Source organism: Mesoplodon mirus (assembly GCF_964341445.2).
Source record: "Mesoplodon mirus genome assembly, chromosome: 11".
Lineage (NCBI taxonomy): Eukaryota > Metazoa > Chordata > Mammalia > Artiodactyla > Ziphiidae > Mesoplodon > Mesoplodon mirus.
The window spans coordinates 44,875,188-44,947,276 of record NC_138987.1 but is presented as its reverse complement, the minus strand read 5'-3'; positions in this window follow the sequence as shown (position 1 = coordinate 44,947,276).

The window sequence follows — 72,089 nt, the reverse complement described above, 5'->3', positions numbered from 1 at the left end:
ACCTACCTGTACTTAATTTTCTCAGTTTTGATTCATGCAAAAATATCTTCACTATGACTTGTGAAAGTTATTTTCTTTATATATAGATTTATGGGTTGACATTTTTTGCTTTAAAGATATATTTCCATTATTTCCTGGTCTCTGGTGGTTCTGATGAGAAGTTAGTGGTCATTCATACAATTGTTCCTCTGAATGAAATGTGTCATCTTCCTCTGTTTTCAAGATTCTCTTTGTCCTTTGATTTCAATTATTTGATTTTGATGTTCCTTGGGGGTGCTTCATTTTTATTTATCCTGCTTGTGGTTCATTGAACTTCTTGAATGTATAGATTTCCCAAATTTGGGATTTTGGGGGGCTATGTTCACCAATATCCTTGGTGTGTTTTAAAATAATGTGAACAATGTATCTTCTTCAATTTTGGGATATAGCTTGTTAATTGTGTCATTCAGATCTTTTATTTTTACACAGATTATTTCTCTGTTTGTTTTGTCAGTTACTGAGAGTGATGTTAATATGATTGTGAGTTCATATTTGCTTTACACAATTTGATGCCCCATTATGAGGTGTATACAAATTTTCAAATGACTTCTTGACGAGTTAAACATTTTAGCATAATATGGTCACCTTCCTTATTTCTTATAATGCCTTTGACTTGTAGTGTATGTGATTCTGACATTAATATAATTAGACTAACTACACATACATTTATCTTTCAGTTTTTCTATGACCTTATGGTTTTCTTTTACTGGTGAATGCAATATAGTTGGATTTTATTAGAGCTAATCTGATTGTCTTTGTTTTTTAAGTGAGCTTTTATTCTATGTACATTTGTTTTACTCAGTGGTATATCTGGATTTGTAATCACTCTTGTGTTCTTATCCTAATCTTTGTTTTTTTCCCCTCTCATTTCTTGCTTTATCTTGCATTGACATATATTTTTCTCTTTCAACTTTTTCTCTGACAATTTGGACAAAGTACAGTATGTTTCTATTATTTTAGTGATTAGTCCACAAATGTTATCACCCCTATACTTAATCCATCAAATTATAAAATTAGTTAATCTTTTTAACCTTATCCATGTATTACAAAGACTATGCAGAATATTCCAATCATCTCTGTCTCTGACTTATTTACCATAGTTGTTATAAATTCAACATTTCTTTTTTTTGTAACACAACAAGATTATTATAGTTTTTCATTGTTTATTATTCACATTTATCTCATATTTGTCAATTTCTTTATGCTTCATTCCTCTTTTCATTTCAGACCTTCCTTCTGGTAATGCTGTCCTTCTATATGAAATATATACTTAATTTCTTTTAGATAGGGCCTATTGGTGCAAACCACCTCTGTGTTTGGTTTGTGACCTTTATTTCACTCTTGTTATTGAAAGATGTTATTTCGAGGTATAGACTTCTAAGTTAAATTGTTTCATCCCAACACACTGTAGATCCCTTCAGCTGTCTCCCTGCTTCCATTGTTGAGACTGATAAGTCCGCTTTTGGGTTAAATGTCGTTCTTTGAAGATAATATTTCTTTTCTCTCAACTATATTAGACATTTTCTTTGCTGCTCTGTAATTTCACTATGTTTTCTATGCATAAATTTTGTTCAAATTTATTCGGATTGGAATTAATTGGCCTTTTTGAGTCAATGATACCTTTAAATTGCTTTTTAATTTTTATTTAAAAAATTTATCAGCCATTATCTTTAAAAATATCATCTCTTTCATTTGTCTCCACCTCTTTCTGGAGCTTGGATTAGACGAATGTTAAATGATCTTATGCTCTGTTCACGCGTTTGACCTCTCTGACTTTCTATTTCTTGGTGTTTCTGGATGCTTTTCTGTATAATTTATTCTTACATAACTCCTAGCTTATTAATTCCTCCTCCTTTTCAATGCTGTCTAATCAGGTATTAAATCTATCTACTGAATTATTAATTTCAACAATTATATTTTTCACTTGTAGCAGTTGTGTTTGCTTCATTGGAAAATCTGCTTCTCTTTGTTCAGCTTCATTAGTTTCTCTCTATTTCTTGGAACATATTACTGGTTTGGGTCTTTTATGCATTTTTGTTACCTTTGTTTTCTTTTCATTCTTTTTTTCTGCCATCTCTTCCTCATTGTCTCCTGTTTCTTTGTCTATTTCGTGATTTCTTTCACAGTGAGCAGTGCATTGTTCTAGAAGTTTCCCCTGTGGAGATTCTCTAAGTCCTGAGGTATAAGTGGCTGCTTCAGAGGGGACCTGGGTTTGATTCTTTCAGGATTTGGACAGTGACGGCGTCCAGGACTTCTTTACACTGAATGCTTGGTTGACATTTTATTTGGACCACACAATGAGCATGAGTATGGGTTATTAATCCATGTTGGAGTGGCTTTTTGTTAAGAAAATTTAGAGGACATTTTCCTCTCCTGGTGCCAATTTAGAGACTGATGCTTTCCCAAGCTATCTTGGGGGGACTGGCAGTGGGGTTGTTTGTATTTCACCCATGTGCTGAGATACAGTCCCATGGGGTGGGTCCTCAGTGTGTTCCCACCTCGGGAAGATTCTGGTCTTTGCTTTCTTTCCTTTGAAAGGCCATGAAAATTGAAGTTCAAGTTCACCACAAACGACCTCAAGGGGAAAACTGGCTCGTGTGCTCTGTCCACCTCTCTTGTCCTTGTCTCCCTGGCTCAGGTTTGGCCTGCTTTTTTGTCAGTCCATGGATGCACTTAATAAATTATAAAACATATTTTATCTGGAATTCTTTTCTTCAGGAGGCAACCCAGATATTCATGCTGCCAGAATAAATACTAGAGCAGAGTTTGTAAACCTGTGGTCACAATGATTAGGTCATGACATCAATTTAGAGGGTTGTGACCAATATTTTAAAATAGAACAGGATGAAATCGGGTGCAATAGAAAATATCAGCATTCATCAGACATAGTAAGAATAAGTATTTTGTCATCGGACTCCGAGTTCATGGATGTACACATGTTCAAATGTACACATATGGGTAACTGGATTCCAGTAAAATGTGTTTCTTATTTCTGGTAATAGTACAATTATCCCTCAGGTAGAGCGGTATTTCTCAGGCCATGTGGGGATCTTGTTAGAAAGCAGCTCCTGATTCAGCAGGTCTGAGCCAGAGGCCCGGGACTCTGCATTTCCAACAGGCCCCTGGTGGTGCAGGTCTGTGCAGCATGCTTTGGGGAGCAGGACTCCGAGGCACACTGGGTTGGCGTATCTTTATCTGCTACCACCTCCCCCCACCACAGCAGCTGGTATAGGATGCAGGTTCATCATGGGGGAGGGGGCAAGGCACAACCTTTAAAAGAATGACACAGCCCTTGAAGACATGACAAAGAGTGGTTAGAACCAACTAAGCCCAAGATGGCAGAAGATTCAACCTCTACTAGACCTTGAGCCTCATTCTATACTCACTGTAATACATCAGCTAAATGACACACCTATGGGTACCACAGTTCCGAGGCCGACCGTAAAAGGCCAAAAAGTGGGCAGTGGCCCAGTTCCTGAAAATCCCCGCCCCTCCCCCAAAATAATCGGAATAATCCTCCCACTCGTTAGCCTATGAAATTACCCAGTCCATAAAAACTAACCATGCTGTATTCTGGGCAGCTCTCACTTTCCAGGAGGACGCCATGCCCTAGGGCTGCTCTCACCTTCTGAGATGGACTGAATTCTGCCTATGGAATGTGTGCCTCTCTGAGTAAACCTGTTTTCACTTTCCTATGGCTCACTCTTGAATTCTTTCCTGTGTGAAGCCAAGGATGTCACTTGGCGGTCTGCCCCAGGCCTCTCCCCCTGCCCAAGACCTGGGACATGACGCGCCTCTCATGCCCCATTTTCCTGCAACAATCACACCCAGAGACTCTCCCATACTTGGCTCCACAGAGCCTTACATGGAGCCAGGCCATCGGGGCCCTTGATAGAGCTGAGTCTAGGAGGTTTGGGGTCATCTGGTCTCGCCCCCATTTTTGAGTATGCTGGGGTGAGGTCCTATATCTCATAATACCATAAACCATGTGCACCCAGGACTGTCCTTCTTGGCAGCCTCTGAAACAGCGGGTACCGTTTATCTTCATGCACTCAGAGTTTTCTCTACTGAAGATTATTTCCCCCTGCTACAAGTTGCGCATACCAAATTTCCAGAAGTCAATCGCTGAGGGCTAAGAAAAGTGCCCAATAAATTCGGAATACACCTTCCAATGAGAACACCATATGCAAATGACAACATAATTCCATTATTAAACGTTACTCCTGAAGCACTTGTGTGAGGCTGAGCTATTTAAATTGTAGGTCCAGGATAATTGCTGTTGCGATTTCTGGAAGCAGCAAAGGCTGTAGTCCAACGGCTATAAAATATCACAGGCTCTGCTGCCTGCCTTTGTTTTTCAGTGTAAACTACTTGCATTCTATTTACATATCAATGCAAACTTCCTTTTGCTAAATCATGCAAATGAAATAGCAGGGCTCAGCACAGCCCCAAATGGAGCGCTGGGGATCACTTTGAGAGCTATTTCTTTTTTATTTATCCCAGATCCCCAAACATTTGGGCTGGCCAGGCCGGTAATGCAATTACTCTGAATCTCTGGCTCGAAAACGCTTGTGTTTACGGTGCCCGTTTGATCTGTCTTGGATTTAGAGATTAGAGGGGCAGGAGCCAGCTCCAAGCCCTCGCTAAATCGCTGGTGCGCTGAGCGGAGAGGTGGGATTCATTGTGAGCCACGCTGGGGGATGCTAAAGTGTCTGGCTTTTTTTTTTTTTTTTTTTTTTAACTTTAGAAATTGCACAGTCTTGACTCCACACTTTTCTAATCGTCAGCCGAGTCACAGTTTGGTTTCAGGGGAGTGCGTGCAGGCACAGAGCTCCTCTTTGTTTCACACTCAGACAGAGACGCTCATGCAATCAGGAGACAAGGATGCTAGAGTTACCGTCTGTGTTGACAGAGATGTCACATCTCTGCTGTGACTGGGTCATAATTCACCCCTTTCCCTAAATGGTTCCAAAATAAAATGATGAGTAATTGTAAAGGCATATGACCTGTGAGATGTCAAATGGCCAAATAACCAAAAAATCCTTGCAATTCAGTCCCGTGCATCCTCTGTTCCATCTGACACAGTCTGCTCCATGGGACCGCACTTCCGTCTCCGCTGATCCGTCTCATGTTCTGTGTATTTCATATCTGGATTTCCCCGGATAAACGCCACGCTCCCTGAGAGCAAAATTTAATGTTTCTTTTTGTTTATGGTCACAGAATCACACTGTGACAGTACACCAGGGCCTGGGGGTCAGGGGGTGTGGCTCTGTCCAGGTGGGGCTGCCCCCCTACTGCTAGTCCTCTGGGAACAGGCGAGTAGTGTCTGATTGATTGATTACATGACCTCTCTATTACAAATTAAGGAATCTCTAGGGACAGGGCAGATCTGGGAACCCCTGACCTGCACTTGCCATGATCACTGCCTTCAGGTCACTTCCCTGACCAGCCAGCGGAGATTCCTCAGGCTGGGACCGCCCTCAGCATGGACTCTGTGAGGAGCTGGCATTATTTCTCAACTCTGAGCTCATGCAGAGCCGGCTGTGGCACCAGCACCAGGCAGAGCCTCAGCTACGTCATGCAGGGCAGGGCTCCTTAGCACTATGACGATTTGGGCCAGATAATCCTCTGTGACGGAGGATGCCCTGGGTCCTGCAGGCAATGGGCAGCATCCCTGGCCTCTCCCCACTGGAGGCAGGGTCACCTCTCAGTCCTGACAGTCGGAAATGTCTGGGGCACGACCTCCCCGGAGAGAAAACGGACTTAGGGTGTAAGGGGTTAAGGATGCCTGTTTGCCTGAGCCCCGCCCACTCCGGGTGTCCGCAGAGCTTCCAGGGATGAGTGGGTGAGGAAGAGGCCAGTCAGGTGCTCAGTGCGGCAGGAAGGGGCCCCTCTGGACCTCATCCCGTCCATCGCAAGAGCCAGCTAAAGAATGTCGCTCGCCACCTGCTTATGCAAGGATGAAGGCACTGCCACGGCAGTCGCTGGCCCTCCACATGCCCTGACAGGGGTTCAGGGAGGTCAGGATGAGGCGTCTGTGCTCTGGGAAAACGGGCAGCCAGGCCCTCAGAGAGTGAGCTATTATTTTCAGGAGAAAATTTTATGAACACCAATGCTTGCATCTTCCCATGTTTAGAAAAGCACTAAAACCATTAACTAAGGTATCTGTTTCTCGTAAGTGGTAGCAACCTTTTCCCAAGATGTGTGCTTGAGTGCATGTACCCCCTTCACCAATATCACAGCTATATTGTCAACCACAAATTGGCACTCGCCATTGGCACTCGCCAGCCACCTCTATAAGGATTAAATCCTGAGCCGCTGCAGCTGCTGAGCTTCAATCCCCCCGAAAGGAGTTCAGGGTGGAGATCAGGAATGAGGCCCTCTGTGCTCCGGGAAAATCTGGCAGAGCAGGTCTTCAGAGAGTTAGATATTTTCAGGAGCTGATTTCATGAGCCCAGTTCTTGTATCTCCTCGTATTTAGAAAACACTAAAATCCTTCATGGTGATGACTGCCCTCCATGACTAGCAGAAACCATCTTCAAAAAATATGTGCTTGATTGCATGGACTCCCTCTTCACCAAAATCGCTTATATACTGACCTCCCCCCACTGCCTCTTTGGAGCAGTTTCTCAGAGCTATCTGAGAGGCTGTCTCCTGGGTTATAGTCCTCATTTTGCCCCAGATAAAACTTAACTCGCAACTCTCACGTTGTGCAATTTTTTTTAGACAATATTGACCCAATCCCCAGCTTCCTTGGCGCCATTCCTCAGAGCTACTAAGAGGCTGTCTGCTGGGCTATAGTCCTCAGGAATTTCCCGAATAATGCGGAAACTCAGAGCTGGCATGTTGTGTGTTTTTATTTCAGTTGACAGAAGGAAAGATTTTATATCGCTGAGGAAGCACTTTTCCTTAAGAATAGACAGCTTGAATAGCAGTGACTTAGGCATTCAAGGCATTTAAAGATCCCACAGGATAAGACGTTGCAGCCATGTCATCGGGGAGCTCGCTCTTTCTGTCTTCCTGATCTGCTTCCATGTCCTCTCGCTGATAGCTTCATGGTGGCAAGATGGCTGCCACAACACCAAGCATCACAGCCATGCTCAAGGAGGGAAGATGCAGTCTGGGCTCCTTCTATGTCTTTCATCAGTAAAGCAGGAAATTGATGCTCTCTGGAAGCTCCCTGCAGACTTGCCTTTAGGTTCTGGTAACCAGATCTGGTCACATGGTCACCTTTGCTGCAAGGCTGGCTGGGAGGTGGGGGTGGTGTGGGAGAAGGGCTATGTCATTATTTTAGCATCATCATACATTTTCATTAGTGGTGACATGTTCTTTCTCTCTTTCCTGCATTATGAGGATACTTTTGTTATTCCTCTGCTTTCAGTAATGTGATAACTCTTATTTCAGTGACTACAGTGTTTTCGTGAGTTCCAGCCAGGACGCAGGGATGCGGAGATTGGGTGGGGCCTGGGGGGTGAGGGGGGCACCTCAGGTTTCCCTCCATCCTTCAGACTGTGACCAGATGGTCCAGGCTCCTCTTGGATATTGATAAGCCAGTCCCATCTCATGATCAGTGAATCCAGATCCCGGATGGAAAGATTAAAACAAGACCACACCTCAGATGCAGTCTCACTTTGGCTGCATTCACTTTCTCCAGAATTTTGGTGATAAAAGTGTACCTTTACTTTTTCGTACTTTTTGATTATGAAAAATTTCAAATATATACAAAAGCAGAGAGAAAAATATACTGAATCCTGAATTCACATCACCCAACTTCAATGATCAAATCTTGCCTGACCTTGTATCACCTCTATACACTTATTTCCTTCTATCTTGGATTATTTTGAAGTAAATTCTAGACATTCTTTACTTTTTAAAGTAAAAGTTTCTACATAGGTCTCTCAAAGATAAATTAAAAAATTTAAAGCATAACTTTGATAATTATTATACCCAAATTTAACAGAGATTTCTTAATATCGCCAGATATAGAGTGAGTACTCAAATTTCTCCAATTATCTTATAGCTTTTTTCTGCTTACTGGTTGAAATCAGGATCAAAATAAAGTCCATGAATTGTAACTGGTTGAAATGACTTTCAGTCTCTTTTAATCTGTAGGTTCCTCCTCTTTCTCTTTTTGTTTTCATTGTTTCATTTCTTTTTTTTTTTTTCGGTACGCGGGCCTCTCACTGTTTTGGCCTCTCCCGTTGCGGAGCACAGGCTCCAGATGCGCAGGCACAGCGGCCATGGCTCACGGGCCCAGCCGCTCCGCGTCATGTGGGATCCTCCGGGACTGGGGCACGAACCCGTGTCCCCTGCATCGGCAGGCGGACTCTCAACCACTGCGCCACCAGGGAAGCCCCCAAATCTACTTTTAGTGACTGTTTACCCTAATCATCTGGTTCCTTAGCTTTCTTCAGAGACGGCCAAGGAGGTTTGCTTCCTGCACCATCATGAATAAATCTCGTAAACATACTCAGAATGTTTTCAGGGTATTGCGATTATTGCCCTTATGACAACAATGACACGAGACCTCTGACCTGGTATTTTAGTCTCTGATCACAGCTTTGTTTTTCAGTATAACAAGGTGTAAGGCTCAGTCCCGAAACTGGCTATTTCTTCAAGGAGTGGTGGTTCCTGTAGATGGGAAGTGATATTTAAATACCATCGTCTAAGGTCTTTGCTACTGGATTGGCCAATGATTCAAGGGCTTTTCAGAAGACAGAGCTGGTAAACAGGCATTTTTTAAAGATAAAAGTATATCACGAGCTCTTGTGACAATTATTTTTCAAGTCCAGGGCTCCACTGACATGACTGAATCTTATTAACAGGACATTTGTACCTCCTTTCACTCAGAGCCCAGGTGTCACTTTTCTAAGACGCTGACAAGGTTTTCCCTGCAGCACATCTTAGACCAACGATACCAACGTATGGAAATCAGTGCGACTGATGACCATGATTTTAGGTTTTAAGGTCTGCAGGAATATTTGCCATTGGGGTATATCTCACTTGGGATGCACAGCTAAATTTTTGTATTTTAATGTTAATTGGAATGGTTACTCTCTATGTGTTTATGCCACAAACTGGATACAACTGGGTTTATCGATCTGATTTTATTTTCTATCTTTTTGCTTTTAAAGTTTTCTTCTATTGTAGTCTTCAATTTAGAATGACCATCCAATGGGTCTTATTACAGATTCCGATTTTCCTAAAATTCTCCATTTCATCCATTTTGATGTCTTTTCCTCAGTTTTCTTTAACATGGTAACCACAGTGGTTTTAAAACCTTCTTTACTAACTCTAGTACAGGGACCATCTGCAGGTTCACTTCTATTGTGTATTTTTTTCCTCCTGATCACCCATCAAATTTTTCTGCTTCATTTCTTGTCTAGTATTTTTTTTTAATGTATGTTTTTATGATCTGTTCCCCATCAGCGGAATACTCATTACTTTTAAGTGCATAAGGAACATTTACCAAGACAGATCACACTCTGAGTCAGGAAACAAACCTCAACAAGAGAAAAAGAATGAAAATTAAACAGAGTATATTCTCTGACATCATTAGCATTTGATTTGGGAAATGTGCATTAAAACCATGTAGAGGTACTGCTACATCTATCAGAATGGCTAAAATAAAAATTACTGATAATACTAAGTGCTGCCAGGGATGAGGGGAAGCCGGGACTGTCACGCCTTGCTGGTGGGAATGTAAAATGGTGTAGCTACGCTAGAGGATGGTGTGACAATTTCTTCCAAAGTCAAACATACCTTAACTCCACAACTCACTTCCCTCCCCTCAGTATTTACCCAAGTGAATTGAAAACTTGTGTCCACATAAAGATCTGAACTTGAATGTCTATAGATCTATTCATGACTGCTCAAAACTGGACGCAATTCACCAAAAAGCGTACATGGGTCGCAAACAAATGACACACCCTTGGACAGGTGAGGAGCTAAACTAACTCTGGAGCATCATAGAATGGGGTTCTACTCAGCTATGAAGGGGGGTGATTGACATGCACAATGTGGACGGAGAAAGCCAGCCTCAAATGGTTACACGCCGTGTGTGATCCCATTTGTGCAATATTCTAAATGAGAGAAGACTGTAGTGATGGAGGGCTGGCCAGTGGTTTCCAGGGCTTAGAAATGGGGTGGCGGGGTGATTGTAAAGAGACCGCACAAGGGACTTTTGGGGATGATGGAATTGTCCTATATCCAGATTGTGGTGGTGGTCATGTGAACATGTATATGTTAAAATTAATAAAACTATACACCCCAAATCATAAATTTTACTCTACAATAATTAAAAATTAAAATTAATTACAATAACGATAAGCTATAACCCTGAGCTTGTGTTGTTTTTAATGTGGTCGGTACTAAACAGTAAGGAAGGTCTCAGTAATAATGGCCTGTTTGATACCTGGGTTTGCAGATGATATTTATGTGTTACTTAATTTCTAGCAAAACTCTTTAAGTGTGATTATTTTAATCTTTCTCATATGGAATTTGAAACAGAGTGAAGGTAAATAATTTTTTCAAGATCCGAGGCTTCAACTGCATCCTTCCTGTTGCTTTTTGTACTCACAGAGCATCTTCAACATAATGGAAAGAGAATGGGCAGAAATGGAAACCAAGCAGTAAACAGCCACCTTCTCATTTTTTTTCATCTCATTTCTTCCTCTCTCTCTCTCACACACACACCCCTCTGGATGCAAGAGTTTGCATGTCTTCACCACCCACTCATCAGTCACCTCTGTGTAACCAAGTTCACTGGGTGTGTTTCTACCCTCGTGTCTATACTGGTGATTCCTGCTTCCTTCTCGAAGCCCCACCCCCTTGGCTTCCTTAGTGGTCATTCTCTGGTTTTCCTTCGCTTCTCTGGCCACGCTGCCAGCTCATCTGTAGGCTCCCCTTCCTCTGTCCACCCACTCAAGCTCTTGTTCTTCAACACTGGGACCTAGGACTACCCCACCCTTCAGCATCACCTTCTCCCCAAGGACGGCACCAGTGCCCTTGGTCCCTGTGAATCCTGCACAGAAATGATTCCCACACACACCTCCAGCCCAGGCATCTCCCCTGAATCCAGGTCTACTAATTTTTTTCTTAGATGCCCCAGAGGACCCGAAACTCACAAGTCCAAGAACGGACTCATGTTCAATCCAAAACTTGGTAAAAGGCACCGCCACCTGCCCAGGTACAAAGTCCAGACACCTTGGAGCCACTCAGGACCACTTCATCCCCTCGCTCCACAGCCAGGCCTGGTCAATCTCTCCTCCTGAATGTCGCCAGTAGGCTTGACATCTGCTCCCTCACACCCCACTTCCACCCCCACCGAGAGCTCTTGTCTGGACAGATGGCACAGCCTGCGGACTCACCTGCTTGAACTCATGTGAGCACAGCTCAAATCCTGTCTTCCCACTGCAGGTAGAGTGAGCGTGTTCAAAGGAAATTCTGACTCCATCACCCCCAATTCATTTTTCTCTCCCGTCCACCAAGCCCCCTCCTCCGCTCTGCTCTACTGAACAGCCCCGACAGCCCTACTGTTCTCTCCGGTCTCACCCCTCCTCTCAGCCCCTCAGTCCTTCTGACCCGTCGCTCCCCCCGACGACAGGGTCTTTGTCCATTTCCCCCCGACCCTCTTCCACCTTCTTGGCTTCTGTGAACCCATCAAATATCAGATTTTTCACTACGAGCTGACCGGGCTCACCCCCACCGTTACACAATCTTATTGCACCGAGTCATGTTGGATGGCCACGTGGTCACTGCCGAGGCTGTGAGTCCTTGAGGCCTGGGCCATTTCTGTCTTGTGCACTGGCCAGTTCTAGCCTGACGTGTAGCATGTGCTCCAAAAATATGTGAGAAGAATTGCACAGATGTAGGAAAGAGCAGAGCTCATCAGACTAGCCTGTGATGGAGCCCGAATTCAAAGCCAGGTCTTTCTGGCCACAAAGTAAGGCTGTTTCCCTTTACCCGGACCCTTGCTGATCATCATCCGACAGAAGACATGTGAGATGCCATGTGTGAAAAATGCACAGCAGGCCACACACAGAGCCTGTCTGTGCCGACCATCTGGCCCCTCTCGGCCTGGAGCCCAGGAGACCACCGAGGACTCTGGCTACAGTGCCGTTAGTGACCCACGAAGCCACCTCCATTTACCAGTCCCCCCGCCTCTGGCCCCCCATTGAGCTGGTCCTGATAATGACATTGAAGAATAACAGGAAACATATGGACACAGAGGCCACAGGGGTGGAGAGAGAGGCCTGTCTCCGTGTGGAAGCTGCTCTGCTGTATAGCGTCCAGCCGTCTTGCCCAGCAGCCCCTGTCCAGCACAGCCGGCCACAGCTCGGGCCAAGACAGCAGTGGGGTCAAGATGCCGACTTCCTGCTCCGTCCCCTCCTTATCTTCTGAGATATGACTGTGTGCGGTGCTGGCTGTGCTCCTTGTGTGGGTTCCCTCACGGACTCCCCGTGGCTGGGGCCGGCCACTCTGATGGCCCCGCTTCACAGCGCTGGCGCTGGGAGCTGAGCACAGAGGCTCATCACGTGCCCAGTACCCTGTGAGCTCATCACGTGCCCAGTACCCTGTGAGATGGAAGCTTGTGTTGGGGGGTCTCCGGATGACGTGACCAAAACCAGGACCCCAGAGGAACCAGTTTTCTCCAGTCCCTCTGGACAATCACAGACATTAGGAGGTGGGGTCAGGGTGCTTCTGAAAGAGCTTATCCCACACTCCAGAAGCCCTTCCTCCCTCCTCCCGCCTTCGAAGGGCTTGGTGCCGGCTCAGAGGTCCTCCTCACAGCCACACTGATGCACCCCTAGGAGCCACTCTGGATGGCTCGTCCTCCGAGGACCTTGTTCTCACCCCTGATTTAATTAGTTTTAGCGAGCCACAGCTTTCTCTTGCAGCATTTATCATGGGAAGTGCGTAGATATTGGATTGCTCTCTTCCCAGATCAACGAGAAGCTTCTGGGCGAGGGGCATGGGTCCTGGTGTTGGACGGTCACTTGGGGCCAGGCCTGGCCACTGAGCTCAAGGTGGTCTTACTCAGCCGGAGGTCCAGTGAGCAGGGCCTGGTTCACTGAGACACTGTCTGCATTTAGCATCTTGCTGGGGTCACAACCTGATTTTAAGATTTAAAAAATCTTGATGAGAAGAGAAAGCTGTTATTTAAAATGTGCAGATGCCTGTCGACCTCGAGAGACAGACAAGCCAAACCCCTCTGAAAACTGATCTTGGTTCCCGGAAAATGTGCAGGATGGCCCTACATAGTAATTTAGACCAAGGAATGAAATGATCTGCTTGGCAATGGGAAAATATATGCTTTTAATTGTGGGAATGATTGTGGCCCAATGAGAGCTCAGAGTACTTCTCGAGTCTTTGTGTTTCTGCCCTTTTGGAGGAAGGTATAGGTGAACAACGGGTCTTGGCTGAACTGGCACTTTGTGCCAGGAGTGCACCACGTGGGCTGTCCTCTGGGTGGGGTGTTCTTACTCCAGAAGGGATTTGTCAGACGTGCAGAGGAGACCCAAGGCCTGGCTTCCTGAGTTCTGGAGTTACCCGGTGAGTGCACCTGTGGAGGGCGACAGAGCCCCCAGGACGGGGTGGGAGGGGCCGAGCACCCAAAGGTGCAACCTGACCAAGGAGGAGAGCTTGCAAGGATCTGCGTGAGGCAGGCAGACGCCACGGTTTCCCCCTCACACCCTGGTTCACCACCTGGGCCCTGGGCCGCATCCCAGGGGAGCTGGTCTCCCTTACGGGCTGTGTGTCTGTTGCCAATTTTTAGGCAAATTGCATCCTTTGGTGCCCAGATGGACGCCTGCAGAGTTTCTGGGAATCTGCGGTGTTTGGTTATGAGAGGGAATCCAGGAGACGCGGGGGGAGGGGTGTCTGGCTGAGGAGGGGCGCTGCGCCCACCCCTGTGTCTCAAGTGTGGACCGGCAGGCAGCACAGCCGGTGACACTGATGTGGGGGATTCGTCTGGACTCCCGGGTGGAGGAGCAGCTGGCACAAGGGCACAAGGAAATCTACTGTGAATTAATGGCAGATCCAGGCAGATGGAGAAAGTGAAACACTAATCAGAGAGCAGATCAAAGAAGTGGAAAAAGAAGGTTGGAGCGCATGCTGCCCCTCAGACGCCTCTCCACGAGGTCGGTGGTGATGCCTGTTCAGTCCTCGAATCCCCTCGCTCCACGGCCTCCTCTGCCCTCTCTGCCCAAATCCGCTCCCGGCGAGGGGTCAGAGCTGAGCATCTCCCCTCTCCCCACGGCGGCGCCTGGGCACACTGGCCGCAGAGACGAGCGTGCATGGCCACAGAGTGGCCATGGCTCAGAGCGGCGGGCGTCCCGAGAGATGTGAACGTGGCTGGGGGCGGGTGGTGTCCGAGCATCTCCTCAAAGCGGATCTTCCCATTTCTAACAGCGTAATAACACGGAGACAGGCGTCAGGACTTTCTGTCCTGGGAGCAGGTCCGTGTTGGTGGCCGTATCTGGGTTTTCACAGAGTGCCGTCAGGATTTACATCTTCCAATTTCCGTGCCCATGAAAAATGATCCACGTGCTGTTCTCTGCAGGGAGAGGTTGGCAGCCGGCTGCTTAAGACTCTGAAATCAATCCTACGGGAGCCTGTGCACACCCTGGGCGGACACGGGGATGCCGGCTCTGCACTGGAGCCAGGCCTCCCACAGGAGCTTGAATTTGGAGCAGCGGGTCTGAACCACACTTTTCTGCCCTCCAGGAGCAGCGGTGACGTGTGGAGACTGGTAGTCACAACTGAGGAAGTGGCTGCTCCTGTCACCAAGGGACTGGATCCCAGGGATGCCGCTCGTCACCCTGGGTGCACGGCACGGCCCCTCTACCAGGAGAGGCACAGCCCGTGGCTTGGTGGTGCTGAGGCAGGGTGCCCCCCAGGATGACTGCCCACAGACAGTGAAGGAGAGCCCAGCCCCAGGTGATGACAACGAGAACTCGTGCGCTGAAGGTAAAAGTTTGATTGGACGCCCGAAGGCTGGCCCTCCCCGTGGGCCCCTTCTGCCACCCGCTCTGCCCACTGGGCTTGCCCGCCCTGTCCCGTCCCCTCCCCGAGTCCCACACAGCGGCCTGGTCTCTGGCTGAGCCGCGTGCCTCCCTGGTCCCTGCCCGAGGCCACGCCCCCAGGCCTCTGCACACCGGCCTCCTGGGTGAGAGGCACCAGGGTCCCCTTCCCTGACCCCCGTGTGGAGTGAGAGACCCCACAGCCCCTCTGTGTCCGTGAAGACACTCCTCCTGCAAGCTGCCTCTTCCAGGCCTGGCGACTGGGCCCAGGTCTCAGGTTCCGCTTTTCAGGGACGGTTCCAGCCACTTGGAAACCGTTTCCTTGGCTTCCAGGCCTCAGACCAGCAGGGGCATCATGCCAACCTGTTTCCCGCCCCATGCAGGCCGGTGCAGGGCAGTGCTCGGCCCTGCTGAGCCGGGACTCGACCTCCCCATCGACTGCTGTCCAGGGTAGGAGGGGGATGTGGGGGCTGCGGCCCTCAGCTCCGCTCCCCTCACCTGCCCCGGGCCTGGCTGGAAGCCGATTGAACAGGTCAGGGGATCACGGGGGTCAGAGGACAGGTCAGACACATGTGCCCTTTGCCCTCTGCTCCAGGGGCTATGGGAGCTGTGCTGAGAGTGCAGCGTCCCGGCCACCTCTCTGTCCATCTTTGCCCCAGTGACCTTGAGGAACGTGCCTCAGCCGAACGCATAAACCCGACCAGGACAGCCAGGCTGTGCCACCAGCTTCACCACACGCGTGTGGTGGGGGTCCTGCTACCTCTCTTCTCGAGGAGCAAAAGGGGACGCACGTGCTTAGACCACCCGCCACCCGGGATGGCGGTGCCGGTGTCCCAGGCGGATGCACACAAACACATGTATGGTCTGTGTCTGACACATACCTCATAAAGCTGAAGGAAAACAAAACCAGTGCCCCCAGGGGACCAGAAGGTGGACAGAGGCAGAGGCAGGGTTTCGGCCCAGGGTCTCCAGGCTCAGGGAGGGGCCCCGAGAGCACCGATCAGGGCACCCTGCCCTCAGCAACAAGGCAGCAGGCTGGCCCGAGACCCAGCTCCCTTCACACCCTGGGTGAGCCAGGCTTCCTGGGAACTCGGGCACACTTGTCCCTTACTAAGAGTAAAAGACTCAGATCCCCAAGACAAGGGTGCCCCCTCCTGCCGCTGAGAGAGGGTGTGAGGGGATGGAAGGGGTGCCTGACCTAACGGGACTAATGCCGGGGTCTGCACCTACAGTGATCTCAAACCATCTTTGCAAAAGTAAAGAAGGTAAGTAAGCCCAGCGATGGGTTTTTAATTTCAATTTTTTAAAGAAAATAATTTTGTATCAGGTTCATTCTTTTTCTTGACACTAGTTTTTCAGCCAGAAAACCAGCCCCCAGCTAAGATAAATTTCAGCTAAGCACTGGAATGGAATCCAATTTAGGCGTTCCACTAATTCAGTGAAGCTCATTAATGGGGTCCTGCCTTTCGAGCCCATTTGCGGGCATGTGCTGTTTCTATTTGGTAAGCGGATCAGGAGGTAAATGGGTGACAGTATTTATGGCTGATCATTATTCCCTATAATATCCACTCTGGAAAGTGTACGTTCTGATTACAATTAAAATGCTTTTATTCCATTTTAGCAGTAATTGAGTGAACCCGGCAATTTGTACTTTGATTCTCTCTGTTAAGTAATTGACGATCACAAGACATCATTCGTAATAACACATTCAATCACCCGGCTTCTGCTGGTGTATTTAAAAATAGCTCACGAGTGCCTGTTACCACACGTGGACAAGAGGCGCAGTGGACAGTGGCTTCTGGAGGCCTCTGCACACACTTTTCTAGGCAAGGAGTCTGGGACCGTCCCCGGGGACGATGCGGCCCGTCCCTATTTGCTCCTGATTTGAACCCAGTAAACAGGGTGTCGGCAGCTCACCTGGCAGGTCTGTGGTCAGCTGGAGTCCCAGCTGCAAGGTCCACCTTGGGCTTGCGGTCCTGCAAATGCATCCGCGAGGGACCTTGCCTTCTAGCATGGGATGGGGGGCAGGTCCTGGGAGAAAGACCCAGCAAATGAGGCTGCTGGGAGCTGCGGGCAGAGGTGCAACGTGGCTGGTGGGGTGAGCCTGGGATTTCCAGCAAGAGGGCAGCTCGTGAGGCCCTGAGGCAGAAGCATGTTGTGTAGTCAAGTAATGGCCAGGGAGACCAGGAGGGGCGGCCCGGGAAGGGGAGGAGAGCCTGGGGGGAGTGACCAGGCCCAGTGTCCTTGAGGGCACGGCCCCTCACGGTGGAAGCAGTTCTGGTGGGGGCAGGGGGTCAGGCCTTGGGGTTTGCTCTGGGACCTTTGTCACACTTGGACCCTCCACGGTCCCAGCCAACTGCCTGTCTGTCCACGTGGCTCCCAGCATCCTGACTGCTCCCCATGGGCCACCTTCAGGAGTCTGATTGGGGTGCGGAGTGGAGAGGGTCTTCTTGCCCTGCAGATGGGGGGTCCCCGGAGGTGTACGCACTCCTGGGTAGCTGTGTGAGCAGCTGAGACGTAGCCTGAGAGCTGAGGGTGCTCCTCTTGGGGACGCGCCCCCCAGGAGCCTGGTGCTGCAGACTCTGTGGTGGGGAGCCGGGCAGAGGCCTCACAGATGTTCCAGAACTGCCTCTCCTCCCCCAGCCCAGGTGTGGCCAGGGACCTTCAAGTGATCTCCAGACCAACCACTGCCAGCAAACCCCTTGTCAGGAGCCTTCAGGAGGGAGAATAGGGGCCCGGGGCTTCAGGCGGAGGGGGGCTTGGCGGGAGGGTCACGAACTGCAAACCCTATTTCCAGAGAAGCCCCAGAGGGTGACCCAGGACCCGTGGGGCTGCCACGAGCTGCAACCGCCTCTGAGAGGCCCCTGAGGAGCCCGGCGGTGTGGGGACAGGCAGGGTCCTCCCCCAGGAACCGCAGAGGCCTCCTGTCCAGAGCGGGGGCTCATGGAGAAGGCAGACCGCGGCCGCGGCGGGATCCTCGTGCCAGTCCATGCACACCCCCAGCCCCGGCGGGGCGCCTGATGGGCCTGAGGTGGGTGCGGAGCCCAGAATGCTAGTCCTGTCCTGACAGAGGGAGCAAACCGAGGGCGAGCCCGGCAGAGGGGGTGCGGGAGAGCTCCGTCCAGGACGCCCGCCCACACCGGCCCTGACCGCTCAGGACTTGGGGCCCTGGCTGAGCGGGCGCCTCTTTCCCGGCTCGCGTGGACTGAGCTGCGTGGCTGAGTCACTGATGGCCCATCCCGGACAGGTGGGGGCCGTGGGTCTGGCCATCCTTCCAGGGTCTCAGCCTTACCCTGGAATGGGTCCGTGTCTGGGGGCGCGGCCAGGACTGGGTGCGGCGGCAGCCCCGTTACAGCTGGCTCTTCTTTCCCTGAAACCATGTCCTGGGGCCTCCCCTGTCTGTCACCAGACACCAGGGGTGTCCCTGAAAAGCCTTTCTTTCTGCCGGGGTCTCAGAGTTCTGCCCGAGGCGTGAGGGCATCACTTCCTCAGGGTCTCAGGGTTTACGGGAGGAGGGGGCAGTGCCAGCTTCACTCGGACAGTGGGATGGACAAGCACAGCCCTTGGAAGTGGCCCACGGAGGTCCCTCCTGGGAGGGCTGCTGCCTCTGCCCCAGAGGGTTTGCGGTAGGGACCATCCCCTGCTGCTGTTCAAACCACTTGCACATTTTAACCTCCAGGGCACTGTGGTTTTTTCTGGCGGTTACGGGGCCCCACCTGGGGACTTTGGGCATAGCCTCGTCTTTATCCTAAACCTTCCTTGTCACGCTCAAAGCAAAGTGCCGTCGTTCATTTGAATAAATGTTGGATAAATATAACGTTCGCTAACTTTCTGAGTCTGAGATAAAACCCTTAAGCCTCCATCTCATGTCCTTAAACTGTGTAAATATTCCTTGAATTTGGGGTTGGATTTCAGGACTGTCATCCTCTATGAGGTACAAACTGTGACTTGGTTTCATTGTTTAATGAAGTTGTAAATGTCAAGACAGATGTAGTGCCTGGAGTGAAGATTCTTTCTGCTTTACCAGGCATCTGATTAAGAGTTTATATTTCATTTAAGTTTCCCTGTGTGGACTAGAAATAAAGCATTTCTTTTGATTGATTTTGTGAACAAAACTATGTGTCTTTCCAGTAGGTTCTTTGGTGTTTGAGGAAAAGTGTTCTTGGGAAATTGGTAGCTTGTGGGGTGTGGTGCGGGGGGCATCAGTGAACGTTGGTCCCGGCTCATGATTCTGGGGGTGGGGGGTTTTGGACAGGCTGGACTGGTGGTTCTTTGTCCTAAGTGGGCTCGGGGACCTGTCTGGGGTTGGCTGAGGGTCGGCTGACACTGGGTGCCTGGGGGCCTGAGCCTCACCTGCTCCAGGTGGCCAGCCCGGGTGTGCAGGGAGATGCTGAGTGGTCAGAGATGACGACGGCCGGCACTTGTGTGTGCACATGTGGGCCAGGAAGTCATGATGACCACCAGTGAAATCCGGAAGCAGGGCTTTCAAAGTTGAAAGAAAAAAAGAGAGATAATAAACAAGAACTTGACAAAACTTCAAAAAGGAGGGGAGGAAAAAGAGTACAGAAAGAGTAGAGTGGAAAGTAGATAAAATAGGAAAAAGGAAGAAACAGAATCAAGATTATTAATGAGGTATTAATGTGACTAGAATAAAATCTCCTTTAAGAGACAGAGAATGATAGACTGATTTAGATAACAAAACTCAGCTCTACAGTTTATATGAAAGACTTAAGATCAAGTGGCATAGAAAGGTTGAGTATAAATGAATGACAATCTTAACTTCATACAAGAGGAAAGTAGGTCATTATATAATGATAAATGGCCTAATTTATAAGAAATTGAATTGACTTGGCATAAACTGTTAAGGAACAAACAGTATAACAACTAAATATGTAGAGAAAAATCTACTAGAAAAGGCAGAAAAACGTGAAAAAAAAAGCATATGGAATTATCTGAATGTACCTGTTTTGGAATTATACAGCTCTAGTAGGGAATAAATAAAGAATATAGAGGTCATGAATATAAACCATATAATTTATATTCTTCAAATAGAAAACTCACATTTTGTCATATTTGTTGAATATATAAAAAATAGATTGCAGTTACCCACCTAGAAAATCTTAAACATTTAAAAAGCAGGGATATGGCAGGTTGTTTAATATGACATGCAAAAAGTGTTAGAGACCAGGAAATCTACTAACATAATACAATATCCTAACAAATTCCAAAAGAAAAAAAGACGTTTTATAAAATCCACAATTTATTCCTAATAAAAGCTGTAGCAACAGAGTTCTAAGATAGCCCAGCTGTATAGCCCTGTGTGATCCCCACCCCTTGAATGTTGGCAGAAACTGTGAATATAATGAGAGATCAATCCCGTGATTATGTTATGCTTTGGGGAAAACGGGAGATGATCCTAATGCTGAAAGCTCAGCTTCTCTGTACACCGGTGCCGAATTGAATCTCGGAGACAGAGTTTTGGGTGAAGTAGAAAAGGATAGCTTTCTTACTTTGCCAGACAAAGGGGGACACAGCGGGCTCCTGCCTCGAACAACTATGTGTCCCAACTTGGAGGAGGTAGTGAGAAGTTTTATAGTCATGATTCAGTGAGGGGGCGTGGTCAGCTCACGGACATTCTTCTGATTGGCTGGTGGTGAGGTAATCGGGAGTCAGCATCCCCAATCTTCTGGTTCCAACAGGTCTGGGGTCTCAGTGCTTGTGGGCAGCAGACAGTTAACTTTTCCACCTGGAGGGGGTTTTATCTGCGAAACAGCTCAAAGACAGCGTTGTGTGTATCCCTCAAGGGGGGACCAGGATTCTGCCCCAAGGCTGCACTATTGTTTCCCTCTAGACTGTTTCTCCCTGTGTCTGCATCCCCTCCCTTCCCTAATTAACAACTGCTTGAATCTGCCCCGTTGGAACTCAGGGAAGGTCATGGAGGCTGAAGGAAGCCTGTTTCCGGTAATCAAAGAAATGGGGGACACAGAAAGCCTTTTGCGCCCAGGAGCCCCGCAGGGCCCTGCTCGTATCTATCCTGGTGGGCCTGACCTAATCAGGAGAGCTCTTTAAGAGCCGAGCGTTTTCTCAGACTAGAGGCAGAGGAGGAAACCACAGAGACATGTTGCTGACCTCAAAGCAGCATCAGCACCCACGCTGGGCCTGCCGCGGGCCACGTGGGAGGAATGTGGACGGCCTCCAGGAGCTGGGAGTGGCCCCAGGCAGGAGCTGGCAGGAACACGTGTCCCCAGGTACAGGTCAGCAAGGGGACGGACCCTGCCAGCCGTCTGAGGGAGCCTGGAGGGGCGTCCGTCTCCAGAGGCGGATGCGACCATGAAGAGCTTCAGCCCATGAGACCCGGAGCAGCTAGGGCAGCTCCATCAAGTCCACATGGACGGGTAATTTAACAGCACGCTGAGTTCTGGAGCATGGAGTCCAAACCGGGTGGTGGGCAGGGTTGCTTCCTGGTGAGGTCTTTTTTTCTGGCTTGCCACCCCAAATTCATATGTTAAAGCCCTAAACCCTTATGTGACTGTTTGGAAATGGGGCCTTTCAAGAAGAATTAAGTTAAGTGGACTCAAGCGTGGGCCTAATTCAGTAGGACTGGTGTCCTTATAAGGAGAGGAAGAGACACCGGATTTCTCTCTCTCTAGGAAAGGCTGGGTGAGGACACAGTGAGAAGGCGGCCGTCTGCAAGCCAGTAAAACACCAAGGCATCTCCTGTGAAATGAGGGCCTCTGTCACTATTATACAGCGTGCTTTGGTGGCTCCAGATGTAATAAGAGAAATATTCAGTAATTGGTATAAACATTGGTGAAGCCAAGACATCTTTTTAGTTAATGATCTCATTGTACAGCTAAGAAACCAAAGAGATTATTTTATAAAATAAAAAGAAAAAACAACGGCTGGAGTAATTTAAAAATTTCGTAAAATTTGCTGGATATAAGATAAAATTTAAAAATCTATAGATAGTCCTTATATTAGCAAATGAGGAGTAGGAAATTAAAATCCGGAATTTATTTAAAATAGGTATGGATTTGGTATTAAAATCAACTATGGGAGCAAGTGGGTGGTTTCTTCTTCAGCTTGGGCAGCTGTAAGGAAACACCTCAGACAGGGGCTTAAACTTGCTTACAGTCCACAGCAGACGTGATCCCACATTCTCAGAGAGAAAGCCTTAATAAAAAAAGTCAGTTCTCCCCAAACTAATACATAGAGTCAATGCAGGAGGGAAGCCCCAGCAGATTTATTGTTAGGAATAGGTGGAATAGATGTCTCAGAACAGCCAAAAAATACAAAAAGAATTCATGGTGCCTGGAGGAATATTAAATAATCAGGCGCTAAGTTACACAGACGCTGTAACGGAAACAAGGTGGTCACCTCATGTGGCTTCACTGTCAGGTCCCCAGAGCGAACAAGAGTCCAGGAATGGGTCCTGGTGCACCTGACAAATGTGGGTGTGACTTTGGTACATATGGCAACCAGGAACATGTCTGATCAATGCTCGTGTTCAGTGATCTGTGTTGCTGTGAACACGTGTAAATAAGAACACATATAAACATTCGTCTCCGTCCCTTTGAAAACAAAGCCCTCGATTAGTCTGGGCCAGAGGTGGTGACCCTGACACGGCTCATCTGACTTCATCTCGCCCCACGGAAACTTCCAGAAGAGGTCCTCCATGTGGCTTCTCAGAGAACCCCAATCATGGGAGGGAGGGCAGCTCTGTTAAACCGTAGAGGCGTCTTTGTGCTTTTCCAGCTCAACAAAAGGGGAACTTCTGATGGAACCTTCTCTTAACATCACACGTTTAAAGAACTATTAACTGGAGGCGGGTTTGCGTGGAAAACCTCCTCTCCATCCATCAGCCCAGACATGCAGGGCGGGAGGAGATGCAGGACGCACAGCTGGCCATGGGAGCCTGGGCTGCAGGGTGGGGGGGGGGGCGCGGAGCAAGAGGAGGGCAGGGGGTGGGCTTGGGCCCCTGAGCTCCCTGTGAGCTGTAGGCTCACCCCCACCCCTCTGCAGCGGCGCCTGCCCGAGGGAAGCTACCAGCGACGGAACCGTGAACTTATGGGGAGGGCTCTGACCACACTCCCTACACCCCAACAGTCCCTCCCCCCTCCTCCCTCAGCCCCTTCCCAGGGCCGGGGGGACACCTGTCCTCCCGCAGGACACAGGACAACCCTGCTGCTTCCCAGCTCCCTCCAGACCCCTTCTTCACCCCTGTGGCCTCCCTGGACAGCTCCAAACACTGACCTGCCTGAGGATTCCCAAGCCACCTCTAAACGCCCCTCACCGAAGCCCACCCCAGGTCTCTCCCCTGCTCCCCACTCCCTCCCTGCACTGGGCTGGAGCTCTCGGAACTCCCGGCTCACACCTCCAGGGATCTGCCCAGGAAGTCAGCCACGGCCTGCCACCACACTCCTTTCTGGGAGACGCTCCCCGGGCCCCTCCCAGCCCCTCACTGGCCTCCTCTGCCAGACCCCAGCCCAGCCCGGAGCGTCCGGGCGGCCTGAGCCTGAGTGGCCGAGACAGCCTCCGTGTCAGCTCCAAGACGACTCGGGTGGTTTGTAGCTGAGCAGGAAGGTCTCAGGTGAGGTCAGAAGACCAGAGAGACGGGAGAACCAGAGGGGCAGTGGAGTCGCCGTCAAGGGTCTGGTTTCTGGCTCCAAGGTTGTGAGCCGTGCATTCACCCCGAACCCAATTCCCATGAACGAAGGCCCTCCTGGTCTTGGTTCGGCAGACACAGGTCCCCGCGGCCCTGCCTCCAGCAGCTGCCCCGTGCACGGAAATCCTGAGGTCCCTGGGGGGTTGTGTGTCCAGGGAGCAGGAAAGGCACACGCGGGTAAGGCCCAGGTTAGGAGTCATTTATGCAGGTGGACGGGTGGTGGACACCAGGCTTGCACGGGGCACCGACTGCGACGGGCGCTTCTCTTTCCCAAGATGTCGCAATCAGTTCAATTTTCACCCCAAACCTCAGAGGTTGGTTCTATTACTGTCCCAATTTGTGGGTGAGAGAACCAAGACTCAAGAGAATTTGAGCCCTTTTCTGAGATGGTGTCATAGCTGGGTTCCAAGCCCTCAGCCCCCGACATCTCCCAGTCTAGCCACCCAGTCCTGGGAGGGGTCCCGGAAGGACAGAGCAGTGGGCTGTGCAGCCCAGGGAGGTGAGGACCCAATAATGGGGTCACCTGAGACCAGCCACCTCCCCTCCTGCTCCTAAAAGGAAGCATCCAGAACCCCCAGCCCCTGCCCGGTGCTGCCGGCCTTGCTGAGCTCCACTTGGCCCCAGCGTGCGGTGTTGGACCCCATGGTGGGGGCCGGGTGGGTCAGAGCCACTCACGAAGACGCACATCCTGGGACCAACCGGCCCACAGCTGGGAGGGGTTGGAGAATCAGCTGGTGTTCACACTCCAAGGTGCTAGAAAGTGCCAAGAACACGTAAACCAAATGGGTCATCCCCACTTTGAAACAGTCCTTGGTTTAGCAGAACAGATGAACGTGTGTCAGTGTTTCTCAAACCTCGGTGTGTAACAGCCAAATATGGGTGACCAGGCCTGGAGCCCTGCTTGGGGTGAGGTCCAGGGAGCTGTGTTTTAATGAGCAGTTTTGGCGATCTGATGCGTGTGGTGTTGGACCACCAGTAGGCAAATCTGAGCTAATCAGACAACGAGAAGACAGGGTGGTGCAGCCTGCCCTACGTGACATGTGGGACGCTTCCTACAAACAGCTGAGGAGGTGCTTACTATGTCACCAGTGATACCAGTGGTATCTTCTCAGATTTTGATTGTTTTTGTTGTCAGCTGCTTCTGGGAGTGAAGACCAGCCAGGGCTACACCTTCCTCGAGTGCTTATGGGGGATGAGACTGACTTTCATAGCAAAAGCCCCCTGTGCCCAACACACAGGTGTTGTTTGCTTCCAAGGAACTCACGAAGCATTCGCTTCAGTGGCTGATGGAGCAGGTGTCTCCTGGCCCCAGGAATCCAGAAGAGAAGGGCTTTCTCACTGGGCATGAATTTGTTTCCCAACTATCGACCAAGGGGGGTGGATAATTCATCACTGGTTGCTTCTTGTGGCTCTAGGAGGCTGACAAAGCCTCGGGGTTCTGGAGCCGCTCCAGGACCTGCTCTGAGGCAAAGAGGCGTCTCCTCTCACACGCTGCTTCTCATCTGTGCGGGAAGAGAGATGGAGGTGGGGGAGAGCACATGCCTGCAGCCTCCCTCCCCACCCGACGGGCCTGGCTGCCTCTGGTGCATCACGCCCTTGCTCCTCTCCCTTAATTTTCTCCCTAAACTGTAGGAGGTGTGTACGTGGCTTTGCTTAGGGGGTTACAGAGAAGTGCGGAGGAGAAAGAGAGTGAGGGTGAGAGGAAGCACAGAGGCAGAGGCTCGGCCACCATCACTGGGTATGGGGTCTCCCTGAAGCTCTGGGACTGCAGACCACCCAGCGAGGCGCCTCTGGGGGTCTTAGCACGGTGCCCGCGGGGACTGGAGGAAATCGGCGAGGGTTCCTGGGAGAAGCAGTGACGCCCCTTCTCCCTCTCCCGTTGAGATGGCGGTGAATTATTCGAGAACTGCAGCACTTACAGAGCAGAACTAGCTGATTAATAAGCTATGGTCTGGTTTTCCTTCTGATCATCTATTTTTTTCTGCATAAATTTTCTGAATGACATGTAGATAAATTCTTGAACTTATGAGTGTCCCTCTTGAGACAGGATTTCATCATCTTACCTATTTAACTAATTTATTAGTTACAATTACACCTCAAAATGGCACCAACTCTGGCATAATCAAAAACTACGCTTCAATTATTCATCGAGACTTTAATTAAGAAGCCCCACTAAATTAATAAAAGCTTCAGAAGGAATGTAATGAAAAAGACTCACAGAAAGTCTTGACCAACTTTTCTCCACCTCAGGAATTAAGTTTCCTCCTGCAAATTGCCATGAACCCTCCTCCTAATGGACATGACACACAGGCAGGTGAGAAAACCCCAGGGGGATGGAGGGAGTTGGTGAGCCTGGTGAGTGTGATACTAGGTGAAGGCTTTAAAAGTGCCCTGGGATTAGTCCACCAGCTCCATTTTCCTGGTATCCAAGAGAGTGAGCGGCCCAAGGCTGCCTGCAAAGCTGGGGCGGGGGAATTGCCTGGATGGGAGCTGGCCTTGGTGCTGACGTCCATCCAGGCCTCCCAGGACCAAGGGGACACCTTGTGGCTCCTGCTGCTTCTAGGAGGTGCGTCAACCACCCAGTGCTACCGTCTTCTGAGTGCTCAGCCTCAAACTGGGTGAGGAGTGTTTCCTTAATTTCTCTTTCTGATCTTTCTTTGTTAGTGTATAAGGATGCAAGAGATTTCTGTGTTTTAATTTTGTATCCTGCAACTTTACCAAATTTGCTGAAGATCTCTAGTAGTTTTCTGGTAGCATCTTTAGGATTTTCTATGTGTAGTATCATGCCATCTGCAAACAGTGACAGTCTAACTTCATCTTTTCCAATCCATCAACAGAAGAATGGATAAAGGAGATGGTGTACATATATACAATGGAATATTACTCAGCCATAAAAAAGAATGAAATGATGCTATTTTCAGCAACATGGATGGACCTAGAGATTACCATATTAAATGAAGTAAGTCAGACAAATCAAATATCATAGGATATCGCTTATATATGGAATCTAATAAAAATGATACAAATGAACTTTTTTAGAAAAGAAATAGACTCACAGATCTTGAAATCAAACCTATGGTTACCAAAGGGGAAACATGGGGGGAGGGATAAATTAGAAGATTGGGATTGACATATACACACTACTATATATAAAATAGATAATCAACAAGGACCTACTATATAGCCCAGGCAACTCTGCTCAGTATTCTGTAATAACCTATATGGGAAAAGAATCTGAAGAAGAATGTACTTTGCTGCACACCTGAAACTAACACAACATTGTAAATGAACTATACTCCAATAAAAATTTTTTTAAAGTTAAAAAAATTGGGTAAGGAAATGCAGGAAGAACTGGGAAAGAGAGGTCTATGCTAGTTCTGGTTCCAGGTGAGGGTCCAGTCCAGGTGAGGGTCCAGGTTTGGAATTCAGACGGGAGAGTAGCATGATTAATTATTCCTGCCCAAACCCACACAGCTTGGTTCCTCCATCATTCATTTAGCAAACCAGAGCAGAGAGAATAATTGTGCTCCAGGGGTCAGAAGAGCCAGGCAGGTCCATGGATCCCGGAGGTGAGAATGAGGTTGGAGGAGAGTTGACGGTCACCAGGCGGATGAGTGCAGATGCACAGGACAACCAGGGGGGGATGCTGCTGGGGAGCCTTGTGATGTGGGGGACTCACTGGGCCTGGGTTCCTTTCCGAGGTGGCCCAGCCCGGTGGGAGTGAGTGACCTGAGTCACTTTTATGTGTCCTGTGTCTGTGGATTCAGCTGTTTTCTCTTAGGGTGGATGCTAACTGCTGAGGTTATAAGTAGCTTATCTACTTATCTACAGACTAAGGCCCTCAGACTCAGTTGGAAGCCTGAACTCCAGGGCCAGGACCCAGTGGTCTATCCTGGGGGAGGGGGTGTGGTTCATGGAACTGCCCCCCAGGAAATGGGTGTCCCCCTGCCTTTGCTTTCAATGGAAAGCTTTGGCTGGGGCGAGGGGCCCAGAACAGGTAAGAGAACGGGGTACCGCCTACAACAAAGGCAGTGTTGGCAAGTCCAACCCACTGGGTGACTTGCAGGGGTGCCCATTCCAAGCTGACCTGGGGCTGTGGTGGGAAGACAGTGGCCATATCTAGATGCCGCCCTGGTCTGGGGGTGCTGGTGCTAAGGGGCCACGGCCGGCAGACACAATTCGAGAACCTATCAGTGCCTATTCTGGGATAGATTCCACAGGACACAGGAGGAGGGAAACCAGGGCATCTTCCCTTGGGGGCCTAGAAGATAGCTTTTGAAGCAGCAGACACAGATAATGGGAATACTGTTATCATTTTCTACGATGATTTATGGGATGTTTTGAGCATGTGACAGGTTTTGTGATAGATGAAGCCATTACACATGATTACTCATTCTAATGGATAGATGTTATCTGTCCCATCTTGTGAAAGTGGAGATGAAGACCTGGGCTGATTCCCTGAATCACCCCTACTGACCCAGCTGGGTTCCCGGGCAGGTCTGTTGGGCTCCACTGCACTTGGCAACAGCCAACCGGTGACAGTGCCGAGGGGTTGGCAGCAGACACACTGCTCCCTGTTTCTCAGTGAAGTTGCAGGGTCACCTAGGTTGTCAGCGAAGTTCCAACACAGACGATTATGTTTCCCAACATGTGTCTAAAATCCCTCTTACTCTCCAGAAATGTAGGGCAGCTGCGGATCCCCGGCTGACGGTCCGTGCCCTGGCAGGGGCGGGGTTGATGTGTTACTTCCTGGGGGCAGGGATGCTCCCTTTTCTCAAGCCCCTGCCCAGCATAGGTGGCCCTACATGCCAACTTTCCGGATCCCAGGACCCACTCTGTTCTGCAGGCACCTAAGCTGACAGCTCCCTGTCCCCCAGCCTCTGACCCTGCGGGAAAGACCCCGGGGTGGACCAGCAAGGCCAGGGTGAAGACAGGGCGGTGTCTGGACACTCTGAGAGGTCACCTCAGCAGTTAAGGGGGTGCAGCCCTGGAGGGGTGTGTCCACCTGTCCTTAAAGTGCTGGGGCTCAGGGGTCTCTACCCTCTCAGGACTCCTGTGAAGTCACCAGCTGGCTCCACAGCCCAGCCCCCAGCAATGACAACATTCACCCAAGGTCAGGCCTGGTACCAGGGGGGCAGCCTGCAGTGAGGACGAGCCCCCCCGGCCGGTCCCCCCACCAGATGCACGAGGGACACGGAGGTGAGTCTGGGAGGGACACAGGACCCGGAAGAGGACAGCAGGGAAGATGCCACAGAGGAGAGCCACACCCTTCTCTGAAAGACGCTGCCAGGAGCGTCATTTCTGGGAATTTATCAAGAGGTCTTGGAAAATGGAAGAACAAAGAATGTAGGCGAGGTTAAGTCAAGCACTTCTGTGCTTGTCGGGATATTACTGAGACGGTAGCTGCTAATTAATAATGCATCTCTACATGACACCATTTACTTTATTGTCCTTAACGTAGGGATTCCAGTGCTGAAGCCAACATGCCATCTTCAATTATTTATTAATAAAGCCAGCCAAGAAATGAGACGATGCAAGCAGCATTTACCATCCAGAAATGGAGGAAAAGGGTGTTACACTCCATCACCTCCTTTCTAGGCAGAAAAATAAAATAGGTCCTTCAGGGGTGCTGTTTGGACTCTTCCTCAAAGGGTCTTAAGAAACAAATGCCCTGTTTTTTTCTATATCGATTGATGTTTTCCTGGGCACTTTGTACATCTCCTGTGGTCCTCTTTACAATGCAATGAAGGGATTGTGTTAAAACACCCCCAGGGCTGAGAGCGTGGATGCAAACTGCCCCCTCCCTTCTTCTTCCCTTCCTCTCAGTGTCTGTCTCTGTCTGTGTCTCTCTCTGTCTTTATGTGTGTCTCTAACTGTCTCTGTCTCTCTGTCTGTCTCTGTGTCTGTCTCTGTCTCTCTCTCTGTGTGTCTCTCTTTGTCTCTGTGTGTGTCTCTGTCTGTCTTTGTCTCTCTGTCTCTGTCTCTGCTCTGTGTTTGTGTCTGTCTCTGTCTGTCTGTGTCTCTCTTTGTCTCTGTCTGTGTCTCTGTCTCTCTCTCTCTCTGTCTCTCTGTCTCTGTCTCTCACACACACCCCTACAGCTGATGATTCCCAGTTTTCGGGGGAGAATCCCAGAATCCCACGTTGGAGAGTGTAACCTGTCCTGGAATCTCCCCCCACAAATTCTTTGTCCAGGTTTTTCTGCCTCTGCTTGGGAGCCAGGGAGAGCAGTCTCTAATGCATAAGCAGTTCCTGTTACTATTACGTGGCCGGGATCGTCAGGAACAACCTATGACAGCACACATTTAAGCACAAAAAATGTCATCCATACATTGAGCTGTAATCTTTCTCTTGCTTCTTTTTGTTTTTGCAGTACGCGGGCCTCTCACTGTTGTGGCCTCTCCCGTTGCATAGCACAGGCTCCGGACGCGCAGGCTCAGCGGCCATGGCGCATGGGCCCAGCCGCTCCGCGGCATGTGGGTTCTTCCTGGACCGGGGCACAAACCCGTGTCCCCTGCATCGGCAGGCGGACTCTCAACCACTGTGCCACCAGGGAAGCCCTCTCTTGCTTCTTGACACAGGTTTCAGCTCAGCGGCTGGAGGACACACACATACACCCAAGAAAACTATTTCTTCTACTTGAAAATTCTTCAAATATTTGAAGGGCTTTTCCCTGCATCCTCTTAATCTTCTCTGAGCAAGGCAAACCCAGCCCCATCAATAGACTCCTCAAGAGCCACGGGTCTTGTGCCCTCTGACACCCACTCGGTCCTTCAGCAAACACCCCGAGACCACCGTGAGCTGAGCAAACAGCCAGGAGTCCCTCCCTTCCAGGGAGTCTCTGCCCAGTGCTCCCACCTGAGCCGCCCGCAGCAGTGTGCCCTGGACACACCCAGGTCTCCAAATACTGCATCAGGGGCCCAGTAATTAGGGCCCACCCTAATTTTTAACTTTTATTGTATATTATCATATAGCTCAAATTTGCCTGAGTCTTTCTACTTCATGTCCTGTCCCCTGGGCATCTTTCATATTTTCATTGTAAACTTCTTGGCTTTTTTTTTTTTCTTTTTTGGTACTTTTAAAGGTTCGTTCATTGACCTGAATAACTTAATGCAAAAAGATGGTTTCTTCAAGTTTTGTCATGTTTTTTTTTCCAGTTTAGAATCAGGGGAGCATGACCAGAACCAGAAGAGACCATAGACATGAAGTTATTTAATTAATTAATTCATTCTGTGCAATACTTTTATCCTTGCTGTAGATATCTTCTTTCCTTTTTTTTTTTTTTTTTTACTGAATAGCATAATTTTAACGACTGATTACATTCCCTGACTCCTAATTCTTTATATTCAAGGTAGGCACCCTGCACAGCCTTGTGACACATTCATTAATTTATTCTTTTATTCAACAAATTATTTTAACTTTTTATTATAAAGGATTTCAAAGAGAAGAGAGACTAGTATTATAAACACCAATGTATACACCACTCCAGTTTTTAAAAAACATTGTGCCAATATTTCCTCAAATATTTTCTCAAATATTTTAAAGCATATTCTAGACACCATAGCATCTTAAACATAAATGCTTCATTATATGCGTTTACGATGCACACACATATAAAATCTGTATCTTCACCTGTATCCAGGTATCTTTACCTGTATCCATTTATCTATCCATCCATCTATCCATCTCTTACAAAAGCCACAATGCCACGATCACATCTAAGGAAGGTCACAGAAATAAATCCTTTGATGTTTTATAATTTCCAATCCATATTAAAAATTTCCCTATTGTCTTCAAGGTGTCTTTTCATAGCTGGTTTATTCTCTGAGTTTGTGACTAGGTTTTTTCAGGTTTTTAGTTCATACGACTGTTCATCTTCCTTTATAAATCATTGATTTGTTGGAGAAACTGGTGTCTTTTGATTTGTCTGTCTTTCCCTGTATTTCATGTAAACTGCTAGATGGATCTTGGGCTTGATCTGATTCTAGTTCAATTTTCTCTTAGGAATTCTTCCCAAGTGGAGCCAGTTTCTGCTACTGCATTGCATTGGGGGGCACTTACATCTTAATGGGATTGAGGCTGGTGGGGTCCTCCTGATGTCCCTGACCCCCAATCACCCTTCACTAGATGACGTGAGGAGTTGCCACTTATGACTATTGAGTAGATCATAAGGTCCATTCAGCAAACATCCCGAGGCTGTCATAATAGATCTTATATCACTGAGAGTTTACAAATGGTGATTTTCTAATTCTAACTTCACTTTTGAGTAATGGCTGGGATTTTTCTCTAAAGAAGAATTTTCTCTCCTCAGTTTAAATACGGGAAGATAACATTTGACCTTCTTCTCTTTAATTTCAAGGTGAAGAGCTGGCTCTAGCAGTCTCCCCATTTTGACCAATACGGATGTACTTTTGGGCCATCATTGTGAACATATGAGTTTTATATGTTTGAAAAGTTTCAATCAACTGCAGTTTTTTTTCTTTCTGATATTCTTGTTGTTCCATATCGGGCCAGTACGAACCTTTCCCCACAATTATCTTTAGGTGAGATTTTAAAGTTTTTACCAAATTTAGAAAGAAAATCTTATTTCTTCAAATATTTTCCTTTATCCCATTTTTTAGAAGTCCAATTTTGGGTGTTTTAGGCAGATGAATATTGTACCACAGGTAACTGAGACTCTGTTAAATTTTTTCAATATTTCTCTTTTCTTTGTGTTTTCCTTAGTAAAACTGCTACTGCTCTATTTTCAAGTTCAATTTTATTTGCTTCTGCTATGTTTAATATGCTCAAAATTCCATACAGTGTATTAGTCAGTGTGGTTATTGTGTGTGTGTGTGTGTGTGTGTGTGTGTGTTTTAGCAAGAGTATCATTTGGTTTTTTCTTTATAGTTTCTATTTCTCTGTTCGTTATGACCATGTGTTTTATTAAATCCTTGAGCACAGTTATAATAGCTGTTTTGAAGTCCTTGTTTGCAAATTACAACATCTCTGTCATTTCTGGGCATTTTTCTATTGACTGATCTTCTTGGAGTTATGGTGGTGTTTTCCTGCATGTTTACTAATTTCGGATTGGAGGCCTGGAATTTTGATAGTTTTGTTGATGAGTATGAGTTTTATTGTCTTTCCACAATTATTTGAGACTTTTACTTTGTGTAAGATACTGTTCTAGTAACGGGGGACATAATCATGAGTAAAGAAGGTCACATCTCCTGTGGTCACGATGCTTATCATGTTGCAAGGTGGTGGGGAAGGAAGACAGACAAAAGTAGGCAAATGAAGCAATAATGTAAGTTATAGACAACTTTTCCCTTACAAGGCAAAAAAATGCATTTCATCTCCCAGGCTCCATGGAGCACCCGGGGGGAAATGAACACTACAAAGGCTCAGAGAAAAATCTCAGTTCCATGAGTCAGATGTCTTGTGGACCAGCTGCTCCCCACAATGAACAAAAGCTTAGCATTAATGGAAAAAATGAGAGGAAGTATGTACCACTGGGAGGTTCCCACCTGAACACATCTTATTTCCTTATTGATCAAATTGAAAGAAGGTGGCCATAATTTCAAATTACAGTCTATCTTAGAAAACTACTGGAGACAGAAGGACAGCCCCAACCAGCTGCTGAGCCGTTTGGCTCACAGAACAGGGAGGGCATGGTGAGCATGGCGGGCAGGGCCACCTGCAGTACCCAGTGTTCCTGGCGCTGACTCTCCCCCGCAAGCAGTGAGAAACAGAAGTAGCAGCACCGCCGCAGCGGGCATCCTCATGGCCCCAACCCCGGAGCACAGAGGAGGTGCCGTCCTGCTCTGCAGCGATGTCCGTCCCCGGAGCATCTCTGCAGGCCCTGCTCTGGTCACAGGACCACCCCTCTTGTGTCCACTCTGGGCATTGTGCCCCCTGCCCGTGCTGGAGCCCATCACAGACCCCCAGTCCAGGTCACAGCGCTCACCGTAGTACAGGCACTCACGTCACCAGCATTTGTGATCAGATGATGAAAACAGGAGGTGCCAGCACCTGCCCACTGTGGGCAAACCTGCACTCAGAAGACGCCAGTTGTCAACACTTCAGTGTTCCAAGACAGAAAACAAAATTTGGTGAACTAAGAATTCAGCTCAAGAAGATAGAAATTGAGTAATAGAGCAGAAGTAAAGATATTAGGATGCCCAGGTAAATCAAAGTGAAAGCAGAAAATAATAGAAGAGATGCATCAAGTAGGTTTCGTAAATAAATTAAATAACCATTTCTTCTAAAAGACTAATAAAATAGATAAATGTCTAGCAAATCTAATCAAGAAAAAATAAGAGTGAGACCATATACATTTAACGGATTTTAAAAGAGATTAGAACTGCATATACTGGGTATTCAATCAGGGTCTGTAGGACTAATGAAAAGATATTTTAGCATAGCCTTCCATGCACAACTGTACAGTAACTATTTTGAGATCTGGATGAAATGGTTGATAGTTTAGGAAAACACAAATCACCAATACTGGCTTAAAAAGAAATGACTACACCACTTTGGTAAATTAGCTTGGCAGATGGTAAGTTCACAAAAATCAATAGTCTTTCCTATGCTAGAAATAAAATACCTAGAAACGGAAATGAGGGAAATATTTTGTTTACAACATTGGCAAAAACTATAAAATGAATAGGAATTATCTTGAAAATGAAGGTACAAGGCCTAAATGGAAGGAAAGAAAGTCTTTTTAATGGACATAAAACAAGATGTGAAGTAACGTAAAGACAGCCTGTCCTTATAGGACAGGATTGGAGTTTTAGGTGTTATGCTGAACACCTAAAACTCCAATCTTTCCAATCATAATGTAAAAGTTTAATGCAGTTCCAGTCAGACTACCAGGCAATGATCTTGCAGTTTATATGGAGTAATAACATCCCACGTATAGTCAAGAAAACAAAAAGAATAATAATTGTAATATGCCTGATGCAGAAGGATAACTTATTTCCACGGCTTTTTAATCAAATCAATACGGTACTGGCCCAGGGATGGAAAAGCATATCAGAGGACAATCGAGAATTGAGAAAAGAACCTAGTCTATGGGATTTGATTTGGAGAAAAGAATGGATTGTACAGTAAGTGCTGCCGGCTTAGCGGTGTCCCGTCTGGATGAAGAGGAAGTTCACATCACACCAGACATAAACATCATTCCAGGTGGGTCAGAGGATTACATGCAGAATAATAATAACAGTGGTGAGGGTGATAGAAACACCCAGAGGTAAACCTTGCAGTTTTCATGTAGAATCTACAAATGAGAGAATGATTCTTAATCAGGAATTTAAAATCCATTAAAGAAAGATTTTTTTTTGCCCAAATAGCTGTGAACATCTTTTGATGGCAAAACAATGCTTTAAATAAAGCCAATGTGAAAATAATATACAACTAAAGTATTTTTAATGCAAATGACAGATTAAGATGATTATTTGTAACATCTGAGAAGCACCTAATATTATTAGAAAGCTGCCGAAGGAGAAACCAACAAACTAGTGCCTGTCTGAGAAAGATGTCCAAACACATGATTATTTGGAGAAACACAAATAAAAGAAGCAATTTGATTTCTACCCCCAACCCTCAGACTAAGGAAGGGAAAATAATATCTCCTGATGGCTGGGAAAATGGTGCTCTTTTATATTATTCATGTAAATTTAAGGAGTTAGAGTGTTTTAAAAGCCAGTCTGGAAAATTCTACTATACACTTCCGTCCTGATCCTCTGTGTTGCCACCAATCCATTCTCTTTGAGTGTATTCTGGTGAGGAAGGGGTTTGCCAAAATGTGTGCATTTAGATGCTGCAGTCACGTACTGGGGAATCTATCACATAGAACTAAAAATGCAATGGAAAATTATTTATGCTGTATGTGGATGTTTCGTGAAGTGCGTGTGTGTGCACGTGCATGTCTGTGTACGTGTGCACGTATGTGTGTGTGACAGCAGCCAGGACACAGCTGCATGGACGCCATCCGTGGAGGATGGGTGACAACAGCCACCGTCCAGCCGCGTCGCGTCCCTGGGGCCTCAGAGACATTCACGGGGAGCCTTGACCTTCAGGCTCAGGGCTCCCTTGGTCACGCCCCTCTCTCCCTTTGTCTCCGCCGGGGATAGGGCTCGGAGGACCAGGCATAGATCCCCGCCTCCCTCCACCCTCCTGCTTCTTCCTCACACATGTGCTGCGGCCTCCCCGGCCCGGATCCAACGTGCAGCCCGGGAACCCTTCCCACCAGGACCAGGCGCAGCGTGCACGCCGTTCAGCCCTCTCCTTCTGGGGCCCTTGGCCTGCGGGATGCCCCTCTTCTCGCAGCACTTTCCATATTAACGCATCACCACGCCCCTTTTTTCACTGGGTCTGTAGTTCCTGTCTTTCTCCAGCCCTTAATTTTAAAAAATGTCTTTGGCAGAATTTCCCTCCTGCGTCTTCTTCTCTTTGAATCTCACTGGAAGACAGAACAACACCCAGGAGGGCCCGGAGGGAGCTCTGGTGGGTCAATGCTGTTTGCTAAGTTGAAACATTTTCACAACAAAATCTAGATTTCTGGCTTCTCCTGAATAAGTGGAAGGATTTTGAGATGTTCAGCCCATATCCCCGCACGGATGCACCGGCTGAACCTGAGTGTCCGCTGTTCCCTGAGATGAGGGACCTTCCACGTGGCCGAGACCCCTTCCCCTCCCGCTGCCAGCATTGGGTTGCCCTCAGTCACCTCCCCTCCATCCTGCCCCCCCAGGCACGGAGTTTGCCATATTCTTCCTAACTTCTGCCCATGTAGGGCACAGGGGGCAGGTACTGCAAGGCAGGAGGCGAGGGGAAGGGCCTTTTTCAAGTCCATTGTTTCTACCAGCAGCACCCCAGAAACAGCAGTCACAAAAACATTCAGCTTCATTCAGGACCCCCTGCCCAACCAGACACCGGCCAGGCCTGAGCCCAGTTCCACACCCCCCCCAATCCCTGCATGAATACCCCCTGTTGAAACATCTGGTCTGGAGTCTGCTTCTCTGGCTGCATCTTGACTGGACGTGTTTCCTGTATCATATGGATTTAAAAATCCAAATCATAGACTTGTCCTCCTGGTCATCGCCTCTTATTTATTTATTTATTTAATTTATTTTTAGTTTCGACTGTGTTGGGTCTTCGTTGCTGTGCGCGGGCTTTCTCTAGTTGCGGCGAGCGGGGGCTACTTTTCCTTGTGGTGGGCGGGTTTCTCATTGTCGTCCGTGGCTTCTCTTGTTGCGGAGCATGGGCTCTAGGCGCACGGGCTTTAGTAGTTGTGGCTCATGGGCTCTAGAGTGCAAGCTCAGTAGTTGTGGCGCACGGGCTTAGTTGCTCCGCGGCATGTGGGATCTTCCCGGACCAAGGCTCGAACCCGTGTCCCCTGCATTGGCAGGCGGATTCTTAACCACTGCATCGCCTATATTTAGACACCATTAGTTAGTTCTCACGATGGCAGCCCCGGGGCCTCCTTCCCTCTTCTCCCCCTGGGGCGAAGGTGTTGCCCATTTCCTTGCTGCCACCTCTGAGGACAGCATGGACGGTCCCCCAGTTCCCGCCCAGCTCCTCTCTCCGGGTCTAGACAGAGTGGTCCTGGCCCTTCTGTCGGGCTGGACGGACGGTACCGGGACCCCTCCTCCTGTAGGGACTCCTTTGCCGTGTGTCTCGCTGGATGGACTTGAAGTCTGTCGGCCATGTGTGCCTGCTGATTGGACCTCCCACACCCTCTGGTGCTGTCCGTGCCAGGGACCCATCGCAGGACAGCAGTCACAGCTCCCCAGGACGTGCAGACCTCTAACAGGACGGAGGCCCATCTCTGCCCTTCTATCAGTGGGGCTCCAGGACAGGTGCCTGGGCCGATGAACACCTGGTCCCAAGTCTCTGGTTGGGGCTCTCGGATCGGGACCCGAATTGATGGTCAGTTGGTCCCATGTCTCGGGGAGACCCTGGAGGAGCAATATTAGCCGACAAAGGAGGGAATTGAGGTGAGGACGGGGTGGAGGCTGTTTGCTGGCATCCAGTCCCCAGTTCCAGTAGTTTCGAAGGCAGATCCCCCCTCTTTGCCCTTTTTCCGTGTGCCGCCCATGCTTTCCCCTCTTTTGACTGTTATAATGGGATTTCTGTAATGTACTAACAAGGCCTCCTGGTTATGACATTGCTGAGTAAAAACTGGAACTTTCTCATGCGCTAGAAGTTTTTATTGTGTGGTGGGAATACCACTAATCACACTGTTTCTCTAGGAAAATGTGTTTCAAGTAAGAACAACTTACAAATAAACTTTAGGGGCACGATTCATTGGTATGTAGGGGGAATCACATAGATTATCGGGAAGTTACCTGTAGAACAGTAATTTAAAAAAAAAGCAAAATAGGAACAGTGCCCACTGCATTGGGAGTCTGGTTTATATGCGTATTTATGAAGTTCTGCAATTTGAACTAATATTCCCACTCTTGCCCTGTTTCTGCTTGAGAATATTTTGCTGTGTGTCAAAATCAGCACAGTCAAAATCAACGCTGTCAGCCTGACAACAGTCAACTTTCGTTACCCTGTGGCACAATTCAGAGAACCAATTTTATTCATAGATTCATGTAATGATAGGACTAGAAATAATTTACTAGTATCCATGACTGAGTTGTGTTTATTTTAGAAGTTGCTTCACAGGGGCTTAAACTTGCACCACATGTGATGCCAGAGGATGTTTTCCTCACGTTTCAAAGGCCAAGACCCTGTCTTTGCAGGTATCTTGCACTGTTTTACTCCAGTGTTTCCGGACGCTTCTCTCTGTTCGAATGTGTGGCCTCTGCTAACCTGCCGTCCCCTCCTCCTTCTCGCCCACCGCTCATCACTCAGGAGGAAGCACAGACACTTCAGCCGGCGGAGAAATTACACCTTATTTTACTTCCAAAGCAGAGAGTTGAGAAACACTGTTGTGGGCGTTCAAGATGTTTTTGCAAAGAGACCGAACACCGCCGGCAGCGTGTCTTCAGGGGTCCCCGTCAGGCCCCTGCCCCACCGCACACACAAACCCGTCACGCACAGAATGGGTTCCCCCTCCTCTCACTGGGTATAAACACTAGCACCTATGCAAAAGTCTAAGTTTGTCAAGACGAGTAAGGAAACTGCAAACGAACGCAACCCCGTCCCCGACCAACCCCTTAAACTCTCCTGAGCTGTCATAACGTGAGCGGCTGCAAAGCGGATTCAAGCCAGTCATCAGCTGTCTTGCTTGATGCTTCTGGGAGCTCGCCGTGGGCTGGGCTGTGCTCTCTGTGACTCATGCACTTCGAGGGGAGGTGGCCACAAGGTTTTTGTCCCTCCAGGGTGGACCCTGACTTTCCAGGGAACAGTTGAGAAAGGGGTCCCAAAGGTCTGGGGGAGCCTGAAAGACAGACGTGCCCACGCCAGCCCTCCCTAAGGTCCCCAGAAGGGCGAGGTGCAGTCCTCAAACCGCAGCCACACGAGGTCATCCCACACTCATGGTGGTCAGTGGTGGGGCCCCTTCGCTCTCAGGCCGCCCACCTGTGCAGGCTTCCATCCTCACACCTGGCACACGACCACCTGTTCTGAACAGTGGGCCGTGCACTGCACACCTCACCCCTCCTCCCACCCAATTGTCCTACGTGCAGGTCCTTCTGCCCAGACACCCCGTTCCAGGCTTGTGGCCCCTCCTGTCCCTGCTCCCAAGCCCTCCCCTCCCGGGCCCCATGGCCCCGCCAGGCACCGCTGCCTCCTACTTGTCTTGGGGCCCGGAGTGGAGGACGCGGGCTGGGCTTGGGGTGCCGGGACTCGGCTTAGGTGGTAACAGCGCTGCTCGGGTTAAGATGGGTCCTGCCTTCCAGGGAGGAGAACAGACCGCAAAGCTGCACTGAGCATGACGTGCTCCATCTGGAAAATTCTGTGTGCCCTTCCTTTTCACATCACAGCTTCTGGTCTTCGCAGCCTACTTTTGTTTCCACGTGAGCTAATCATGAAATCACGGAATGTAGCTTTGCAGCTGTAGGACCCTCTGACGGCTGAAAAGCTGTCTCCCTGCTGGGCTGCGGAAAAGCAGGTGCTGTTCTGTCTCATGCTGCCGCCCTGGAACTGAGAAAGCGACCGTGGCCGCCAGGAGTCTGCATTCCCAGTCACTGTCCCCGCGAGGATTCAGTTGCAGGCAACAAAAACCACGTGAACTAGAGGATCCTGAGCTTACAACACCATGGGAAGGTCCGGAAAAGGGGTGCTAAGCCCTCCTTGAATGATTTCTAGAAGAATCCAGTTGTGGCTGCAGTCAGGAAGGTCTGGGGGAAGCTGCTGGCGCCAGGAACATGCTCTCTTAGCTGTGGCTCAAGGTCCATGAGGCTCTGATGCAAAGACCCCCGGGCTCTAGACCAGCAAAGCCACATGCACAGTGCCCTGCCTCTGACACCCACGAAGCCAGACACCCGACCCAGAACCTCTGCTCAAGCTGCCACCAGAAACCTGCGCTGACCCCAGGACACTGTCAGTGGAAACCGAGCCCTCATTCCACCTTCAAACACTCCCGAAGCATCTGAGATCTGTGGGATCTGAGTCCCTTCTGCCTGCAAAGAGTCTGGGGACTGTGACCCCTGCGTCCGGTCCCTGTGGGGCAGGAGGAGGCCAGAGGAAGGCTGATGCCACAGCTGCCTTTTGAAAAAACATGCCCTCTGGCCATGGTCCTGAAACTCACGTTTGCCTCCTGAAAGCACACACACTTGGCAGTTTTCTTTAAGCCAGAAGAAAATCATCAGCTTTTCTCTTTGTCCCATCTATGTGGTAGTTAAAAAAAGAAAGAAAACCAATGATTTAATCTAATTCATATGTAAACAAAGAACTTTACAGAATAGTTTACTTTCAGTTAACACAGTGATGCAGGACAAGACACACAGACTAATGTCACAGCCAAGGTCGACCAGAAGCACTTTCTGTTTCGCTCTGTTAAATCAGTGGAAGAAGAAAAGGCCAGCTGAGGAATGATCTTTGAAGAACTCGTTAGCTCCTGAAAAAGAAAAGTAAATCCCTGCTTCAGACCAGCACAAAATTCAGTTCCAGATGGAGGTGGAGGAGGTGGAAGGCAACGAAGATCAAGGGAGACCTTGAGAGTGGAAGGGAGGGAGGGGGTCAGAGCCCCGTTGGTCTGTGGGCTCTCACCAAGGCTGGAGCTGCAGTCATGGGCTGAAGTGGCTGCCCTTTGGGTCATTCTGTGGGCATCAGACCCAACCCCTTGGTCAGAAACAAGAAAAGAATATTTCTCTTCAGGAAGATCTTTCTAAAGGTCCAAGTTGCTGCTTGCAGCTATCTCTAGAGGTAAGAAACCAGCCACGGTTAGAGCTGCTCAAAAAGACTAACCAAACAACCTTATTTTTAAAAACGGGCAAAGCATCTGAACAGTCACTTCACAAAAGAAGGTGTATTGATGTGAAAGAAGCATATGGAAGGATGCTCAAGGTCATTGCCCACTGGGAAACATAATGTAAGGCCACACATATTGGGACTATGACATCCCACTGTGGTACCCATGTGGGGGCAGGGAGCCAACAGGGCATCGTGCTGGGAGGGCATGGAGGGAGCACAGAGTGACCCAGCCCCTCTGGAGGACAGCTGGGCCGTCTCTTCCAGAGTTAGACATCTGGTCACCACATAAACAGCAACCCAACTCTTAGGAATGTACCCAAATTGAAAACTTACATTCACACAAAAACCGGTATGTGGGTGTTTATAGCAGCTTTATTCATAGCTGCCAAAACTAAAAGCAACCAGGATGTCCTTCAGCAGGAGACTGGATTAACTGCCTGTGGTTATTCTCACAGTGGAAGACAACTCAGCAACAAAAAGGAAGATCCACACCAGCATGGGTGGATCTCACGTGCATTTTGCTAAGGCCCACAAGGCTACATCCTGTATGATCCCATTTATATCACATTCTGGAAAAGACAAAGCTATAGGAACAGAACACATATGGATGGTTATCAGAGTTTGGGGGTGGGGGCAGGACTGGCTAAAAAAGGGGACACGGAAGGTAATTTTTAGGGTAATGGAACTGGTCTGTAAGATACTGTGGTGGTGGCTGTGTAATTCTATGGATCTATCAAAACCCACAGGACAAAGTGAGTTTTACTTTGTGAAACTTAAAATAATGAAACAGAAGGTGAGGGGATCCCACGATGAAATGCAGACCTTGACAAATGAATCTAACTGTATTAAACATGTATGATATGAACTTGCTGAAGTGGGTGGGAGAGAAGGAGCTTATCAAAGTAACTTTGGAAATGGCGTTGTGATTGGAAAACAAAAAGGTAGACAAAGGAACGGGCGTTGGCCCTGTTCTCTAGGTGGTAAACTGGTTCTCACAGGTCAGCAATTCTGTAACTATGTGTGTACCAGGACGAGCAAGTGAGTAAGTGATGTAGATCTCTCACTGTCAGAGAAGGGGGTGACAGTCAAACAAAGGGAAGACTAGAATGGACTCTGATGCTGAATTCATTCTGACACGAGAAAGCTACACACACACACGCACACACACACATGCACACACACACGAACAGGCACCCAGACTGTGTATATAAAATCCAGCTCCAGGGGCACCTTGCAGTGGTCCAGAATCTCCAACTGCTAAAAAAAAGATGGGAGCAGGTCAAAGGACGCAGACGCCAACCTGACAGACCTTCCAAGGCCATAGCTGGGCCAGCTGGAACAAGCAAACACCTAATGATATAACTGGTTTATAACCCCCCCCGAATAAAATAAATGTCCACGAGGCCACAGATATCAACAAACGCCTCTATAAATAAATAAAAACATGAAATGGACAAATATTTCTTGTATAAAAACTCCAGATAATAAAAGGAAAAGTAATGAGGGAAATAGAAAATCATCAGAACACCATGGTACTAACAGCTGCAGGAATGAGCCACTGATGGAGTCTGAAATTAACAGGGGCTCTAAGGAGAAATGAGACAGTTGCGACTATAGTCTTGGAGTGTCTCCCCTGAAGTGTTTACTAATGACTGCTGTGACTTTAACACATGACCGCCAATTACTAGATGCTCCTTCTTCCGGGACGTGGAGCTTGATTCTCCTCCCCTTGAGTGTGGACTGGACTTAGTGGCTCTCCCCTAACCAACAGAGCGTGGAAAGAGAATAATAGTGACGTCATGTACCCTTAAGAGGTGAGATAAAATGTCACGTCACCTCTGTGACATCCACCCCCCAAAACCTAGTGTAATCATGGGAAGACATCAGAGAAATTACATCCTACAAAATACACGATCATAACTCTTCAAAAGTGTCAAGGTCACGATAAAAAAGAAAGACCGAGACATGGGCAAAGATCAGAGGAGACTAGGGACACATAATCACTGAGTCATGACAGATGTGAGCAGGATGTCCTAGACTGAATCCTGTAACAGAAAGGTCATTGTGGAGAAAACTGGTGAAATCTTTCATTAAGTTCATAGAATAGAGTCAATGTCGATTTCTTAGCTTCAATATCTACACCACTTAATAATGATCCAATTTTAATAAACTTAAGCTGTGTTAACATTATGGGAAGCTGGGTAAAGGGTATACAGGAACTCTCTGTACTATCTTTTCAACTCTTCTGTGAACCTAAAATTATTTCAAAATCCTAAGCCAGAAACTAATAATTCCAAGACTGTACTTCAATGATCTAAGTTTGGGGCATTAATGAACAAGTTGAAAAAAAAAACAGTGAAAAGTCTGGCCAATCAAGGATGCTCTGTGGGGGAAAACAAGCTCCTTCAAAGCTTGAGGAGCTGTAAATGTAGGACCCTGCAGGACTACACACTCCTTCCTTCTACAAGGCTGCACCCCTTCCTTTACATTTAGGCTGGATGGTCACCTACATGCGACCCCTCTCAGTTCACTGGAGACTTCTCTTCATAGTAAGAGGGTGTAGGAGCCCAAAGGAAACTGCCATTGGTAGGTAGACTTGCAGGCTGGAAAACCCTCCATACAATGGCATCCACTGTGGGGGTTCCCTTTCATGCTGGCTGCCTTTCCCTACAGTGGGTCTGGTCCTGCTGGGACTCAACACTTCTGGTTCTCTTGCTGCTGTTGCCAGATGTTCCTGGACAGCCCAACCCAGAAGACCCTGTTACCCTAGAGACACAGGCTGCCTTGTTCTTCTGAAGGGCATTCATCCTGTGTCTTTATTTTATTGAAGAAAACAATGTAATGGAACCAAATCTACATCAGGCCAGTGCCCCACTCGCCTGTCAGGACGAATCTGTCAGCTGTGTCTTTGGAGTCCTCCACCCTAAACCCCAGGGAAGGTCAAGAGGAAAACAGAAGGTTCAGAGTGAGGAAGGAAGGACAGACAGCATCAGCAAACGAACATGCTACCTGGTGATGGACGTTGGGAAGACACTGGAGTCCACTGGTGTGGAGCTTCCTTTCCTGGGGTGTCTTGTGAAACCAGAAGAGATTTACCTATGCCATGAGCTATGAGCCAGCCTGAAGACAGGGGCTTGGCCACAGTGACCTTTCAGGACACCGGCTCTGTGATTCCAGCATCTCTCACACAGCTGACATTCCCGGCATTTGCTGGTTGTGTGTACAGAATGGTGTAAGAGTCTGCCGCCATAATCCCTGAGCCTATAATGCTGATGTTCTAATGTAAAAGGAATATTTTCCCCCTTGAGATAAAATGCCATTGAATGCCATCTGTGCTGCCTGTAATTTTAGCCATAAATCCTGGTTGTATTTACCAGAGATTTGTTTTTCAAGATGGCTAATTTTAGTCTCCAATTCAACTGCACACTAATTTCCTTGTTTCTTTCTTGCTGAGAAATCTGATATAACAGCTCCTCATAGAAAGGGCTTGGCACATTCCCAAAGCACTGCAGCTTCATTTACTTAGAGGTGGTTTTCTCTCTTCCTCTCCCCGCCCCCTTCGTGTTTGGGCAATGCGGGTAGAATTCAGAAGAGTTGAAACAAAAACAGGATTGTCCTTGTGGAGATGCAGAGGGAGTGAGCCAGGTTGGGTGGGCTTCGGGGCCAGGGGTCAGCCTGCTCTGAGCGGTGGGGGTCCCCTGTACTTGGAGCCGCTGGAGGGGCTCCCCATCCTGGAGAGCGAAGGAGAGAAAAGAAGATATTCCAAGCCCACTGCTGCCACGACAGTCCCTGGGCACCATGCTACACTGTGGAAAACATTTGGAAAGTTTCCTTCATTTTTCTGAAATAGCTGAAGTGATGCATAAGACTGGCTGAAAGTCTAAATCTAATTACACTAGATAATATGGAGCAGCCCGTCAATAGGGAAGAAATTGTGTGATGGAAGCTTTTTAAAAAAAGGCACTTAGCCATGAAATCTGCATATACCAGTAAATTTTATTTAGAGCAACCAAAATATGCATCTCCCATCCTATTTCCACAAATTATGAGTTCTCTGGGGAAGCACAGTGAGTTGGGTGGAAAAATTTTAAATTGGAAGCAAACAGAAGGGCACAATCGACTCTGGGAAGCAGGTCCCTCGAATGCTGCAGAGGAGCCTTGCTCGCAGCCTCCCCCAGGATGCAATTCATGCCTGGGGCGGTGGGGGATTTGGGGGGAGCGCAGAGCACACGGACACCCGAGCATCTTAGAAAGCTCTGTGAGCTCAGGAAACAGACTGCTGGGTTGAGGACTCTCTCAGATGCTGGATTATGTTCACATGTGATGGGGGGAAAGAACCAACTTCATCATTAGGCGAAAGCTAAATGCAGCTACTTTGTGGGGCTGCATGAGCACAGCCCACCTGCTCTGCAGAAACTCTCGCTGGTACCGCTTCAAGGACGTGGCTTAGGAGGTTAGCAGCTCACCAAGGTCATGGGAAATGCAGAGTCTCCAGCTCTGCTGACCCTTGACCCCACCGTATCCTCCAACCTAACAGCGCCAGGCGCGCGGCAGGTTCTCAACAGTCGATTATTGAATCTATCGGTGAACGTTGATTATATTTATTTTTGTATCTTAAAGGGAAAGCGCATATACATATTCAAACAGAAGTAACCAAAAGGCAGCGTTTCTAGCTAAGTAAACACACAGATCAAATGCGTGTATTGATAGAGACCTTGGGAAGTTGCACCTCCTGGTGGGGGGTCAGGATGAGGACCCTGCTCTCCCTCTGCCATCCCGCCGTCTGTCTGTGGGTCTGTCCTCGGCTGTTTATGGGGACTTAACGGAGACCAAGCTCTAGCTACAATGACAGACCAGAGAGATGGTGGGTCTTAACCTCTCCGGATGCTGGTTCCCGGATGTTGAGGAGGGAGAGATGGAAACACTGACCTCGGGGTGGAGGTTTGGACACAGACATCAGTGTCACCACCAGGTGAGGCCGGGGTTCTAGGCAGCCAGCCAGGGGGTCTGGGCAAGTCTAGGGTGACGGAGTGAAGAGGGAACTGAGATGCTGCCGTCTGCATCTTGTGACCTGGGTCATTTGAGGTTCACTGTTTAAAAAGGAACCACCCGCCCTGCAAACTCTGCAGGCCCTGCGCCGGCTCCTCCCAGAGGCTGGGCAGTGGTGGGGGGAGTGACTGCGGCTGCCCCTTCCCTGTGCGATGGGGGGACAGTGGCCTCCTCAGATCTAGGACGAGGGAAGCAATGAGAGGGGCTGAGGGGGACCTGAGCTGGCCTGAGCGCCCACGAGGCTGGGCTGGATGCCTAAACTCCAGGAGCTCAAATTCCACAGCAGCGGCTGGAATTCCGTGTCCCTTCTATAGAAATGCCCTGTTCTCTGTCTCACAGGGACACATTTGCCTAGGATGGGCAGCGTCCTGGCCCGGGGGTGCAGGGTCCCAGCTGCAGGGCTGTGCCGTCTGCCCGCAGGGTCCTGTGCAGCCCTGGATGGGGGCCCAGCCTAACGACACCCGGGGGCAGCACCCCAGTGACTACAGAGTGACCCGCTGCCTGCCATGCGTCTGGGGCCTTGCTGGGATGGTCACCTCCCCGCTGTGTCTGCGGGTCCTGCGGGGATCAGGAGCATGGACGTGTCCTGAAACTGTCCTCAGCTCCGTGTCTGCTTTGCCTGACCGGGTTAGCATCGCTGTAGAAAGTCCCGCACCTCCCATCAACATTTCCATCGAGTCTGCAGTGATCGCTTGGGAACCTGGGTGGCCGGAGGGCCTCCCAGACGGCAGGGACTCAGCAGCCTGGCTCCTGGGCTGTCCCCAGAACTTAACAGGGCTTGGCGGGACCCTGGGGCTTTACTGGAGCACGTCTTCCCGTTGGAGACGGACGTCAGCTCCCCAGGTCCTCGCTTTGTGTCCTTCAGTCCTGATGGCTGGTTTCTTCTTACGCTTTGCCACTGCCCTTGGCTGGGGCTGGGAGGGGATCCCCCTTAGACTCCTGCCCGTGCAGACCTCCTAGCTCCCTAAACACGACTGGCCCACCTGGCCTTTCTCCATCCAGAAAGTTCTTTGTGCAGATACCTGTCCACCTGCCTCCTGACGGCCACCTCTCTTCCCGTAGGCTCTGCCCAGAGGCCACCTTCCTAACAACGCCCTCCTGACCCCCTTCCGTGCACACATGCCACACACACGTGTGCATGCAAACACATACTCCCACACATGTGCACGCCACACATGTGTGCACACTACACGTGTGTGCAGGCAAAGACACACACTCACATGCACCCCGCCACCCACCACTCCTCCTTTGCTTTGTGCTTTTCATAGAGCGCTGATCACCTACCATAATGTGCATCTTGTTTATTGGGTTAGTTGGCTGTCTCCCCAGCTAGATTTTGAGGGATTTTATTTTTGCTTGTTTCATTCACTCTTGTAGCCCCACCACCTAGAACAGCACCTCTCACACACAGAGGGAATGTAATAAACGTTTGTTAAATAACCAAACCTCCTTCTTCTGGAGTCTCTTGCTGGACTCTTGCCCCTCCACAAGGGTCAAGGCCATTCATCCCAGAAGCACTGATTGACTGGATGCCGGACCCAGGGGTGGGCTGCTTGAGCGACCCCTTCCCTCATCAGCCGTGGCTTATTGGGGTATTATTGCAGGATGCCGTGTCTTCACGTCCCCCAGAAAGCCTGGTGCTTGGTGTCACGTGCAGAAGGGTCTCGCTGGTGGCTCATTATTTATTTACAAGTTGATGAATTTCAGCCCCTTGTGGTGGACAGATATAGCCCCAGTAGCATCCTCAGGAAACTAGAAATGGTTAAGATACTAATGCCACATTGTTCTTATCTACTCGTAAAGCAGGCCCCTAAAATCCCAAGTAAAAGTTTGGTAGGTTTCAGTGTCTGTTACCAAAACACATGCAGACATTTAGCAGTAACAAAGGTCTTCACGCTAATTCCACATAATACTCACGCTGTCGCCTACACTTGGCAACATACGTTCCCTGCCCTGGGGTGGCTCGCGGGACCATTTCCTGACAGACCTCCCAGCCGTGATCTTCCAGTGGGAGATCTACGGGACCGGGATGGTCACACCATCCTCGCACGGTGGACCATTCACCAGGAGGGTCCTGCATGGGATACAGACAGGAGACCTTTCTCTGTGTGCTGTTTCTGCAAAAAAGCAGGAGACTGGAGTCACCCTCACCCCCTCCGTGGCCCCTGATCCTCACCACCAGTCTCACTGGTTCTGTTCTATGCTGAGGGTTATGGCTGTGGGTCGGGGTGGGGGTGGGGGTCCTCCCCCCCGCTGAGTCTTCCAGGAGAATGGGTGGGCAGTGGGGTGACCCTGATACGGAGCAGAGAGAGGGGACCTGGTGGGGCAAACTCCTTACCCAGGACGTGTGCAAAATCTCTATCCTTCCGTTACCCACAAACTCCAAACCCTGAGCTCTTTCTAGCAGAAAATCTCCCCCAGACGTCTGAGAGCCACTTCCATCACGGGCCATGCACACGCCTATTTTGAGTGTTTATTAAGTATCTGCTGAATAATGGGCTCCTGTCAGCATATTAACAGGAGCCCAGAGGACCGTCCTTCGACTCAAAGACCTTCATCCACAAAGACACGCGGGTCATTTGCATTTTCCACCTTCTGTGCTCTCATTACCATTCCTTTTATATGTTACTAATTATGTGCCTTTATATTTCTCTTTCCTTTTCCTCCATATGAGAGCAATTGAATTGCTTGGTGAACAATAGAAAGGGAGAAATTTAAAAGCACATTTGCACATAAACACATTCAGTGGGCAGGCTTTCTCCCAGACAGGCAAGGTTGAGGGTGCCCCCTGGAAAGGTGAGGTCCGGCGAGGGTGGAGAACAAACAAGGGGGCCGCGGGGTCCCGCGTCCAGGGGTCCAGGCTGATTGCATAAACACCCTCCTCTCTCCACTTCTTTTCTTCACCAGCAGAAGAGCTTTTGCCTTCTCAAAAGGCAGCTGCTGATGCATAGGGATGGCTTAAAAGAGGAATCTTGAGCTGTTTTGACAGTGTCACCGAACAGATGGATGCAGCTTCAAAGTTTCTTCTCCAGGAGAGAGCCGAGTGTCCGCTGAGGTCCTTAGTGAGACATGAGAAGAGAGGGAGGGAGGGTGAGGCTGTGGAAATCACCAGAGCCAGAGACACAGCGTGGGTGATACGGGAGGCAAGACCGAGGGAGAGAGAAAGTGCTGAGGAGGGCAGGGGGGCTCAGTGGGCAAAGCCAATGGGCTTGATGTCCTCCTCTACTCTGAGCCCTGACCAGTCAAGGTGCCCTTGAGACCTGCACAGATGGCAACATCTCTCCCAGGGGTCATTTGTACCTTATCAGCAGCCCAGTTCAGTAAAATCACATGCATCACCCATCCATCCAGCTGTTTCCCCCTCCCTCCCTCCCTTCCCCCCTCTTCCTTCCTTATTTCCTTCCTTCCCTCTTTCCTTCCTTCCATCCATCCCTCCGTCCATCCTGCCATCTGTCTGTCCACCCATCCACCCATCTCAGTCATCAGCTCCGAAGGCGTTGGTTCTGGATAGGGTTGTCTGGGTCTCAATTCAGCCTCCACGATGTAACAGCTGTGTGTCTTTGCACAAGTATTGCATTCTTTGTGCTTTTGACTCCTTGCCGAGAAGTTGGGGGAATTCAGTTAGATGAGAGCTGCCACCTACTCACCTATGTGCCTGGCCCACATGGAAGCTGGTGGTTGTGCTGGGTGTTATCTAGACCTGAGTGGTTATGGGAGGTTTGGGGGAGGCTGTCTGACCACACTCCCAGGGGAAGGGAGAGGCGCCTGAACCAAGGAGGGGCTGGGGATGGATCCAAGAGCAGTGAGGGGAGGGCCTGATGGGGGATGGGGATGAGAAATGTTTCAGGAAAAGCAGGAGGTGGAGGACCCCGCTGCGTGTGCCTTGGTGGTCTCACGGTCCAGTTTCTCTATTTGCCCACACAGGCCACATTCTGGAGTCATATGGGTCGGGGTCAAGGGTTCTCATTTATGTGTCCACCTCTGAGGAAATGAGCACACCTTGCAGGCTTTGGTTTTCTCACCTTCACAAGTAGTACATTAATAGTTCCTACTCCAATGTCCTTTTGAAAATGTAATGAGGTAATCTACTCATTTGTAAGGATGCATCAAGCTCCCAAAGTGTGTCAGGCTCTGATCTGAGTGATGAGGAGCAGCAGTGGACCAAGCAAAGTTCCTGATGCGGTGAAGCTCATACTCCCCTTGGCCAGAGGCACAGCTATGCACCCTCTGGGGACAATAAAACCATCGAGAGGAATTAGTAGGTAAGAAACTGGAGAGTGAAGGTGAGTTGGATGGAGGCCTCTCTGCTAAAGTGACATCTGCAAGGACCCTTGAATGGAATGAGGGATTGAGCCATGGAACATTCTGAGGACAAGGCAGAGGGGACAGTGAACACAGGAGATGTTCTGCCAGCCCCCAGCATATTGACAATAACTGACCATCAGCCTCTCCACTGTGAGATGAAAAAGGAAACAAAAAAATAGAAAAAGACCAGGGCTAGCCAGCAGCTAACATGCTTCCCTTCCTAAATCCTGTCGAGAGGAATTTCCTTTCTGAAATACATCACTTTGAAATTCATTAGTGATGCTATTCATGCTTGCAAACTCTCAGTTTTGTTCATCTGAAAATACTTGATCTCTCTCTCCTTAACAAAAATATTGGCATGGTTGGCCACCCTAGTTGGACCGCTATTTTCTTTCAGCTCCTTGAAGATCTCACTCTGCTGTCTTCTGGCCTCCAGGGCTGCTGAGGGGGAATTGTCTGGAATCCCTCCCTTTGCACGGGTCTGTCCTTTCCGGATCCGTGGCTGTTTTTCAGATTGGGTTGACTTGGTGATTTGTGTTTTCACCATGATGTGTTTAGGTGTGGACTTCCCTGAATTTATCCTCCTCGGGATTTGTAGTGGTTCTTGGATACGACATTGATTCTCTCATTGTCCTTCATTTTTGTCTCCATATTTTTCCTTTCACCTTATCCATTTAAACTCATGCTCTCCATCATCCTTTCTTTTTTTCCTCTGTGACTCTTGTAGACACATCAGACCTTCTTAATCTGTTCTTCAAGTTTCATCTCCCTTGCATTTTCAGTCTCTGACTTTCTGTTTCATTGGGAAGCTTTTGAGTGACACCGCTTTCCACTTAGTGGTGTTGAACTGGCAGTTAGTTTTAAATTTCAATAATTATGTTCTGAAGTCCTAGACGTTCTATTTCATTCTTTTATAAATGCACCTTTTCAGTTTTGATAGTCTCTTGTTCCCCCATCATACTTCCAATCCCCATCTTTTCCTCTGAACTTATTAAATATGCTTATTTAAATTCTGAATTGGATACTTCCAATATCCTCAGGCTTTGCTGACTTGATTTTGCATTTCTTTTCTTCCCTTGACTCACACATTCAGGTGGCTTTTTCCTTTCTGAGGCTCATGATTTTTAATTATAATCTCATGCTCTCTTGAATAATGTGTAAAGTATAACCCTCTAGGTAAGCTTCACGCTTGCTTCTGCTAATTGCTTGGTGGCACTGCCAATCCAGCCCTCTTTAAATATTTGGCTTTTCTCCCTTTTTTTTTTTTTTTTTTTTTTGGTGTGGGGTGGGCAACACAAGGGAGTGAATTCCAAATGCAAACCAAACTAAGTGTGTGTTTGGGTTAAGGTGAGGGCATGCTGGGGGCGAGAGGTGAGGGTTAAGGTTAATATTTTTTAAAGTTAGTTTTAGGCAATTGTCAGAGCTGTTTTAGGTTACAGAAAAACTGAGGGGAAGGCACAGAGATCTCCTACACCCCTCCCCCTGCTGGCACAGCCTCCCCCACCATTAACCAGAGAGGGACGTTTGTTACAATCAGTCCAGAGTTGACATCAGGGCTCACGCTCTTTTTTGTGCCTTCTATGGGTGGAATATTTTTATTTTATTTTATTTTTTTCTGTTTCACTCAGTGCCATGGTTGAGAAAGCAGCTCTTTCCCGTGAAAATTAGACTTTCTCTAGTCTACACATTTTTGTTTGTTTTGTTGCCCTTTGGGGTGTTCTGGGCTCACAGACATCTCCATTCTGAACTCTTGCGCTTTTAGGGCCCAGACACTGTCCCCCTCCCCAGCACAGAGCCCATGGGAGCGCACTGGCCTTCCAGCCCTGTCTGCCTGTCCTGCTCCACTGAGGGCTGGTCCTGATGTCTCACTTATCATTGTTCCTGGACCCTGACTGCTAACAGACCTTGATTACTAGTGTAGCCACCACTGCCTGAAGGGCTGTGAGCATTTGATCCAGGATTTTAACTGTTCTGAACCAGAAGGCCTTCTCATTTTCCCTGACCATAGCCATATAAACATTTCCTTTCATTTCTTGTGTGTGTGATATATGTGCATGTATGTGCACATGTATGTGAATGGGATTTTCCAGTGGGGGTAGCGGGGGGTTTCTTAGTTCAGTACTTCTGAGATGAATACTCTGTTGTGTCCCATTTTTGCCGGATCCCCCGAGACACAGGATTTCCAGAGAGAAACACCTGGGTCACTCATCACTCAATCTTGCCGGTGGCTCACGGCTAATCCTTCGCCATAATGAATTCTCAGCGGGAAGAGGCAGGTGCCTCGCCATCCCTGGAAACCAGTGTTCCGGGAGCTTCTGAATGGAGAAGCTCATTTCAAATCCAGAGGCATCAGCGCGAGGATGAAAGCACTCATTGTAATCGTGCCGTGTAACAAGGATCCTTTCTTCTTGGTTCTATTTTTAGATATAATATGCAGCTACACTCCACTTGTTTGCTAAATGAACTCATTTTTAATAAAAAATTGCTGTCATTAATTATCGGCTGTGCAATCAATATTCATTTCAATTCAGCAGATGAAACTCCCTCTTGTGTTCTCCCACCTGACTCACCTCCCCCCCCACCAAAAGGAAATTCATTTCCATCAGGTCTCTATGCGTCATTAAGAGGTAGTTCGTCTTATTACAGCCTGTTATTAATGTTCAGAATCCATTTAATTTCACTCTTAACTGACTGTAGCAATGATATAATTGATTTCACCGGGGAGAGAATGGTGAGGGGAGAAGGGGCCGGGAAGTGCAGGCAGCACGTGGTCCTCAGACTATTTGGAGCCGTGGCTGGGGGTCCTCCCGGCAGGAGGGTGGGGACGTCGCCTCATCTCCCACCCTCTCCCACCACTGCTCATCCAGGTCCTGGGTCTCCTTTGGCAGCTTACTGAGTCTGTAGTTGGCTGGAGTTACGGAAAGGAAAACAGGAGCCGAAGCAGATGCTCAGATGACAGGACAAGGATGCAGATGTGCCTGTGACCCTCCGCTGGGCCCTCCCTGGCGGGAGTTCCCATATCAAAAGAATAGCCTGGTTTGGACGGCATGGCTGCCTCACCTGCTGGGGAAGCTTTGTGAGGAGCATCATTCCAACTGCCTGCATCTCTAGGATGGGCCAGATGGTGCAGAAAACAAGGAGAAGAGACCACACCCAGGTTCCCCAGTGGCCTGGAGAGAGGGATCTAAAATTTACAGGAGACTGTGGTTCAGGAACCCACTTGCGTGTCATTTTGAAATGCAGAGTGTTTCCCCATATACTGAGAGCAATGTTGTTGAGTTCCCAGGCTAGACCATATAAAGCTGGTTGGCTCACAATGCAATTGTAATGTTATTTTCTGCATTTAATGGTGAAAACAATATTTCTGGGATTCTCATAAAGAAAGTAAATGAGAAAAAATTTTCTTGCATGAGATTTAAAAGTTATAAAGAATAACAGGCTGGGAAAGGCATTCCAAAACATTGCAACATCAGCAATAGCCATGTATAAAATATATGATGCTTGAACAAACATATATTTGTGACTTCTGTTCACCGAAATAAAGTTAAATGGCCAGCAAATAGGAAAATACTTGAGATTTATATGACAAAGAGTAAATACACTCTGCATAGAAAGTGCTTCTACAAATCAATACGAAAATGATGAAAATATTTGAAAATGGGCCAAGAAAACCATATGGCGACTTAGAAAGGGATACACACAAATGGACAACGAACAGACCAGAAAAGACCCCAGCCCATTGATAACCAGAAGGCCATGTACCTCAGGCCTCAGGAAGTGCCTCGTCGGAACAGGTGTTGTTTCCGGTGGTGAAAACCGGGGGCGGGGGAGGGGCGTGGAGATGCTCTCATCCAGGCTGGCAGAGTGACCTCACATCGGGTTCCCAGAGGTGCCTGGAGAGATGGCTTCAGAGGCTTGAAATGGGCAAGAGTGCTGTACAGGCACGTTGCTCATGATGGGGAAGACAGGTGTCACCCCGAGGTCTTGCCACAGGGAATCAGTTCACCGATAAGCCGAGGCTAATACACAGAGACTCCGCCGTAGAGGAGCCGTGATTCTCTCACCAGAGGGAACCAGAAAGCCTTGGGCACGGGGCTGTCGTTTCCCACAAGACCCCCTGCAGGAAACAGGTCCCCCAGTTCTCATCAACTAATGGAGAGCACCGTCTGCTTTTCAGTGACGTGGATTTGGTGTCGTTGGGAGAGGAGGTATGGGGCGGGGGTGGGTCCCTGCAGGGACCTTGCAGGCCGTCCAGGGAGGTGCTGAGAGCAGCTGAGGGTTTTCTCCGAGGGAAGAGCCATCGGCCAGATCACGGGGCTGGGGGTGCATTCCCAGCGCCTCCCGGACGCGGCCCGGCTAAAGTGTCCTGGCATCCCTGACCACTCCTTAGCTTTGCTGCTTCTGAACTACATGAAAATGGGGTCTCACAGTTTGTACCTTTACGCTGGCTTCTTTCTCTTGGCCGTGAGTGTGTCAGGTGCAGGAATGCTGCTGTGCGCAGCGGTAGTTGTTTGTTATGATGGGTGCACGGTTAGAGAGGTAATTTACTTACCTCTTCCACCCCATTTCAGAGGAAGCGTCTCAGATTTCTCTCTTCTGGATGGTGCAGCTATGGGGTAGAAACCCAGCAGGGGGCTTGCTGGCCACAGGTGTGTTTGCATCTTTAGAAGACGCTTTCCTAAGGGCTGAAGCAGCTAAAATCCACAGAAGCAAGTGAGAGGCCCACCCGGGATGGGCTGCATCTGTGGTTTTCACTCTGGCCCCTGGTAGGTGGGCATCACTGTGGCACCAGGATGAACTCATGTTGCCCTGAGCAGACGAGGCTGAGGGTGTCCTCACGTGTCGACGGACACAAGCATCCTTGTCGGGAGGCGCCTGGCTCAGACCTTTGCTCTTCTCAGCAGACTCATCTTTTTTTGTCTTACTGGTTTGTACTGGTTCTTTTTTTTTTTTTTTAACATCTTTATTGGAGTATAATTGCTCTACAATGGTGTGCTAGCTTCTGCCCCACAACAAAGCGAATCAGCTATACATATACATATGTCCCCATATCTCTTCCCTCTTGCATCTTCCTCCCTCCCACCCTCCCAATCCCACCCCTCTAGGTGGTCACAGAGCACCAAGCTGACCTCCCTGTGCTATGCAGCTGCTTCCCACTCAGTATCTATTTTACATTTGGTAGTGTATATATGTCCACGCAACTCTCTCACTTTGTCCCAGCTTACCCTTCCCCCTCCCCATATCCTCAAGTCCATTCTCTAGTAGGTCTGCAACTTTATTCTCATCTTGCCCCTAGGTTCTTCATGACCATTTTTTTTTTTAGATTCCATATATATGTGTTAGCATACGGTATTTGTTTTTATCTTTCTGACTTACTTCACTCTATGAGACTCTGGGTCCATCCACCTCACTACAAATAACTCAGTTTCATTCCTTTTTATGGCTGAGTAATATTCCATTGTATATGTGTGCCACATCTTCTTTATCCATTCATCTGTTGATGGACACTTAGGTTGCTTCCATGTCCTGGCTGTCGTAAATAGAGCTTCAATGAACATTGTGGTACATGACTCTTTTTGAATTATGGTTTTCTCAGGGTATATGCCCAGTAGTGGGATTGCTGGGTCATATGGTAGTGCTATTTTTAGTTTCTTAAGGAACCTCTGTACTGTTTTCCAAAAGACAACCTTCAGAATGGGAGAAAATATTTGCAAATGAAACAACTGACAAAGGATTAATCTCCAAAATTTACAAGCAGCTCATGCAGCTCAATATCAAAAAAACAAATAACCCAATCCAAAAATGGGCAGCAGACCTAAACAGACATTTCTCCAAAGAAGATATACAGATAGCCAACAAACACATGAAAGAATGCTCAACATCATTAATCATTAGAGAAATGCAGATCAAAACTACAATGAGATATCATCTCACACCGGTCAGAATGGCCATCATCAAAAAATCTACAAACAGAGCTTCCCTGGTGGCGCGGTGGTTGAGAGCCTGCCTGCCGGTGCAGGTGACACGGGTTCGTGCCCAGGTCCGGGAAGATCCCACATGCCGTGGGGCGGCTGGGCCCGTGAGCCATGGCCGCTGAGCCTGTGCGTCTGGAGCCTGTGCTCTGCAACGAGAGAGGCCACAACATTGAGAGAGGCCCACGTACCACACACACACACAAAATCTACAAACAGTAAATGCTGGAGAAGGTGTGAGAAAAGGGAACCCTCTTGCACTGTTGGTGGGAATGTAAATACTGGTTCTTTATGTGTTTTGACCACAAGTCCATGGTGGACGGAAGTATTATCAATGTCTGCTCTCTTTTTGGCGTGACTCTTCACTCTCTGAGAGCTGTGTTTTTTAAGGCAAGAAGTTTTTAATTTGAGTGTCTACCAGTGTATACATTCTGCTTGTGCTGAATTCTCTTCTGGAGCCAGTTTGAAAATCTCTGTCCATTTAAAGATCATAGATATTGTCTTATGTGTCCCTCTACCAGCATTTTTGTTTGTTTGTTTCTATCTTTCACAAAACTCAGACCTACAATCCGTCTGGAACTAATTTTTCAAGATGATACAGGTAGGATAAGGATTCATTTTCTTTTGCCCAAATCGATGAGACGCAATTTAGTGAAAAAAAATCACACTCTCCCACGGGGAGGTCACCTGTGTCCTGTGGGAGGGGCTGGACCTGTGGCGGCTTCGGGTTCTCCATCTAATTTACTAAGTCTACATGTCTATGCTTAAACCAAACGGCCTTGATTACTACAGCTTTATAGTGAGTTACCTTTGATTCCTAGTCTGCTAAGAGGTTTTAACAAGAATAGATGTGGAATTTTATCAGATATTTTTTCATCATCTATTGAAATGATTGTGTGATTTTCTCCTTTGTTGTCAGTGGGGTGACGTGAGTTAATTAATTCCTTTCATGTGCAACTACAATTGCATCCTTGGATGAAATGCCCTTGATCCTGACGTAGCCTACATTTTACAAATTGCTGAGTTCAATTTACTAATATTTTGTTTAGGATTCTAACTTACATCTTCACGAGACAGGTCATTCTGCGGTAGTCCTGCTTTGTAAATTAATTGTCAGGGTTTGGAGTCAAGGCCCCTCTGGCCTCCTGATTCTTGACGTGCTGACTCTTTTCTCATTTCGGGAAGAGGCTGTGTAGTATTGTCACCACTCAGATTTCAATGATTAGAGGGAGTTGCTACCAGAGTTGTCTGGGTTTGAAGATTTTTTTTTGTGGAGAGGTTTTCCATTGAAGATTAGATTTATTTGCTGACCTTAGAGCTTATGTTTTGTTTCTTCCTGTGTCAGCTTTGGTGAGTTGTGCTTTTTTCCCCTTTTTTTGTACATTTCATCTAAGTTGTGAAGTTGGCATAAAGTTGTCCATAACTTCCTTTTATTACCCATTTTATTTCTTTAGGCTCTGCAGAGATGTCCATTTTCCATTACTGCTTTTGGTAGCTTGTGTCTTTTACCTTTATATTTTCATCAAGCTTGTTAGGGGTTAATCATTTTAATAAGACTTTTAAAAGCGCTAGCGTTTGGCTTGGTTGATTTTTCTGTTGTACAGTTGTTTTCTGTGCACTGATTTCTATTCATTTCTTTCTTATTGTCTTCCTTCTGCATTCTTTGAGACTGATTTGCTGTACATTTTCTAATTTTGAAGTTATAGAGCTAGATTCTTGACTTTTAGCTTCTAATCTTTGGTAATAGAAGTACTCAAGGATATAAATTTCCTTCTAATTACTATTTTACCTGCAAATAAGTTGCATTTGTTGAAAACAAGACAATATAGGCCCAAAATAAATTGGCTTATTATACTAAGCCCTACGTTACCAAACTGAGACTTAACTGAATTGGAGTCTCAGCTCTCTCAGAAATGGAATCGTGAACCAGTCAGCCAGGAACCCCGTGATCAGCACTGGGGGGTCGTCTCCCTGAATGACCCCTGCCGTCCCCTCAAGGAGAGTGACCTTGCTCCAGCCAACCTGCCTTTTCGCCTAAATCATTTCTTGTCCCTGCTCCCTTCTGCCTATAAAAGTCTTTCATTTTGAACATCTCCTCAGAGCTCCTTTCTGTCTGCTAATTGGATGCCACCCGATTCATGAATTGTCAAATGAAGCCAATAAAATTTTTAAAATTTACTCACCTGAGTTTTGTTTGAACACATCTTAAGGTCATTCATTTAAAATATTTTCTAGGGCTTTCCTGGTGGCACAGTGGTTAAGAATCCGCCTGCCAATACAGGGGACACGGGTTTTTGAGCCCTGGTCCAGGAAGATCCCACATGCCACGGAGCAGTGAAGCCCATGCACCACAACTACTGAGCCCGTGAGCCACAACTACTGGGCCCGCGTGCCACAACTACTGAAGCCCGTGTGCCTAGAGCCTGTGTTCTGCAACAAGAGAAGCCACTGCAATGAGAAGCCCATGCACCGCGATGAAGAGTAGCCCTCGCTCGCCACAACTAGAGAAAGCCTGCACGCAGCAACGAAGACCCAACACAGCCATAAATAAATAAAGTAAATAAATTTATAAAAAAATATTTTCTAATTTCTTTATGACTTCTTCCTTGAACTTTGGGCTACTTAGTTGCATAGTATGTAGTAAGTTTCAAACATTTAAACATTTTCTAGATATCTTTAACTTACTGATTTCTAGCTTAATTCTGCAGTGGCCAGGAAACAAACTTGGAACGATTTAAGTGTTTGAAATTTATTGAGAGTTCTTTATGGCTCATTATGTGGGAAATATTATTAAACATTCAGAATACTTTGGAAAGAGCGTGCTCTGTTTCAGGCACAGAGCCACGTTCACATCTGTAGAGACTGTATATATGCTTTGGGTCTTCCTTTTCAGCGTTGGCAAACTTTTTCTGTAAAGAGCCAGAAAGGGACTATTTTAAACTTTATTAGTCTCAGTTGCAACTACTTAACTCTGCTGTTGCAGTGAAAAACTCCAGAGACTAATGCAATAGATAAGCCCCTCACAGGCTTGAAGAGAAAGGAGAGAGATTGAAATAGACCAGGTCAGGAGTGGACAGCACAGGTGACAGACCCACCGTGGAGAGATGAGAGACTCATGACCAAGAACTACAAGCAGCATCGTGTGAGCCTGCAGGGACAGAACGCTTTCTGAAGAAAGGCAAGCTGCTGGCACTGATCTTGGGAAGAGCCTGGACCGGGGGCGGAGTGGGGTATGACCCAGGGTGGCTCGGGGCGGGCTGGGAGCCCCGTGGGAAGGCAGCCGGCCAGCTTCACTGTGCATCTCCCCTAACCTTTAAGGAAAGTTCAGGGCGATGCTGGGGAAGGGACCTGAGTCTCTAGAAATAGGCAAAGTCACGCCCCCCCCAATTTATCTTACAAACCCAGCCCGATTTTATTATTGAAATCTGATGGGGTGCAAAAAACTCAAAACGAACAACAAAATAAAGCTATAGCCCAGTCTCACTTGTGAGGAGGTTGCAAAGATTCTAAATAGGCCATTACCAGATGGATTCAGCAGTGGAGCTAAGAGCCCAGCTTTAATAGCCACGTGAGGGTTATTCGAAATCAGAAAATCTATTAACACGATCCATATAAATCCAATAAACAAAAGGAACAAACTTATTACGAATGGATTCCGAAAATTACATCTCATGACATTGGCAACTTTTCCTAATGAAGACATTAAACCAAACAGAAGAAGGAAACAACTTCATACATTTTACTTAAATTGTAAAACATTAAAAGCATTTCAACTAGAGACAGGGACAAGCCAGGCCTTCTATATTTTAGAGGGTTTAGCAAAGACAGTAAAGTGAAAGATTAATGAAAACCTGATATGCAAAAATACAGTCCCCTCTCCTTTTGCTAATGTGATGTTTGTGTACCTGAGACACTGAAACAGCTTCAGAGTAAGACACAACTCAGATCAAGAAGAAAATGCAATGATGTGGCTGGATCCAGCAGTGACATAGAGCACTCAACAGTTTTCTCTCTTGCAGCAATCAGTACCTAGACATCAAAGGAGAAAAACACTCTATTTCATTCATCTGTTGATGGTGGTACATATATATAATGGAATACTACTCAGCCATAAAAAAGAACGGAATAGTGCCATTTGCAGCAACATGGATGGACCTAGAGATTATCATACTAAGCGAAGTAAGTCAGACAGAGAAATACAAATACCGTATGATATCACTTACATGTAGAATCTAAAATAGGACACAAATGAACTTATCTACGAAACAGCAAGAGACTCACAGACATAGAGGACTGGAGGGATGGAGTGGGAGTTTGGTGTTAGCAGATGCAAACTATTATATATATGATGGATAAACAACAAGGTCCTACTGTAGAGCACAGGGAACTATATTCAATGTCCTGGGATAAACCATAATGGAAAAGAATATGAAAAAGAATATATATGTATATGTATAACTGAATCACCTTGCTGTACAGCAGAAATTAACACAACATTGTAAATAAGCTATACTTCAATAAAAATACTCTATCTCACATGCACACACAAATACACACACACTATGTAAGACTAAATTTCACAAGAAGCACACATGAAGAAAAGTATAATACATCACTAAACAGCAAAAGAATAGCTAGGAAGTGAGTAAACCCTTTACTTGGGGGGGGTAAGGACACACCATATTACAAAAGTGTTCCTTCTCTTAAATGAATACGTAAATTCACTGCAATTTCCATGAGATTCCTGCCTTGCTTTGCATTAGCTGCGCTGTGAATTACAGAAATCCCCAAATAACAGCACCTTTAGCAAGAAAAAAGGTTTATTAAGTGGTGTTTACCTTTTAAAATATGTACGAATGCTATCAGGATAAAAGTGAAAATTGAATTACAGAAGATGATGGATAAGCGTGAGGCTGGTGGGTGTGGCCCTCCTGGGACGGAAGGAGGGAGGGGATGGGGGTGGGTGCTGAGCCCCAGCACAACTGGCCTGTGGACCCCTGCCCGAGGGGTCTACAGCCCCGGGGAGGGAGGGCAAGGCTGGTCAGTCCAGCGCAGGAAGATGGGTGTGCCCGAGGAGGGCCGGCCCGCTCTACGGCCTTCATCCCGGTGGGCGTGGGTGGCGTCACGGGTGAGACGGACCTCGCAGGTGACCTAGCCCGGCCCCTCTGCTCCCGCCCACGGGTCCCCGAGCTCTCAGAGCAGCATGACTGGCTGGCGTTGTGCCCACATGAACCCAGCCCTTCTGGATGGAGAGGTTCGGGGTCCAGCAGAGCTGCCGGGGGTTGAGGGGGCCAGCGGCCATGTCTGGGACAGAAGGAGAGTCAGGGCAGGGCAGTGGCCAGGCCAGCACCAGATGTGACCCCAGAGCAGGGCAGGGTGACAGCCCCGTCTCAGCACATGTCTCCAGAGCGAAGGCTGGTCTGGGTGGACCTGGCTTGGCTCATCTGGGGTTGCAGTGGGGAGGGCCTTGCTCAGTGGGTGGGAGATGTTTTATGGGATGGGGGGCGCCCCAGAGCCAAGTGCTCCGGGGGGCTGGGTAGAGGGGGAGCAGAACCCCTGCATGTGGGGTTCTGGGTAGGGGGCTGAATTTCATCGGCAGAGGGAGGGGGGAGATGGCAGCACAGGGTAGATGAGAGGCTGGGGATCATTTAGAGGATGCCCTGTGCTCCCACCCCCAGGCCTTTCCCCAGGGTGCCATCACATCAGGGGCACCACCCCAGGACAGGCCTTTTGAGGAGGACGAGGTCTTGGGGGCATGTGGGACCAGCCTAGCTGGCCTGCAGCACCTCCTCAGCCCTGGACGCGCAGTAGGGCTGATCAGATTGGCTCTGAGCAGGGCCAGAGGCCACGGAGCACTGGGACCGCTCAGCAGACTGTTCTCTGCCCAGGGCGGGTTTCCCACTGTGGCCCTGTCAGCATCCGGGTCCTCACGTGTTTGTTGGGGGGGCCCCCTGTGCACGGCAGGTGCTCAGAGCATCCCTGGAATCTCCACGAGATTCAATGCTCCCTGGTTGTGACACCTGGAAGGTCTGCAGAGCTGGCTACATATGGTGGCGGTGAGGACAGCCCCGGCTCCCGTGCGATCCAGGCTCCTTTCTCCCAGGGCGGGTGTGGTGTGGTGAAGTCCAGCCTGGGCAGAGCCTTAGCTGGCTTTGTTCCTGTCAGAGTGGACAGCTGTCAGTAGGTGATGGATGCCGAGCTTGCAGAGGACGTGGGGTCTTCCTTGCAGCCACGGGGGGTGCAGAGTCCATGGGCAGCCCAGGGGCAGTGCCAGCTACCCTTGGGCAAGGCTGCTGTATGGTCTTTTAACCTGAATACATCTGTGGATGTCAACTTTGTTGTCTGAAAAATGGGAGGGAATTCCCTGGTGGTCCAGTGGTTAGGACTCTGCACTTTCACTGCTGAGGGTGTGGGTTCAATCCCTGGTCAGGGAACTAAGATCCCACAAGATGTGCAGTGTAGCCAAAAAAAATAAAGGAATGAAAAGACACAGGGGTTGCCAGGAGATGCCTTGAGATGATGTCCACCGAGGCCACACACAGCGAACCAAGGTCTCTCCCCGACCCTGCGCCGCTCTAGTCCCTAAAGGCCTCCGTGTAGAGCACACTTCTGTGTGACTCGCCAGGAGTCTGGGGGTTTATTTCTGGTTCCACCGATACCAGGCTTTGTGCCGTGAGGGTGGATGAGCGCCCTCGGGGATACAGAGGGTCCCTGTTGCCTCGGCTCAGCAGGGGTTGAGGCCCGTGGGGCGTGCACAGCGGTCCCGCAGCTCCAGGACCCTGTCCCTCACCGTCCTGTGGGATCCCAGTCGGCATCAGCCCCAGCCTCCTCTTCCAGGAAGCCCGTGACGGGCTGCGGCTGCACTTGGCCCCGGGCTCAGAACGCGGACCCCACGGGGCCAGTCAGAACCTGCTGCACACGGGGCGAGCGCGAGTCCACTGACGCCAGCTGGTCCCACTGCTCCGTCGGTGGGCGAATCTCTCTCTGCCCAAGCGCTAGAGGGCCCCGGTCTTCTCCCTGCCTGTCAGCTGCCTCAGTGCCTAACGCAGGGCTGGTGTCTGACGGGCTCCTGCCCACCACTCAGAATTTTTATTTACGTGCAAAAATGCACATGTTGATCACGGGCAGTAAAGGCAGCAGAGCAAATGCAGAAGGGGCAGCCTTTGCTCCCGGCCCCTCCCTTCAAGGCCAGCCCGAGGACACGGCCCCTACGTGTAACCTCCGTCTTTCTCCAGTACAGACTCCTCATCTCAGCTGGTGGTCAGCCGCGGGTGGTCTGCAAACACCCCGTGAATCCTGGGACCTGCTTGACCCTTCAAATGTGCCGGGTTCCTGAGACAAGACCCTGGCCGAACCCTCTGTGCTCCGGGAGGGGGCCTGAGAACCACGCAGGGGACAGCCTTAGACGATGCAGAAGGAGGGCAGGTGGTCCCCCGCCCCCACTCCAGATCCCTCCCCAAACCAAAGGGAAAGGAGTGGACGGCAATCACGGGAGATTTCAACCAGTAGGACTTGGATGGTCAGAGCTGAAAATAAAGCATTTCTAGCATGAATCACTGAATCTGTGCTGTTTGTTTGGTAACAGGGGTCACATCCTCCTGGGTGACAAGAGGGTGGGGGACCCATGAGGACGGAGCCCCCGGAGGCACAGGGGGACACTTTGAACCCACGACAGCCCTTCCTAGATTGGAACGTGCTCATTAGCAAACTGCAGGGACAGGAGAGTCAAGTCAAGAGATTCCAGTTAGGAGTCTAGGCCAGAGGGGAGGCTGGAGGTGCCTGGGAGACACACCCACTCCCTGGGGTGGAAGAGCTAAGGTCTCCCCCGCCGCATTTCACCTCCCTCCCACAGGCTGAACCCTGTTTCCCACTGTCCTTTCAGTGCCCCCTGCCCACACCCCTAATATTAATACTTTCAGGTCTCATCCCCCCAAACCCAGGTCTGAGATGGCTCCTGCTGTCCTGCACCCAGGTGACTGGAATGAGGCTGCAGTGACCATCCATGAACCTTCCACTCGGTCCTCAGCCTTCCAGCAACTGACCAACCTCCTGGCTACACCACGGCTGCCATCACATGCCGCTCTCATCCCAGTCCCCGGTTAGGGCCGACGGCACCATCCTGGGAGCTCCTTCCCCCCACAGCAGGAGGCTCTGGACAGACTTTCTCGCTGTTCCTTGACAGGAGGCCTCTCTTCCTGTATACAGCTGTTTCCTCACCTGGCTCCCTCTGCCAGGCCTCTGCCTACCTCGTCGGGGGCTCGGTCCCCAGCAAACCGTCCCCATCCCCTCTCCCAGCTCCCTTGCCCTCAGTAGGGTCCTCCCTGCTGACTCGGCGCTCAGGGCTGGCCTGGCTGCAACGTGCACTTGGGGGCTGCTGGCTCCCAGAAGATACGTCCACCTCCTCACCCGGGAACCTGTGGCTGTCACCTTATTTGGAAAAGGGTCTTTGCAGACGTGATCAAGTTGAGGATCTCCAGACAACTTCACCTGGGATTAGGGTGGGCCCTAGATCCAGTGACTGGTGTCCCTGTAAGTGGCTCACAGGGCAGGGACACTCGGAGAGGAGGAGGAGGACACGTGAGCACAGAGGCAGAGGTGGGGGTGATGTGGCCGCGAGCACAGGATGCCGAGGACGGCGGCAACACCAGAGCCTCCCAAAGGAGCCAGCCCTGTCCGCACCTGGTCTCCAGAAATCTCTGTGCTTTAAGCCTCCCAGCCTGAGGCACGGCCACCCTGGAAACAGATCAGGGACGCAGCCCCGGCCCTGTGGATTGAGTGGAGGTGTCTTTCTTCTGGTGTCGTCCAGACACCGTGCACGCCCGGGACAGGCGGCATGGCAGCTCACAGAGCAAGAGTCACGGTGTGCTCAGGGTGGGGGTAGCAGTGGCCACCGCGAAGGCCCCGGGTGCCCCATGTCGTCAGCTGCAGGAGAGGGTCTGCTTACGTTTCATGCATCACAGAAGGGAGTTTTATTGCTGTAACCCCAACACCTTGGAAACCAGGAGCAGCTAGGAGGGATGACAAGGAATCCCTGCTGAAAATGCACAATGTCAAAGCATCGCTCGGAGGAAGCGCTGCAGGGGCCCAAGGCCACGTGGACATGAGCCACAGACTGAGCTGCGCCTCAGGACAGGCAGACCCAGGGTCTGGGTGCAGTCGAGGCCCACGTGGCTCTTTGAGGCCCTCCCCAGGGGTGGTGCTGGTGGAGGGGAGCGAGCTCTGCAAGAAAACCCTCATCTGCACGTAGGTGCACTTGTCCTGGGCTTGAGGTAACCCCTGGGGTGGTTTTGAAGCCCACGGGTGATAATAACTGTGAACATTTTCAGTGCAGACCCTTGTGGTCTCGCAGAGGTGGAGGCCGGGAGCTCCTGCCGGCGGCTGAAATTTGCTAAAAATACGAATGTCCACCCTTTCAGGTCTTGCTTCTCTGGGAATTGTTTTGTTTTGTTTTGATCCAGAGTAAGAAGGATTACACCTAATTAGGCATTGTCCCTGCCAAGGATTTAATTGCAATCTCTGAATATTTTGCCGTTTTTGAGCTGTGTGGGGAGTCTGTAATTATTGTCTACTGACGCGGCTGTTTTTGCCAACAATGCATCAGCCCCGGCTGCCATGCCTTCCCCTGCAGATCAATGTCTGGGAGTCACCCCCCAGCCTTCCCGTGGAGGTCAAATCCTTTAATTCACTGAATAATTAGATTTCCATGAAAATCAAAGAGGCCCCACTAGTGACAAGTAATGGAGACTTTGACGTATATGATCCCACACACCTTGGCCACTTTTTATGGATGTCTCTTTATATTTTAATGAAAGGAAGCCACTTAGCTATAAACTGGTTACTAAGAACATAATCGGGTCATTTCTTTGCAACAAATCAATCAACACAATGCTAATTACGGATGGTCTTTTAGATTTGGATGAATCTATTAGTAATTAAAGTGAAGTGCAAATCCAACCTGGATCTCAATTGTAGCCAAAAGGCACAAACGTCTTTCTGTTGACAGATACCATGCTGTTATTTCTCTTGATGGAGGACAGCCTTTAGGACATTCACAGACCTAAAGACATTTTTAGGAGAGGTCTTGGGAGGCATTCGAGGGAAGTGAAACCGGGGTGATGCTTTGGAAAGATGGGATCTTTTTTCTGATTCATTTATAATTTGATTTGCATTTTTATTGTGCGTGTAAAATAAGCATTTTTTTCCTACAGCAGAGTCGTAAATTTCCAGGCCAAATTCTCATGTCACACGTCTCATTTCTCTCTTTGGCAGAGAATGGCGGGTGGTTGGGGTGATGTCAAAGTGATGTGCTGAAATTGAAACGACCAAGGCGGCCCCGGGGCTGAGGCTGGGGCAGCCTCACCTGGACGCTCCCCTGAGAGCAGGTCCCACAGCTACTACCAGGGACCCCACGTCTGTCCAGAGCCACCCCCCGGTTTTCGTTACAAATCCTTTACGTTATTTTGATTTGTAACTTTAAAACTAAAGTACGTTAAGAGCTTTTAAATTTTACTAGTTGAGGAAAGTCAGAGTCAGACAGGGGCCTTTGTGCTAGAGGTGACGTGAGTGGCTGGAGAACCAAGGTCATGGGGCCCCTGGACATGGGCAGAGGGTAAGGAAGGAATCGCTGGTGCGCTGATGACCACATAGATAAAAGCATCATAAATAGACCTGTTATAAATGGGGCTTGCTTGGCGAGGACCATCTGGGGAGAAGTAGTTTCTACTCCCAGGAAGGGAAACACCAGCCCCGGCTGGACCACGTGCGCTGGCTTCCTGCCTGGTGGTCCTGGCTTTGGCCCCGGCCCTGGCTTGTCTTCCATGGGGTGACGACTCCGCACCCTCTCTGCGAGGGCCCTTTCTCAGGGTTCCAAGTCTGGCTGTCCGTTCGTGGGACAGCGCGGCCGTGGACGGTGGATGGGGTGCCCTCTGGTGCAGCCTCCTCGCACTTCCGGGGTGATTTCACTCTGGGCCTTGGGGAAGCTGCCGCTATCATTCTATCAGAGCAAAACCTCTTGAAGTTTGAGGATAAACATATAAAAAACGGCTGGAGAAGTGGAAAGCGTAATTATTCAGAGAATTAGCATTTCAAAGGGACTTGAGCCCGCGGCCTGAGTGATGGGGAGACGGAGGCCTCTCGCACTGGTGACCGGCCTGTCACACCCACTTGTGGAAGGAGGCGCAGGGCAGGGACGGGCGCCTTTAATCACGGCCAGTCAGGTGTTCAGCCGACTTTGTGAATCGGGGTTTTACAGAACCTCTCCGACAGGCGGGCACCACCATGCTGTGGGGAGACCAGAGCTGGGTGCAAGGGCACAGGCTGGCCTGATGGGCGTTTCCCTGCAGCTCTGCTCGCCCAGCGCTGCCCTGGGGGGCTTACATGGCCCCCCACTAACCACTCTGGCGGTCCACGTCCCTGTCGAAATCCAGGTCCAGGGAGCTGGGGGTTCCAGCCGCAGCTGCTGGGCCGCTATCCTTGACGAGGACATTTCCTTGGGTTCTGTGGTCCAGAAGCCATACAAACGGCCCAGGAGCTTGGTGGCTGCAGTCTGACAGCCCGACCACCTGCCCTCCCCCAGCATGGGTTGCGCCCCATCTAGTCCCGGCCTCCCAGGTTGTTGACTCCGTTCTCTTTGCCCCCAAATTAGCCAACTTCTTCCAAGAAAGCCGGTTAAAGACAAAAGGTACATCATGTCATTTGATTCAGGCTGTGAAACAAGCCAAGCAGTGAGCCGTCCGCTTGTTATTTCATGTGCAAAATCATGCGTGTGCATCAGGTTGTCCTCCTGCTGTTTGGAGAGGACCCTCTGTCTAGGAACTGGGGAAGGAACATCTTTCATGTCATGTAGTTAGTTTTTCTTTCCCTCCTTTGATAAACAGCCTCATTTAAAGTGTGTTCCACGGAGGCTCTCCTCCTGGTAAAGGGAGGGGTTGCCCCCCATGCAGCCCTGAGCCCAGCATCCCCCCCTGGCCTGCGGTTCATGCTTCTTCGGGAGATTTTTTTCGCTCTTGCCACACGCTCAGAGACCAGGCCTGGACTGGGCGTCCTCCAGATGCCCACCCCCTTCAGCATAGCTTCTCCTGCTGTCTGGGCCCTGGACCACGCTGGACCCAAAAGCTGGGTGGGACGAAGGGGGGAGGCACCTGTCTCCTGTCTCCATCCTTGGTCTCCCCTGTCCTCCCTGTCTTTCTGTTCTTCATTCAATCCCTCGCTCACTCAAATGAGGTGGCGTGCTCCCCCCCATCCTCCGCCTCACAAGCCCCCGACCCCCGCCTGTGGGCAGTTCTGCGGGGTAATTAGTGGGCTGGCCTCCCCTCTTGAAGAGTAAACCCACCGAGAGCTTCAGCAAAGCAAACTATAAAAAACAACCAGGTGGGAACCAAAATGTACAAAAACTAGGGAAAAAAAGGAATCCATGTTGGCGCTCTACAGCAGATTAGAGGTGGCAGGAGGAAAGGTCAGTGAACTTTCAATCAACAGAAATGATCTCGCTGAAGAACAGAGAGAAGCAGAGACTGAAGAAAAATGAGCAGAGCCACAAGGGAAAATGAAAAGTATTTTATGCTTGAAAATGAAAACAAAGTGAAAATGTGTGTGATGCAGATAAATCAGGGATTAGAGGAAGTCTGATCATTCTATATGCTTGTATTGGAAAATGAGCAATGTTTTCTGTAATCTAGGTTTTCACCATGAGCAGTTATAAAAAGAAAGTAACTTAAACTTAATGGGAGCAGAAGGAAATAATCAAGTGTGAGCTGTGAGTTGATGATGAAGAAAACAACCATTAGAACAATAGAAAAAGAATCTGTGAAAGTGTTGATAAAAATGATAAATGTCTAAGAAGGGAAAACATGACCCTAGAAGAAGTTCAAGATCTGCAGAGCTCTAGACCCATTGAGAAACAAATGAGAAATCTTCCTCAAGTAGGTTCAAGCAGTTTCACAAAAATTTGCTGGTAAATTCTTAAAAAAAAATCGATGAATGAAATTTGCCGTAACTAAGAAAGAAAAATGGTATGATCTCTCACTAGATACAGAAAGATCATCGGATAAAATCCAACATCCATTACTTAAAAAACCTTTCTGTGGGTGTGGAGAAAAGGGAACCCTCCTACACTGTTGGCAGGAATGTAAATTGGTGCAGCCTCTGTGGAGAACAGTATGGAAGTTACTTAAAACACTAAAAATAGAGCTATCATATGACCCAGCAATCCCCCTCCTGGGTATATATCTGGAGATGATAAAAGCTTTAATTCAAAAAGATACATGCACCCCAGTATTCATAGCAGCACTATTTACAATAGCCAAGACATGGAAACAACCTAAATGTCCATCGACAGATGAATGGATAGAGAAGATGTGGTACATATACAACGGAATACTACTTAGCCATAAAAAAGAACGAAATAATGCCATTTGCAGCAGCATGGATGGACCTAGAGATTATCACACTAAATGAAGTAAGCCAGACAGAGAAAAACAAATACCATATGATATCACTTATATGTGGAATCTGGAAAAATGATATAAATGAAATTATTTACAAAATGGAAACAGACTTACAGACTTAGAAAATGAACTTATGGTTACCAAAGGGGGAAGGTGGTGGCGGATAAATTAGGAGTTTGGGATTAGCAGCTTAAAATAGATAAACAACAGGAACCCAAGTCTCAGGAAGAGAGAGGAAAGCAGGAGACCCAGAAACTCTATTTTCACCCCCTTTTCCTGGAGGAAATGAAAGTAGAAGCTTAGACTGAATCTATTTTTCCCAAGAAGACAAGAGAAAAGGAACTCATTCTGCTTCTGTGGGAGTCGATGGTCCTCAGGATAAAGTGGGTCTCGGGGGCTTTCCATCAGCTCAGAAGCTGGAAAATCCTACTTCCAAAGCCTTAAAAGGAGTTTTTCAATGTTTCTGATTATTTTATCTTTTTCTTGAGACTATTTGGAGAATAGTCCAATGGTACAAAATAGCAAACACACAAAGATGAAACATTTTAAATACACGTTTTGTATAATCAGGGTGTTTTTAATTAAAAAGCCAACTTCCACATTTTTTTTCTTTTGCTTATGTTGTGCAAAGACTTAAAAAAATCGTTTTCCTAATGTCAGCAAGTTGGGAAAAGATATATTTATACACAATGTATAGGAATGTCAACTGGAACACATTTTTAAAGACCCATTTTAAAAAATGACTCAAAAGCTAAAAATAATATTCTTAAATAATTCATTTTTAGAATTGGCTCATTCAATTCAATGGATCTAACCTTCCCTCCCCCACAAAAGTACTTGGGATCTTTAATATCGTTTGACTCCAGGGGTGGGTTAGAGAGTGTAGATGACAGCAAACCCTCGCCACCATGACCATAACCAGCAGTAGGTGAGGAAAGCATACAAGCCAGCCTGGGTCACCACCCATCACCTTGGTGGCTCTGTTGCTACGTCCAAACTAGACTTGTTTACAAGCAGGACACTGGCTGAAAACTGGGGTGCTGGCTGTGGTCCCATTGTAACACTGATGCATCCATACCCAGAAAGATCCTGGAATGGGCTACATGTCAACGTGAACTCTGATTTCTGCTGGGGACATCACAGATGTGTTTCCTTCCTTCTGTGTACTTGGTTCCATCTCCTGAACCATATGCCCTAGCAGGGGACATCCCAGCCCTGCGTCCAGCTGGGCTCAGGGCAGAGGGCCCTGCCCTTATCTGACCACTCAGAGAGGAAGGGGGGTCCAGGTTCATTTATATTCAGCATTTCTTATGGCCTCTACCTTTTTATTCTCTATATTTTAGGTTTCTACATCCTAGGTTTAAATTCTATACCTTTTCTCAAGTACCTCTTTTTCTGAATCTTACCTGTCTTGCTAATGTGCTACATTGACTATCCTTCACTTTTAAATATCTTCTAATTCCCATATAGGAATGCGTCGATCAATTTCCAAACGTGAGTTTAAACAATTCATCTGTTTATTGTTGACTTCTGATGTAACTGACTGTCACACGTATTCTTTGACCTTTGTTGATATTTGCTTTTTGCCCGGTGTGTGCCCTTAATGAGAGGGAAGCTCTGCCTTCTTCATTTATGACCCATTTAGGTAGTTTGTTCAGATACATCTCCTAGCTTATCAGTTTTTCTCTCTTCAGCTGTGTGCCCATTGCCTGAATTTTATGTCAACAATTCCAATTTCCATTTCGAGGAGGTAATTTTTTTCTATTTCTTCCAATTCATTACTAACGGCCTCTTGTTTCTTTCTCGTTTTTTCTGGTAATTTCAGTTTTATTTCTTTAAGCATTTTACAGATGGTTAATTTATGTTCTACAGTTCACATGTTAGAGCCATGTGGGGATAAAGTTCCCATTGTTACGTCACCGCTGACTTATTCATTCAAGAGTTTCCCTTGTGTGTTTGGTGATTTTTGGATGTGAGCTCATTTTGGGGAGATTTTAATTGCTGGAAATCATGAAGGTCACTTTGAGAGTGACTTTCTCCAAAGAAGATCATGCTGCTCCGTCCACTTCTGGAGACACGGTTGACCTGAGATGCTCTCCTGACCGCTGAGCTGCCCTCGGGTGGCCACCCATGCCGGGTCACTGCCCTGCTCTGTCCAGCCCGAATTTCTGACCCCCCTTCCTTGGCAATTCCCATTACTCTCCGAGTCCTTAAAAGGGAAAAAAAATAGTGCTCTCTGTGGGTTGG